At 42.6% G+C, this 72,089-nt stretch overlaps 1 protein-coding gene across 1 annotated transcript; it reads left to right on the top strand.

Moving 5' to 3' along the window:
- Window positions 1-28,000: 28,000 nt before the first annotated feature.
- Window positions 28,001-42,909, top strand: LOC141113347 (uncharacterized). The gene is made up of 6 exons (XM_073606409.1): window positions 28,001-28,085; window positions 36,691-36,729; window positions 37,791-38,171; window positions 39,470-39,523; window positions 41,660-41,799; window positions 41,897-42,909. The coding sequence occupies exons 1-6, from the start codon at window positions 28,001-28,003 to the stop codon at window positions 42,164-42,166; spliced, it is 969 nt and encodes a 322-aa protein (XP_073462510.1). The 3' UTR covers window positions 42,167-42,909.
- The last annotated feature ends 29,180 nt before the right edge of the window (window positions 42,910-72,089 follow it).

The raw sequence follows: 72,089 nt of genomic DNA, 5'->3' as shown, positions 1-72,089 counted from the left end.
GTCTCTTAAAAATAAAACAAACAGAGAGCATCAATGTAATTTTCAATAAAACTTTATTATATAAAAGTAATTTCCTCACAAAAGAACTTGATAAGCTTGCATATCATAAAACCAATGAATCACAGACCATCAAGCATGGCTGTCCAACCATCCAAACCTGAATAGCCTGCATGGGCACAACCTCAAAGGTGTATCATGGCTTGCACATTTCTAGGGCACAGAGCATGTAGAAAGTTTATGCATGTTATATGGTATTCTGAATTTTCTTTGTATCAATAACAAACTTAAGAAGATATTACAATTTACAAACCAACTCCCTTGATTCAGGGATAAGCATGTGTGCAGTGTGCACATGAATGAATTGCGGTTTTTATCTTTTTAATCCTTGTTTTATTTTAAAATCAGGAAGCAGACTTCAGTGCAATGCAGGCCTTCTTTTATTTGTCTGTTTGTTAACATTCTTTTGTGTCTTTTATTCTGTTTTCCAACTATTAGCTTGTTGCTTCTAGTTTTTTTTTGCAATGACCAAGCAGTAAAAAGTAACTGGGAAAAAAATTGCAAACTGAATGAAGTTTGAATAAATAAGGATTAAAACTGCAGTGATATCGCTTGTGATTTTTTATTTTATTCCTTCTTGTTATGGTCTTATGTAGGCCACACACACTGTTCAGTCTTCTTTAAGTATCTCAACCACTGGGCCTACCTGAGTGTACAGTACTAAAAGATTGTAAAGAGAATGTACAGTGTGTACCATGGCCATTAGAACTGCGTATTCAGCGCACATCACCAATATACTCCCTGTCTGTTGTGTCAAGCATTCTACTGGCCACAATGCTGTTCAAATAACAATGATGGTAAAACTTGATGGCTTGACTTTGGTTGCTCAAACACACAAAAACAGGGCTTCCAAATCGAGAGGTCCACAAGAAAGCAAATAACTCTGTAGTAGACATTTGAGGAAACATTGATTTGATACAGGTTCTTTAGTGATTTGGTATATTTTATATGATATATATATATATATATATATATATATATATTGGTCTTATCAGTTAAGTAGCAGAGGTGGTTGTTAATTAGTTTCAGCTGCTTTGGTGTTATTGAAATTAACAATAGGTGCACTAGATGGGCAACAATGAGACGACCTCCAAAACAGAAATGGTTTTACAGGTGGAGGCCACTGACATTTTTTTCCCTACTCATCTTCTCTGGCTAGGGTCAGTGTCACTACTGGTAGCATGAGGCAATACCTAGACCCTATAGAGGTTGCCCAGGCAGTCCAAATCCTCCAGGATGGCACATCAATACCTGTCATTGCCAGAAAGTCTCAAGAGCATGGAGGAGATTCCAGGAGACAGGTAGTTACTCTAGGAGAGCTGGACAGGGACATAGAAGGTCCTTAACCCATCAGCGGGACTGGTATCTGCTCCTTTGTGCAAGGAGGATTAGGATGAGCACTGCAAGAGCCCAACAAAATGACCTTCAGCAAGCCACTGGATTGAATGTCTCTGACCAAATACAATCAGAAACAGAGTTAATGATAGTTAATGAGGGTGGCCTGAGGGCCCAAAGTCCTCTAGTGGGCGCTGTGGAGTTCGATTGGCATTTGCCATTGAACACCATAATTGTCAGGTCCACCACTGACACCCTGTGCTTTTCACAGATGGGAGCAGGTTCACCCTGAGCACATGTGACAGATGTGAAAGGGTCTGGAGAAGCCGTGGAGAATGTTATGCTGCCGTAACATCGTTCAGCATGACCGGTTTGGTGGTGGGTCATTGATGGTCTGGGGAGGCATATCTATGGAGGGATGCACAGACCTCTACAGGCTAGACAAGGTTATCCTGACTGCCATTAGGTATTGGGATAAAATCCTTGGACCCATTGCCAGACTCTATGCTGGTGCAGTGGGTCCTGGATTCCTCCTGGTGCATGACAATGCCCGGCCTCATCTGGCGAGAGTATGAGGCCAGTTCCCGGAAGATGAAGGAATTGATACAATTGACTGGCCCCCACGCTTGCCTGACCTAAATCCAATAGAACACCTCTGGGACATTATGTTTCGGTCCATCCGACGCCGCCTGGTTGCACCTCAGTCTGTTCAGGAGCTCAGTGATGCCCTGGCCCAGATCTGGGAGGAAATATCCCAGGACACCATCCGTCATCTCATTAGGAGCATGACCGATGTTGTCAGGCATGCATACAAGCACGTGGGGGCCGTACAAACTACTGAGTACCATTTTAAGTTGCTGCAATGAAATTTCAGCAAAATTGACTAGCCTGCTGCATCATTTTTTCACTTTGATTTTCAGGGTGTCTTTGAATTCAGCCCTCCGTGGGTTGATAATTTTGATTTCCATCAAACGATGTGGCATCCTTTCATTCCTAACACATTACCCAGTCCATATCAGTATAGATAGTTTTCAAAGCGTTCTATATATATATATATATATATATATTTCTTTTTTAACTTATGTGTATGTTTATTTTACCTACATTCATTCCATGGCCATAACCATCACTATAGTTTATGAACTGTTATTACCTGCGAATTACCTCAATATTTCCAGACAATATTAAGCTAAGCAGGGCAATAACTTCTACGCAGGAAACCTTGCAAGAAGATCTAAACAAATTCATGGGGTGGGCAACTACATGGCAAATGAGATGAAATGTTGAAAAATGTAAAATAATGCATTTGGGTGCCAAAAATATGAATGCGATTTACTCGCTGGGGGAGAACCTCAGGGAATCTAGGATGGAGAAGGACCTTGGGGTCCTAGTAGATGGTAGGCTCAGCAATAGCATGCAATGCCAAGCTGCTACAAGCAAAGCAAACAGAATATTGGCATGCATTAAAAAGGGGATAAACTCCAGAGATAAAACGATAATTCTCCTGCTCTACAAGACTCTGGTCTGGCAGCACCTGGAGTATGCCGTCCTGTTCTGGGCACCAGTCCTCAGGAAGGATGTACTGGAACTGGAGAGAGTATAGAGAAGGGCAACAACACTAATTAAGGGACTACTAGAGGATGTCAGCTGTGAGGAAAGATTTTGAGCACTGAACTTATTCTCTCTGGAGAGGAGACGCTTGAGAGGGGATTTGATTTCAATTTACAAATACCGTACTGGTGACCCCATAATAGGGATAAAACTCTTCCGCAAAAGGGAATTTAATAAGACATGTGGCCATTCACTAAAATTAGAAGAGAAGTGGTTTAACCTTAAACTGTGTAGAGGGTTCTTTACTGTAAGAGCGGTAAGAATGTGGAATTCTCTTCCACAAGCAGTGTTTTCAACGGGGAGCATTGGTCGTTTCAAAAAACTGTTAGATGGGCATCTAAATGACCACAACATACAGGGATATACAATGTAATACTGACATATAATCACACACATCGGTTGGACTTGATGGACTTGTGTCTTTTTTCAACCTCACCTACTATGTAACTATGTATTTCCCTACATTTTATTTTCATTAATATAAATTATAAATTATTATAACTTATGGATACTATTAGAGCCCTGATGGAGAGGAGGGATCCCAAAACTTGTTGGATACCGTATTTTTCCTGATGTTGCATTTCTATCAACAATTTAAGATTGTGGACTCCTGAGATGATTATCTGGCGCTTTATTTTTTGATTTTACAATCCTGTTCCTAGCAGCTTCTGATCCCACTAAAGGGATATTCCACCTACAAGGGTTACTAACAAAGAGAGGGTATTGGGGCTAATTGAGATTTGGGATGGATTGGCAAAAGCTGCATGTTAAAATATAAGAATTATATCTTACTTGCTCAATGCTGCCAGTGAGTCAGCAATTCTCTGCGCTAAAAAAAAGTACTGGATGCTGCACTTTTTTTTTTTAGCGCAGTGGATTGCAATGATAGAAAAATGCATTTTTTCTTATGTTGATAGTTTATACCACAATATTTTTGTGGTGTGTAATAAAAAAGTACTGTATGCAGTACTTTTTTCCAATACAGTAGTCTTTTGTTTTCAATTTCAATAAAGTTCTGAGAAAAGAAAAAGGTAACCAGCGTTATGGGCTAGGATCGACACTGTGAGGTTGATTTACTAAAGGCAAATAGACTGTGCAGTTGCTCCAGAGCTTAGTAAATGAGCAGAAGCTCTGCTGACTTTCATCATCCAATCATGTGCAAGCAAAAATGCTGTTTTATTGTTTTCTTTTCCTTGCACGTGATTGGGTATTCTTTCCTAAGTGAAGCTTTACCTCATTTACTAAGCCCTGCAGCAACTGCACTTTGGCAAGTGCACAGTCTATTTGCGTTTAGTAAATCAAGCCCTGTGTCTTCCAGCGCACATTCAGCACAGGGAGTTGGTGGGAACAAGCCCATAAAATGTATGGAACCTTTCTTTGGTTTTGGATAGAATGTGGAAGCGTTAGTACCAGTGTCTGTGTTTTATTGCTGTCTATGTCCCCGTTGGGTAGACTTACAGAAGCAGGGACCATATAATAATTTTGAGGAAGTAAGTTGAACCTGTTCAGGCTCACTGCAGGAGTATTTACTACCACTGATTTAACGCGGAGTTCCAGCCTGTGTTAAAAAAAAAACACTTACCTGTCCAGGTATCCCACGATGTTGACATCCCTAGCCGATCCGTCCCTCGGCTTCGGGTGCAGATGCCGGCATCCTTACTAAGGGAAACAGGAAGTCCAGCTCTGCGGCTTCACAGCCTGTTTCTTACTGCGCATGCGCAAGTCGTGCTGCAATTTATGAATGGTCCCGCTATCTTCTGGGAACTGTGTGTCTCCCAGAAGGCAGTAGGTGGGAAGGAAGAGGGGCCGGAAATTTCGTAGATCACCATGATCGTTGTGCGGCGATCTTACACGGAAGTGGGAGGGTACCTGGTTTTGACAGCTATCCACTCCGCTCCCACTTTTAGGTGGAATTCTGCTTTAAGATGTGGCTCAGGATCTCAACTTGCATGCTTAACAGGCATTATGTTTGCTTAAAATGATTGTAAAGCTTTGTTTTTTGTTTTTTTAAATAACAAACATGTTATACTTACCTTCTCTCTACAGAGCGGCCCCGATCCTCCTTTTCTGGGCTCCCCCAGCGGCGCTCTTTGCTCCTCCTCTTCTCGAGTGCCCCCACGGAGAGCCGCATTCTATAGGGGCACCCGTGCGGGCGTGCTCTTGATTCCTGTAGCTGCATCCATTGACACAGACAGCAGGACGCGGCCCTGCCCCCGGCGTCACTGGATTTGATTGACAGCAGCGGGAGCCAATAGCTCATGCTGCTATCAATCTATCCAATGAGGACCCGAAACAGTGTCTGGAGCTGCTGCTGTAAAGGGGGGGTCTGGGGGGCTGCTGCACTACAGAAGGTTTTCCACCTTAATGCATAGAATGCAATAACCACTTGCCACTTGCTGATCATTATACTGCAGCAGGTCGGCACAATCCCGCGAACCATCGTAGCTGTACGTCGGTCCTTTAAATGCCTATAGCAGGCTGCACAGTGGGGGACCTGATGCGCGTGGCCGGCGGTCGCGACGACTGCCGACCACGCGTGATCGCGGGCACGAGAGCCAGAACAGGGACGTGTGTGTAAACACACAAATCCCGGTTCTGTGAGGAGAGGAGAAACAGATCGTGTGTTCCTACTAGCTAGGAACAATGATATGTCTCCTCCTCTAGTCAGTTCCATCCCCCCACAGTTAGAAACACAAACGAGGGAACGCATTTAACCCCTTGATCGCCCCCTAGTGTTAACCCCTTGCCTGACATTTATACAGTAATCAGTGCATTTTTATAGCACTGATCGCTGTATAAATGTACGTGGTCCCAAAAATGTGTCAAAAGTGTCCGATCTGTCCGCCGCAATGTCGCAGTACTGCTTAATATCGCTGATCATCACCATTACTAGTAAAAAAATAGTAATACAAATGTCATAAATCTATCCCATAGTTTGTAGACGCTATAACTTTTGCGCAAACCAATCAATATAAGCTTATTGCGATTTTTTTTTTTACCAAAAATATGTAGAAAAATATATATTGGCCTAAACTGATGAAGAAATTAGATTTTTAAAAACATTTTTGGGGATATTTATTACAGCAAAAAGTTTTAAAAAAGTGTTTTTTTCAAAATTGTCGTTCTTTTTTTGTTTATAGCGCAAAAAATAAAAACCGCAGAGGTGATCAAACACCACCAAAAGAAAGCTCTATTTGTGGGAAAAAAGGACATAAATTTTGTTTGGGTACAGGGTCGCACGACCGCGCAATTGTCAGTTAAAGTGACACAGTGCCGTATTGCAAAAAATGGCCTGGTCATTAAGCAAATCTTCCGGTCTGTAAGCGGTTAAGGTGAAAAACCGTGAGGGTTTACAACCCCTTTAACAACTTCAGCCCCGGAAGGATTTACCTCCTTCCTGACCAGAGCACTTTTTGTGATTCGGCACTGCGTCTCTTTAACTGACAATTGCGCGGTCGTGCAACGTGGCTCCGAAACAAAATTGACGTCCTTTTTTCCCCACAAATAGAGCTTTCTTTTGGTGGTATTTGATCACCTCTGCGATTTTTATTTTTTGCGCTATAAACAAAATAAGAGTGGCAATTTTGAAAAAAACGCATTATTTTTTACTTTTTGCTATAATAAATATCCCCAAAAAATATATAAAAAAACATATTTTTTTTCAGTTTAGGCCGATATGTATTCTTCTACATATTTTTGGTAAAAAAAAATCGCAATAAGCATTTATTGATTGGTTTGCGCAAAAGTTATAGCGTTTACAAAATAGGGGATAGATTTATGGCATTTTTATTAATAATTTTTTTTTTACTAGTAATGGCGGCGATCAGCGATTTTTATTGTGACTGCGACATTATGGCGGACACATTGGACATTTTTGACACATTTTGGGACCATTATCATTTATACAGCCGTGCCATTCTGCCGACGTATATCTACAGGAGCCAGTCGGGAACCGGTTAACAAGCTAAGAAACTTAAACCATCCAATAAATAGAGATTATTAGTCTATTTAAACAGTGGTGAGACATCCAGTCTTCAACCCTTACTGAAGAAGTCACGGTGGTGTAGTAGCCCATTTGACGTAACGCGTATAGGGGAAAGAAGTCGCAGTGGCAACGTCATCCCGCGAGCATCTTGTCATTTCTATGCATCCTGAGCCCGCACTGCTCAAGTGCTGCGTTTGTGAGTAACGTTTGAATGGTTTTATGAGGAAATAAACCGTTTTGATATACAGAGAGCACTAGATTTTGCCTTTTCTATTCCTATGTGCACTGGACCCCATTGAGGGAATTTGTACTGGCTGGTATCCATCTGATCAGCTGGAGGCAGCATGGACAGAATAGGAGCTCCATAACCAGCTGATTCGTTTATATCCCTGAGAGGGAACCTGCTTTTTCTGACCTTCTGGTGAAACAGGGGTCAGAACGTGAGGTGAGAGCCTAGGATATTGCGGTGGAGGAGAGCACTTGCATTTTCAAAGTTTTTGCACTAGTGGTGTGTTGTGCGTTTCTGTGCAGAAGACTCTGAGGATTATTTTTGTGCAATTGGACTCTTATTTTTATTCAATTCTTTTTCTTTTTATTGAGTGTGTGGACTTTATCTTTATTGTTTATTGTTCATTCCCTTATAGGGAACACGTATATTTCATTATTGTGTACTGTTCACTATTCCCAGTCAGGGAACACAAATATTTGATTGTGCACTCTCTTGCCTTATTGAAAGTTAATCATCTATTCCCTTTAGGATTTATTGGTAGTTATTTAGGAAGCGCAACACTGTTTTGTTATGTACATCCAATAAAGTATCCATTTAAATATTATTTAAATTTGCATTTAAATTGTAATAAGTAAATATTATTGAAATAAAAACATAAAATAATACATCAAGTACAAATATAAATGTCAATTTAAATTGCATTTATTTATTTAATTATTATTCAAATATATGAATAAATACATGAATGAAATTAAATTGTAAAATGCAATATGAAATATTAAATGCATGAATTAAATATAAATTAAATATAAACATTTAAATAGCAACCAATTAGACTTCAGCTTTCACCTTCTAGTAAGGTTTGTAAAACAAAATAAAGCATTCTGCTGCTTGTTTTTATTTATAAAATAATGTCATTATTTAATTTAGTTTTTAGATAAAATGTGATATCTGTAATGTCATTAAAACTTACACAAAATAGGGATTACATATATTTGTTATGACATTGTTGCAATAAGGAATTATTCCAACTTAATGCACATTTGATTTGACATTGATACGTCCAGTTTATTAACAATAATATGTGCTGTTTATCGACCTTCACCCTTGTGTGCTTTTAACATAAAGTACTTTATTACCTATAATTCATGCACTTATTCAGCTTTGCTGAAGTGTAAATATTTACGGCCCTTACCATGAAGTTTTACAGCAAATGTGATGTTATCCATTCATTTGGTGTGATAAGCAAGCAGAGGGTGCAATAAAGGCAATAAAGCTAGGCAATTCCCAGTGTTATAATTTGGATCAACATACAAACCCCACACAGTATGGTACATAATTTATTTTAATAGCTTTTATTGTGATTTTAATAGACAGGAATAATAAATGGGGTTTAAAGTCCTGTTTGCCTGGAACTAAAATCTGGTCTTTGGAAGCATTGATCCTAATGAGTGAAGCACAGAGGCACATTCAGTGTACTACCCTACAATGCCTATATTGACAGGGCAGTCGTTTCTATAGTGGCGGGTATGGAATTCCCTTCTAATTTTTATTCACAATCTAGACTTGCCTTTTGCTAGGGTACCATAGAATTTCAATGGCCGGTAGTTGCGCATGGCTGCAAAGCGATCTAATGAAAAATGACTCCATAGTCCACACAAATGCAGGTTCTCTGCAGGAAATCATTTCTGCTTGTACCTATCAAAGGGGGGAGCACTCTAGAGTGAAACCCATGGTGCCAGGAAAAAAAGGTAATCACCTAAAGAAAGCCTCTGCAGGGATCACCCATAGTGCTATAGTATTACGCTGAGCTGGACCTACATTGCCTTGAAAAAGTATTCATACCCCTTGAAATTTTTCACATTTTGTCAGGTTACAACCAAAAATCTATTGGAACCAATTGCCTTCAGAAGTCACCTAATTAGTAAATAGAGTCCACCTGTGTGTATTTTAATCTCAGTATAAATACAGCTGTTCTGTGAAGCCCTCAGAGGTTTGTTAGAGAACCTTAGGGAACAAACAGCATCCTGAAGGCCAAGGAACACACCAGACAGGTCAGGGATAAAGTTGTGGAGAAGTTTAAAGCAGGATTAGGTTTAAAGATCTCAACATCTCAAAAACATCTCACAGAGCACTGTTCAATCCATCATCCAAAAATGGAAAGAGTATGGCACAACTGCAAACCTACCAAGACATGGCCGTCCACCTAAACTGACAGGCTGGGCAAGGAGAGCATTCATCAGAGAAGCAGCCAAGAGACCCATGGTAACTCTGGAGGAGCTGCAGAGATTCACAGCTCAGGTGGGAGAATCTGTACATAGGACAACTATTATGCCACGTACACTTGATCGGAATTTCCGTCCGAAAAAACTTGGATGGTTTTTCTGACGGAATTCCGCTCAAGCTTGCCTTGCATATGTTATGGAAATGATTAAGAGCTCCAATCGAGCCCAAGGTTATCTGCTGCTGTCTCTAATTTGAAAAGTGTTGATATGCATGCATATAAAAGTAAACACTCTGAGACACGCTCAGCAGCATTACTGTTACACTTCTAATTTATTCAAGGCGGTGTTAATGTTTTATACACACAAATACGTCATTGCTATGTTAGTCTAATAGGTACATCTCATTGGTTAAGAAGATAAAGAAGATGGAGAATTTTCATAACGAGGTTTGGCTGTCTTTGGTCTTATCTTCAGTTCCGCGTTCTTCTGATGTGTGGGATGTAGGGGGTACCCGCCATCTTGAGAAAATATAGGAACAGAGCAAACCTGTATACTTATATAATGAGTAAGGAGAAAAATATGTATGCACATAAGAAAATAGACATTTTCAGATTACTATTATTATTATCTACATCACATTCCTTCACAATCCCCCCTAAAATGACTATTTTCTCTTTTCTGTCCCTAATACTAAGGGTCCCACTTTGGCCTGGCCCTTCTCCTCAGCAACTCTTTTAGGCTGTATATAGAATTGGGCAGCAACTGTTCACTTCCCTCCTCGATACAGCTGGAGAGGTGCAGTCAGGCGCTATCTATCCCTATAACCCTATAGGATTGTGAGATTATGGACAGGGAGTGACTGTAGGGGAGTGAAGGGTTTGTCATCTTCCATCATAAGGAGGTCCTCTTCTTCTTGGTGGAGAAATGTAGGTGTGCTATTGTCTACAGCCTTGCTCATTAACTTTTTACGAAAGGTAGAATACAGCATACAATCAGGGTTAAAAGAACCAGGATTATTAATACCCTTACCTGTATCTGGGCGAGCACCTTCTGCCACCCACTCATCCAGCTAAAATATTGGTCCCATGGGTCTGTGATACCTGAGTTCTTCTTCAACTCTAGTGACAGATCCTCTAATTTCTTTATAGCTAAAGTAACCTTACCATTTGGGCCAATATTATCAGGAATGTATGTACAACAGGTTCCCGTTTTTTCCTATGATTTTACAGACACCCCCCTTCTCGGCTAACACCATGTCTAAGGCCATCCGGTTCTGGAATGTCATGTAGGAAGTGGGGGCTAACTGGTCAGCAATTCCCTGGAGGGCATCTTTAGTGTAATTTACACATCTCTGTTGGTTATAATATGTGTAGTGTCAGGTCACCTAGAGGCTGGGTGACAGATGCACACCGTTGGGATCAGGAATTCACCGCAAGGTAGTGGTCCCTATGGCTGACTGCTGCGGATTGTACCCTGGGAGGTTCAGGAATCAGGTCTACTGGATCACTGACACAGATCCCACTGGGAGCTAGAGCATAGATTCCCCAGGGCTCGGAGTCTAAGAGCCAGCAGGTGTTCACCAGAGCCTCTAGTGGTGAGGATGGACTGCGCTGCAGTCTGGCTCCAGGTCGCGGCCCCCGGGGTCTCACAGCTCACGCTCACACTACAGGAGAAGAGGAAGGAGGCAGAAGACTGGAACAACAAGGAAAGTAAGGTACAAGCCAAGGTCGGTAACCGGAATCAGATGTAGGAAACACAGCAAGTACACACAGAGGCTAACACACAGTGGTTGATCAGCACTGCTGGCTTGCAGTGCACAGGTTAATATAGGGTTCCCTGATAGGGCCTGGGGTGGGGCCATGCTTAGAGGAGAGGTTACAAAAGCAGTCAGGTGAGGGTCAGCTGGTCTCTAGAGATGAACACATGGAGACAGGTATGCTGATCGACAAACTCTATTGCATAACCATGACATGTAGTTAATCCAATCTACATTCTTGCTGACAGTTGTTATGGGGATCAAAGACTCAAAACCAGCTTTTACCAGATCCCTGGCTTTAAACTCATCAGGGACCCCCCTTGTAACCCCTATGACATGTATGTATACATGAGGATCAAAGCTTCCGGAGAGAGCTGTTCGCTTCCTCCTCTGACTGTGTGCTGGGTCAGTGTATGTATCAGGGGTATCTTTGGTTAGGATATGGGGGCTTTCTATTTTCATCTTTTTTGTCTAATGCACTCTGTGGTCGCCCAGTCTGGCCCTGTGTTCCAACCCACTGGCCCCCACAGAAACCACAACTCTGTCCCCAGTAACTGTCTGTGTGGCATACATATATGTCCTTACCGTCAGGAATATCACTGTACCAATGGCATCACCATGAAGGGTCAAACGGACAAGGTACTATGTCACAGTAATCTAAGGTAAAGGTGGTCACATGTGTACCTGAAGAGTTACACCAAAATGTAATTATGTTATCATTTTTGTGATGGCCACCTCCTGGGCCCCTCCCCCCTAGATCAAACAGAAAAAGGATATGCAGCACCCGAAAACACGCTCTCCTGCAGTGATAAGCGTGCATTCAGGTGTTCTTCCTGGCCAACTTGACTGAGGTGGCTGTGGTCACCAAAACTTGGAATGGACCATCATAACTTGGCTCAAGGATCTCCAGACAGTAGTTGGTGTGTTCCTGTATCTAATTCAGGATCTGGAATGGAAGAAAACACCTGGACATGCATTCAGGTTAATTCTCGTGATAATGTGGTTACATAATTAGTCAACACATCAGACTGTAACTGTAACTGTTGTGGAAAAGTAACAACCAAGTCTGGGAGCTGAACCAAACAAAATTTCATAAGGGGATAGGGCATGTTTCCCCTGGGGGTGTGTCTGACACTGAACAGGGCAATGGGCTAACTGTCTGGCCAACTCATGTTAGTCTCTTGGGCCATCTTAACATCCTGTTTTTAGTGTCCCATTCATCCTTTCTGCCTTCCCGCTACTTTAAGGGTGGTATGGGATGTGTAGTGCCAACTGAACCCCCAGTGCTGCCCAAATCTCTTTTGTAAGGGTTGTTGTTAGGGCTGGTCCCTGATCTCTCAATATCACCTCTGGGACCCCAAATCTACATACTATCTCACTCAGTAGTTTCTTAGCTGTGGTCCTGGCAGTCGTGACCACTTCCACTAGGGCGTTTTCAAATCTGTCACTGCTTGGCACTTGAGAATGATCAATTTGCATCCTCTGGAATGGGGTATAGGGCTTTTGCCAGGTGCTTCTTCTGTGCTTCTTCTGTGCTTCTTCTGTGCATCCTGGGTTACATTTGGTGCAGATAATGCATGATCTGCAGAAGCTGTCGGTCAGTGGAGTAACTCTTGGTGCAACACTTGTTGTTAAGAGAGTTCATAAAAGTCTTTGTCAAGTGGGCAGCTCCATGTGCCCATTGCACCACGGCTGGGTACATACTCCTGGGTAGACAAGGCTTCTTGTTGCACTCGAATAGTCCATTTCTGAGAGTTGTTCCTCTCCGTTTCCAGCTTTCCTTCTTATCCGCACTTGTTGTTTCCTGTAGTTCTTTTAGATAAACTCTGTCCACTGGGAAAGTCTGTAAGGTAAGCACGGGGTGGTCTTCTTCTACCACCCTGCTGTCCACTTCCCGTGGACCACCAGCTGTCTGTTTGGCAGCTGTATTGGCTCGATGATTGCCTTAAGCTTCCTTTGAGTTCATTTTGTCGTGTGCTTTACTCAGAATAGTCACTTGGGTTGTGAGAAGCAAGGCATCAATCAAGTTTTCACAGGTGTTCCTGCAGCCATCAGGAATCCTCTGTTCTAGATAACACCATAATCATGGGCAATGTTGAAAGCATATCTTGAGTCCATATGAATGTTGGCTCTTTTTCCCTCTGCCCATTTACATGCTGTAGTAAGTGCTTACAGCTCTGCCTCCTGTGTAGACATCACCAGTGGTAAGGCTTCAGCTTGTAGAACAGTGTTTTCAGTGGTGACCGCGTGTCCTGTGTGGTCATGGGGTAACAAGTCAAGACTCTACTCCTCCTCCTTTCCCCCCTCGAGAAGTGGAAGAAGGGTGGTAGGGTTCAGTGTTTGACAACTTAATAGAGTAATGCTGTCCAGTAGGAGGGAACACAGGAGTCTCAAGTGTCTGGTAGTGGACAAGTGTTTCGGCTGGATCTTGGTTGAATATGGCAACAACGTCATGGGGAGCAAGCAGAACGAGGCAGTGTCCGAGGACCAAGTTCAAAGTTTTGTCAAGCAAGGCTTGTGTAGCAAATCCAGCTCGCAGACACAATAGGCCTCCTCTTGCTACCGCATCCAGCCGACAGGAATAATATCCTTTGGGGCGTAGGCTGATGCCGTGTGATTGGGTGAGTACACCTGCAGCATGTCCCAGACGTTCGGATACAAAGAGCTTGAGCGTTTTGTCGTAGTCTGGGAGCCCTAGCGCCTGAGATGGCACACTTGAGGGCCTCAAACTTAGATATTTCTTCAGGAGACATCTGGAAGGGGTCTGATTGCAGAGCATCAGTAGGAAGGCTTCTGGAATCCATGCTCTGCACTAGGAAATTAGTCCAAGGAAAATGACAGGTGTTGAACACCACTGCATTTTGGGCTTTGTGGTTCTGCAGCCCTGGTTGGCAAGATAGCACAACAGGCTTTCTGAGGTGACTTCAACAGGGGGTAAGTCAGCTGCACAAAAGAGAAGGTCATCAACATGTTGGAAGAGAATCACTTCCGGGTGTTCCTCTTGTCATGTGTCAAGGATGATAGCCATAGCTTTTGCAAACTGGCTTGGAAAGTTCTGTGCCCCTTGTGGCACAACTGTTTAGGTATGTTGCCGTTTCTTTCCGTGGATGAATGCAAAAAGGTACCAGCAGGAGGGGTGAGGGTGGACACTGAAGAAAACGTTTGTAAGGTCCACCTCTGTGAGGTATTTTGCAGTCAAAGGCATCCACAGTAGGTACCTGGTTCTCTTTTTAGGATTCTCTTCTTGGGGTTATTGTGTGGTTTCCGGGGCAATGATGCGCCCTCTTTTAGCTTGACTGAAACTGGTGGCACCTTTAAGTGACCGTTGTCTTCCGGTCCTGTGAACCATAGGCACGCAGGGATTCTGTCAAGTACTTCCTGCAGTATTGAACTTGAAGTTTTTTTTTTTTTCATTAAGTGTCATCAGGAGAGGCAGAGAACACAAAGCAGATTAGTCTTCTAAAGATAGGGGAGTATGTAACTTCATCCCCCCTTCAGGCGTGTCCTGATTGAGGCCTGTAGTCTGGACAACACATCAGCTCCTAGTAGATTCAAGGGACATGTAGAGGACACCACAAATCTGGCAAGCAAATCAGGAAGTGGAAAGGAAAGAATTATTAGGCAGGTTCACCGCCCTCAACACACTTTTGGCTGCACCCCTGTCAATGAGGAAAGTGGTAGGTTTTTCGTCTGGGACATCTTGGGGCTCTGCATTCTTTTCTGAAGTGACCCCGTTTCCCACAGTTGTAACAGGTGATCCTTTCCCTGGTATTGGGCAGTGGTGGTGGACTAGTGTAGGCGGGATCTTCGTCATGGGTTACCATGAGGGGCGTTGGTTTTTTACCTTTTTGATTTTCTATACCTCTGGCCACCAACAATAAATCAGACATTTTCATTGAATGGTATTCAGGGCGGGCCACCATCAGGCCTTTTCTGATATCCTCTCTGAGCCCTGAAACAAAAGCAGTTGATAACATGTGTGTGTGTGCCTTTAAGAGTCTAGCATGATACTTCTTCACAGACTCCCCTTTATCTTGGGTAATATCTTGGATTGTGGTCTTCTGATCCGTCAACTTCTCCTTTGCCCAGTCGTGGAGTTGTGCACAGAACTCCACGCCTGAGGTGTAGGAAGTGGCACTTGTCAGGCAGGCATCATTGAAGGCCATCTGCATGACTGGCCAAAAGACATATCCTGCTTTGATTTGGCATAGGCTGATCAAGTCTCTCCAGGCAGCTGAGTAAGTTTCTTGTATCTGCACTATCCTGTGGTAGAAGGGAATTGGCTGCTTCTCTGGGTCAGGCAGACTTGTCACTAAGGCCGCTGTTTGTGATAGAGTAAAAGCGACATACATCACTGGTGCCCCTTCTGGTAACCGAAACTGTTGTTGGGGCGGGGGCTGACAAGAGGCACTGTTCTTTACGGTTGCCAGCATGTGTTTGAGATCCTCTCGGAACTGAGAGTCTGGAGCTGGATTGGGCGTTAAATCAGTGGGTGGCCCTGCTGCCTGCTGTCGGGCTTCCCACTCAGATGCTTCTTCATCATTAACATATCCGGCCTGGGAATGTGATGCTCCCGTATTGGGGAAGACAGGTGTGTGGTATGAACCATCTTGGTTTAAAACAGGGAGGGCTGGGTACAGGCTGTTTAAGCTTACTGGGTGTACCAAGATGGCCGCCGGCAGGAAGTGCACTGGACTGGGTAGAAAGTGAAGGCATGGGTGCACTAAGATGGCCGCCGGGCTGAGTTGTCACAGTGGGTTGTGCTTGGGTGGTGAGAAAGGAGTGGTTGTTAGACGGAGGGCAGTGCTGTCCCTCCCCTCCTTTGTTTAAAGTTCCAACATATCATCAGCTCTGTGATACACATACATAATACAATCGCCATCTTTCTTAACTTCCTTTATCCAATTTTCTTTATCACACAGGATTTTTCTCCCTGTCTCTTCAGCAACATAACTTTCGCCACTTCTTTCAACTTTGTTAACTATTTCAACATCTTCTTTGCAATATCACTTTCTTTTCTCTCGTACAACCAAGGGGTTAATATTTTTCTCAGCGTTCTTATCAGCAAATTCCTTCGGTGGGGGCTCATAAGACTAATGTACGGTTAATCTCAGAACAAGAACAAACACATCAGGGGTAGTGAGGAGCTACAGCCCGCGACCCAACAGATCCCCCGGGCAGCCCCCCCTCCGACCTTAACCAGTCCCCACCCCCTCTCATGTATAGCGAACAGTAAACCACAAATACACTCACGACAGGACATTACACCTGCCACTCTTCGAACTGCAAAATTTCAGCAGGCTAAGATAACCACAAGGGCAGACCACCCTGCAAAAATAAACCCGTTTATAGACGTTTTTTTTTTTTTTTTTTCCCCGCTCTACACCAAGAGGCCGACAACTCGTCTTGGGGTGAGACTTCTGTAACACTTTCAGACTGCAAAGCCAGCAGCTGAGATAACCCTCAAAGGTTCATCGAACCCAGAGTACACCCGTCTATAAACGTTTGCCACAAGGGAAACAATGTCATTCCAGAGGCCGACAGCTCATCTGGAGATGAGACCACACATTCACGCATGTAGCACCCTTAGACTGCTGAGTTTCGCAGCCCAAAGAATGGCAGACAGTGAACAAATACAGTCAGCAGAAACCCATTGGCAGGTTCGTTAAAACAACCTCAGGCGAGGAAATACCTGCCTCTAAGACAGTCTCAGCATACCGACAGAATCCAGCCGTCAACCGAAAGATAAGAGAGTCGTACAGTGGTAAGAATATAAATCAAACTCACCGGTACTGTTAGGGCTGCGCAAACCCCACTCTCATCAATCAGTTAACGCCCAAATGCTTATCGCGGTATAACTTCAACTGTAGCCTGAGGTCCCGGGTTTCGGCACCATCTGTTATGGAAATGATTAAGAGCTCCAATCGAGCCCAAGGTTATCTGCTGCTGTCTCTAATTTGAAAAGTGTTGATATGCATGCATATAAAAGTAAACACTCTGAGACACGCTCAGCAGCATTACTGTTACACTTCTAATTTATTCAAGGCGGTGTTAATGTTTTATACACACAAATACGTCATTGCTATGTTAGTCTAATAGGTACATCTTATTGGTTAAGAAGATAAAGAAGATGGAGAATTTTCATAACGAGGTTTGGCTGTCTTTGGTCTTATCTTCAGTTCCGCGTTCTTCTGATGTGTGGGATGTAGGGGGTACCCGCCATCTTGAGAAAATATAGGAACAGAGCAAACCTGTATACTTATATAATGAGTAAGGAGAAAAATATGTATGCACATAAGAAAATAGACATTTTCAGATTACTATTATTATTATCTACATCACATTCCTTCACACATATACACGGTCACACAAAAGTTCTCTGAACTTTTGACCGTCAAGAACGCGCTGACGTACAAAACTACGACGAGCCGAGAAAATGAAGTTCAATGCTTCCGAGCATGCGTCCAATTGTTTCCGAACAGGCGTGATTTTTTGCGCGTCCGAATTGCATACAGACAAACGCATTTTTGGATAGGAACTTTTTCCGACGGAAAAATTGAGAACCTGATTTTAATCTTTTGCTGGCGGGAATACTTAGTACCATATGAAAACGAACAGGCCCCAAACCAGGTATAAAAGTCAAACTTAATATATTGTCACCTTATATGGTTGGTAACAAGATAAGCATAGAAATGGATTGACCAAGGTAATAACACAATTTAGCATACGGGATGATTAGCAATAAGGACTAGACGTAAGATGACACTTGGCGTCCAGATCAGCAAAAACAGTAGCAGGGTCACCTAAAGTGTATTAGTTAGTAGTAATAAAGCTTGATTTACTGTACACAGGAACTATACTGCCCAAGTGCATTAATGGTGACTATGCTAGGCCGAGGCTTAATGGATGTGCACCGTCCATAAAAATGAAAAAATGGGAGTAGGGAACAAAGGGGACTTGCAGGATGGTTTTACAGGAGGGGCAGTGCTTTATGTTGTTCTTCTGCTGGCTATCATTGGGGCCTTTTAAGAAGCCATGGTACACAGTTTTAGTAAACCAGCATGCAGTATAGGTGTTGTAAATATGCAGTAAAGTGTGGAATAAGAGTGGTACAGGTACAGTATAGGTGCAGTATACTTATGTCCTGCCTCCAGTAACTCAGTCTCTGCTAGCAGCACAAACAATGGGCAGTGCCCTCTCACCAGGCCCTGTGGTGTGGCTGTGAACTTTCACTGTATGAAGGTGGGCCCCCTCAGTCTCTCCACAGAATGCCTCCAGAGATGGGAAGTGGAGGGTGAGAGGATGCTCTGGTCTCCCTGTGGTCTGTGTGCTGCACTGCCCTGGGTGTCTCCACTGGTCTGGCCTCTCAGCGGTCAAGTCGGTATACAGCTGATGTGCTCTCATCGGTTCCCTCTGTGCCAAGAGGAAGAACCTACCTGGGCAGTCTCAGAAAAGCAGGTTCACTGCTCCTCTTTACCGCAGCGTCTCTTGGGAAATTATAGCGCAAAGGATCCATAAGCTCCACAATATGGCTTGCTTTCTGGACTTCAAATCCCATGATCCTCAGTGTTCTGCATAGGATTCCATAGGCTTTCCTGACTGGAGGGGATAGTACAAAACAACATTCAGCATAACAGCAAATATTAAAAGTAAACAGATTATAAAAGAGGGAAAAAATTTCTCTGTCCCCATGTTTCTGTAGTCCAGCACCTGGCTACACTTAAACAGAAACCTGTAAGAAGTATTAAAGCAACAGTGACTTTTTAAAGAAAAGACATATATCATTTGCTTAATAATGACATTCCAGCTTCTGTTGGTAAAGAAAGAGGTTAGGGGACCCAGGATGACATCAATGATCACACATAGTCATGGCCATATATGGTCAATATGAGCCAGTAAAACCAAAAAATGCCATGGGGTTCTCCTAAAAATCCATATCAGATCTTTATTCTTATCGGGGTCTTGTTTGTATTTTAAAGGGGGACCATATGCAAAAAAAAAGAAGAAAAAAACAACAATAAAAACAGCATTGGGGCCTCCTTAAATCTATACCAGTTCCTTATACTTGATGGAGGTCTGGTATCGATTTTAAAGGGGGACCATATGCAAAAAAAAAAAAGAGTGCAGTCCCCCCTTCCTAAACTATATCACATGTAGTGATCATGTAGTGTAGTCCCCTGGCCCAATGGGTCATGAGGCTTTTTTTGGGAGGGGGCGGGGGAATGTATCAAAATCAGAAAGCCCCCTTTAAAAATAACGTGCAAGGAAAATAAAACAAAAAACAGAATTTTAATTTGCACGTGATTGGATGATGGAAGTTAGCAGAGCTTCACCTCAATCACTAAGCCCTGGGGAAAATCCCTTGCAAAGTGCAACATTCCTTGCAAAGTGAAAAATCTATTTGCCTTTAGTAAGTCAACCTCAGTAAGTGATTAAATCAGCTACTAAACGTGCTTAAAAAAAACGAAAGGATTTAATATCACGTTAACTCCTGGCATCAATGGCATTAAATCAGATACAAGCAACCTAACAATTTTTCATGTTATCACAAGGGTATATATTTATTACTTTAGACGGATTTTATTTTGCACATTTCTGGAAATATTAGCTTTACTGTATCTGCCTATGCAATACTGGTCTTTAAACATATGTCAGAAACAAGTTTTATCGCTGACTGATTTTATTTGTCGCTGGGGGGTTGCTCTATAAAGCTCTTGGTGGATTCTTGTTTTCCATATTTTATTAAAGAATACATTTTCCCTTTAACACACGCTATAAACCATAAATAATGGGATATTACATGCGTGCTTTGTAGGCAGCCAATTAGAAGATATCCATAAAATTTAATTAGTTATGCCCACACCATATTAGTCACATAGACAAAGTAGTTTTATTGCAAATAAGGAAAGTTTTAGAAGTGGAAAAGGGTTTAATAAGGACGGTTTTCAATTACACACAGGTTGATTAATTTAACAGGTCAGCGACTACAGCATAATGAGCCGGATTTTTCGATATGCTACATATTTTATATGACCCTATATTTAGGGACCTGGAGTTTTTACTTGCTCTCTTATACTAACCACAATATCAAAGGACGCTTGGACATGCAGACACGACTAGGGAAGCACCGATACCACTTTTTTAAGACCGAGTACCAAAAAAAATGTTTTCAAGTACTCGCGGATACCGATTACCGATACTATTTTTTAATGTTGTGTGACAGTGGCACTGATAGGTGGCACTAATGAGGCGTGGACTGTCAGTAGTTTTTATTTTTTTATTATTTTTTTACAATTTATATATTTTTTGTTATTTTTTTTTTTTACAATGCTTTCTTTTTTTGGGGGGGGGGGGGGAGTGGACGGTGTCAGTGTTTTTTTTAAATTATTTTTACAATTTAACCTTTAATTATTTATTTTATTTTTTTATTTATCAGCCCTGTTGGGGTGCTTTGGTGAGATATCAGGGGTCTAATCAGACCCCTGACATCTCCCCTTTGAGCCTTTGAGGCAGGAGAAGGGAGTAAGGACACAGCTTCCCCAGTCACTTTCTCAGCAGCCTTAGTTGCACTGAAGATGAATAAATAATAGACAGTGGCTCCTGTCTATTCATAAACTGGAGCATTGTAAACACAGTTTACGATGCTCAGTCATGAATGGACAGAGTCAGTGATCACTGACTCTGTGCATTCGGAAAAGTCAGAAAATGTCAGTTTTTTATTTTTATTTTATTTTTTTTTTTTTTTTTTACAATTACCAATACTAGTATCGGTACAAATACTGATACTAGTATCAGTGCAACCCTAGACATGACCCAACTACAAAAGCATCTTTTTTTATAAGAAGTTGAACTGTAAGGGTAATGATCACGTCATGTCTATGGATTCTTATCCAGTCTAGTTTGGTAATCATGATGAATTTGGGAAAATAACACAAATAAGTAATTTATTGGGCAAAAAGTGAGGTTGATTTACTAAAACTGGAGAGTGAAAAATGTAGGTGCAGAGGGTGCGGAAAAAACACCCCTTGAGTAAGTAATTGGCACTTTCCTTGGCTTTTAAGTAAAACATGCATTCCTTTTTTTCTCATTCAGCCTTAAAAGTCCCAGAGGGGTGTTTTTTCTGCACTTTGTGCATAAGGTTTTCAAGTTTAGGGATGCCGGCAGAAACCTGGATTTTCCACTAAGCTCATGCAATTTATTATAGCTCTGCATGGTAGCCAATCAGCTTCCATCTTCAGCTTGTTCAATTAAGCTTTGACATTAAACATGGAAGCTGATTTGTTTCTATGCAGAGCTGCACCAGATTTTACACTTTCCAGTTTTAGTAAATCAACTCCAGTGTGCTGTCTTTTATTAATAAGTAATAATAATAATAAATTATAATAATCATAATAAATCATTATTATTATTATTAAAGAGGTTCTGCGCTCTTAAATAAAATGAAGACAGCAGCTACAAATCCTGTAGCTTCTGACATTTAATAAAAGGACACTTACCTGTCCAGGGATCCAGTGCCGTCCTTCACCTTGGCTGGTTCTTTACCAGTCTTTGGGTCCCCATCACTGGCATGTTAACTGTGGGAGCCCGGCTGTGACTCCTTGCACATTCACAGCCAGCGTCCCACTGCACATGCATGAGCCGCGCTGTGCTTTGTGAATGGTCCCGCAGCCTTCTGGTACCTGTGCCATGTCCCAGAAGGTTGTAGGTCAGAAGGGGGTGGGGGCTTCCAGTGGAATGGTCTAGGCTAGGGGTGTCCAAACTTTTTTCAAAGAGGGCCAGATTTGATGAAGTGAACATGCGCGAGGGCCAACCATTTTGCCTGACAGTGTGTTCGTTCGAGCACTAATACACTGCCCAACAAGAATTCTCTTGCCTTTGTGGCTGTGTGTGAGTAAAGAGATGAGCCCGGGCATGTTATTTGGATATACTGTATTTATTGGCGTATAATGCGCACCTTCACTTTAAGAGGGAAGTTTCAGGAAAAAGAAAGTACATTTTAAATAAAGAACTGTGAAGCAAAATAAGGGTCAGTGCCCATCTGCAGTCTCACAAGTGCCATGAATGCAGTACCCCCATTGCCATGAATGCAGCACCCCCATTGCCATCAGTGCAGCACCCCCATTTCCTTGAGTGCAGCACCCCCATTGCCATAAATACAGCACCCCCATTGCCAGGAATGCAGCACTCACCATTGCCATGAATGCAGTACCCACCATTGCCATAAATGCAGTACCCACCATTGCCATGAATGCAGCACCCACCATTGCCAGGAATGCAGCACACACCATTGCCAGGAATGCAGACTCACCATTGCGATCATTGCAGCCTGATTGATGCCCATCCATCTGCAGCCTTGGAGGGGACAGGGAGGGGGCGGGACGAGCGCCAAAAGATTACATACAGGAAAAACTCCTGTTTTCTCAGCGGCCTCTTTAATACAAAGTCCCGTCTCCTTTGATGGACAAAACAGTCGTCCAATGGCAGCGCAGGAGACGGACTTCCTATTACAGAGGCTGCCGTGTAAACAGGAAATACTCCTCCTGTGTGTACGGCACTCATCCCGTCTCCTCTCCGTCCCCTCCAAGGCAGCCAGCATATATATCTTTTGTGCCCCCCGTCACTGGGAGATGGTTTGGGGCCACAAAAGATGTATAGGTCCAGATAACCAGCCGCTCAAAACCGGAACGCGGGTCGCGATTGGCTCGCTGGTCGGACTTTGGACATGCCTGGTGTAGGCGATCCATCCAGACGTGGTAGTGAATACCTGTCAAAACCAGGTAGCCGCTTCCCCCCAAAAAAAGTACCAAAAGAAGAAGGGTGGGAGAGCATTTAGGGTGAAAATCCACTTTAATAATAATAATGCATATTATTATTAATAATAAAGATTAAATAATACATTATTATTAATAATAATAAATATGTATTAATACAAAATGATAAGGTTACTTACTGCTTGCTCCAGTTATGGCAGGCCATAGGTCTTGAAGTACTGGTTTTATTATTATAATGAATTGGGGAAAAGAGCATTAATTAGTCATTCAGTGGACAAACAGTAAGCTGTCTTTGACTAATAGGTAATAATAAAGAAGGAATAATAATAATTATTATTATTTATGATCATTATTAATTGTTATAATAATAGTAATAATAAAATTCATCTTCATTATAATGATAATCAATATTTTATTAATAAATTATAATTAGCTTACTTACTGTTTGCTCCAGTTATGGCAGGTTATAGGTCCTGTAGTTATTTCTCATAGTTTTGTGTCATTCATTGGAATTTTTTGAGATAGAGAAGGAGTACAACCTTAAGTTCTAGAACTAAGAAGGTGGCTATACACTAAGTATATGGCCTGAAAGTGAGTTAAATTAGGAGGGCCAGCATGACTGGGTTCTACAGAAGAGGCAGAGTATTAGTGGGTGATTTGGAATGATGCAGTTCTGCTTAGCAGATTGAAGAGTTCAAGGCAGAGGGTGTGTCCTGTAGTTGGTAGAGAGGAGTGGGGATTGTGTCACAGCTCAGTCAGAGCTCATCACAGCATCAGACAGTTTTGTTCTTTGTTCCTGGACTTCACCTGTCAGTTCTTTCCTGGGCCCTCTTCTAGTCACTCACGTGCTAGGAGGTCTAGGCCTTCTTAATGCTTAATTCCTGAGGTGACATCTCAGGTTCAGTGTCATTCTGGGAGCTCCTCAAGGGACCCTCTGACCCCACCTGCTTCCCCTGGTGTGCGAGTCGGGAGGAGCTGCGTGGTCCACAGCACAAGTTGCCACCGCCAGCGTCAACTTGTGCTGTGGTCAGGGGGTCAGGGTTCCATCTGAGGCCTCAGCTCGCCCTCTTGGTGCAAAGGAGTCATCGGGGTTGATGTATATAATTTTTATTTTTTTTTAGTTATAAGTATTTTTTTTAAGAGCTGCAATATATTTATATGAAGGTATGCTGTGGTATCTGGTACCAAGCCATCAGTAGCAGATCCTGATACCAAATACCAAAAATATGTCATGGACTGTATATAATTTGATACACTTAAAATCTACTGCAATAAGTGCAGAATCCCTGGACTATATATATATATATATATATATATATATATTTATATCATCAGTAGCAGATCCTGATATCAAAAATATGTCACAGAATGTATACAATTTGATGCAATTAAAATCTGTCCAATACAAATGAAAAATACATTACAGCTTTAAAAAAAAAAAAAAAAAAAAAAAAATTATATATATATATATATATATATATATATATATATATATGCATACACACACCTACCCTGGCCATAATATTCTTCAAACTACAGCTTGGTTCACACCTATGTAATTTGCTTTTGATCTGTTTCTGCTGTGCTTTTTGCGGTGTGATTTTTAAGCGTATGTCACATGGTTTTTGGTGCGTTTCGATGCTTTTTATTGTCGTTGAGCAGACTGAAAAATGCAAATGCAAAAAATAAAAAACGTGTCAAAAACACACTACATGCTTTTCTGCAGTGTCTCCATTGAAGTCTATTGAACCAGAAATGCACCGTTTTGCGTTTAAAAAAGTCCCTAACTCTTTTCAAAAAGGCAGCGGCTGAAAAAAGCATAGATGTAAACGTGTCCCCAAAGGAAACCATGTTAAATGGACTGCAGGGCATTTCTGAAAAAAGCAACAAAAAAGCATAGGTGTGAACCAGGCCTACATATATATGTAAATAAATGAATTTAGTTATAAAATATATATACAGCATTTGTCAAAAAAATAAATATATATATATATATTTAAATATATATACTGTATATATATATATATATATATATATATATATATATATATATACACCGATCAGCCATAACATTATGACCACCCACCATAACCCATCAAGCCATGAACTCCACTCTGAAGGTATGCATACCTCCCAACTTTGGAACTTGAGAATGAGGGACACCTAGGGATGGAAAAGACATGCGGATCGCATCGCGACAATAATGGGCGTGGCTTAAATGCTTTGAATTTTGAGGTGGCTTAAAGGAACATGGTTAAATAGAGTCTAATATATGGTAATATGGTAATATGGTATTAAACCCACAAGCAAACATTTATTATATTTCAGCTTACAAATTCTTAGATGTGATGGCTGCATTCGTTTTCTTTTTCTTTCTTTTTTAGGTTTTCTTCTATTTTCACCTGGTGATCCAGCCAGTATGTTTTTTGGTTTTTCAAAAGAACAAGCTGTCCTGCAGATGTAGTCATTAGAGAGTTGAGACAAACCATTTACCATTGACAGGGGTGCTTACAATGATCAGCTTTTTTTAAATTTATGTAAGACCTTTATCCTGAAAGAAAAAATATGTTTGCTGCAATTGCTTATAAAGTATTAGTGTATTTAAATCTTCTAGTCCATCTAACACTCCCTTCCTTCCAGACTGACAATGTTGCTGTTCAAAGGTGCCCCCATTGCTCTTTCATCCAGAGTTGTGTCTCACTAATACAGGAGGTGTGTTACTGAGCAGATTACCAGGTGAAAATTAAAAAAACAAAAACAAAAAAAAACAAATGCAGCCACCACATCTAATGATTACTAAGCTAAAATATATTACATTTTTGATTTTGGGTTTATTACGGCTTTACAGTGTTATATACTGTACACAGTCCGCAGTCCTCATACCCACAAAATACTCCTTAATTTCTGTGCTATGAATGAGAGGCCCGCTGACATAAACCTACACCATGTATACACTCAGATACAGTTACGGGCTGAGGTATACTTAGTCACCCTTTATATCAGAATCTCCCCTTCACATCAGGTGCCCCCTTCACATTAAAGTCCCCTCCTTCACACCAGTAGTTCCCCTTTACATCAGAAGATCCCTTACATTAAGAGCCACCCTTTCACATCTGAGTCCCCTTTTACAGCAAGAGTCCCCCTTTACATCTGCAATGGCCCTTAAAGTGGAGTTCGACCCAAAAGTGGAACTTCCACTCATTAGATTCCTCCCCCCCTCCGGTGACACAGTTGGCACCTTTCAGGGGGGAGGGGGGTACAGATACCTGTATATTACAGGTATCTGTACCCACTTCCGGCGTAGATAGCCGCAGAATCTGCGGGTATTTACGCCACATCCTGTTCCCCCCCCCCGCTGCCTGCTGGGAAACACACGGGTCCCAGAGGCAGCAGGGACCATTCGTATTGCGCTGCGCGACTTGCGCATGCGCAGTAGGGAACCGGGAAGTGAAGCCGCACGGCTTCACTTCCTGATTCCCTTACCGAAGATGGAGGCGGCAGCACCCGAGGACGGAGAGACGCTTCGGCCTCGGGTGCCGACATCGCGGGCGCCCTGGACAGGTAAGTGTCCATGTTTTAAAAGTCAGCAGCTGCAGTATTTGTAGCTGCTGACTTTTAAAAATTTTTTTTTTCGGTGCCGCTCCGCTTTAAATTTGGGGCCCCTTTCTCATCAGAGTCCCCCTTTAACATTGGTAGTCCCCCCTTTAACATTGGTGGTCCCCCTTTAACATTGGTAGTTTACAATTACATCAGCAGTCTTCCTGTGACATCAAGAGTCCCCCTTTACATCAGGCACTGGGGGGTGTTAGAAGGGGTGATCCAGGGATATGAAATCCATAGACAGGGATCCTAAGCCTAGGATGAAGACAGCTATGAGGGAGATAGTGCAGGCTGGATTACAGTGTGAAGTGGAGGGAGTTGGGCTGTGGACAGAAGTATCCGGGGAATGGAGGAGCCCAGGAGTCTATCAGGAACTTGTGGCAGGGAAAGGGTGCAGTGCAGATATTTAGTGAAGAGGGAAAGGAGGTCTGCTGTGTGGGGACAGGAGTGACTGATAACAGGGAAGAGGAGATGAGTATTAGGATCAGAGATGAGTGACTGATAACAGGGAAGAGGAGATGAGTATTAGGATCAGAGATGCCGTGGGGGGAGGAGAACAGTAATCAGAGCTGGGGGGCTCAATCACTGATTGCAGGGAGAGGAGTAGCGGAGCTGTCAGTGGTGGGGAATGAGAGGAGAAAAGCAGGACTGAGAGGAGAGCTTGCAGGGGGGGGGGAGATCACCTACCAGATCATCTGCAGGGATTGAGAATGGGGGCACTGTTTGCTGACCTTTCTATTGCTGGGAGGAGATGAGGGTGGGTAAGCAAACTGTAAAGTTCCAATGTGACAGTGGCAATGCAGGGGTGCTACAGTGACATCATGAAGCTGGAGAGGAATGAGAGCACTTTCCTCCTCCGGGCTCTCTCCTGTTCTCCTGATTTGATTTTTCTCATCCAGAGCTAAGCTGACAGGAGTAATGATGCCGCTGTCACTACTCCTGTCAGCCTTGTAGTGGCAGAAACGCTCCTCCCGGCACCCCCAGCTCACATGTTGCCGTCATATTTCTGCTTCCTCCTTGTCCCTGCTCTGTGGCCCTGCCGCAGCTACTGCTGCCTGGATGATGACCTCTGAACAGTCCGTACACCCTCCACGTACCTTTCCTTCACAGTCACCACTGGCTGCAGTCCTGCCTTCTGCTCTCAACACTTCCTGAGAGAGTGAGGCACACAGGCATCCCCTCCATATCACTCCGCCAGGGAGAGATAGGCTGGGGGCCGGAACTTTAAACTAACTATCGGCAAATGCGGCTCTAGCTGCCTCCGCCCCTACATTAAAAAAAAAGAATTCCCGCTCTGCTACTGCCTCCTGGGGCCCCACTGATAGAAGAATGGGGCTCCGCAAATGTTTTTTAATGATTGGTCAATCTAGGAGCTGGTCACAAGCCTTGAAAACTGCCTGCACTTTACAAGAGTGAGTGGCAGTGGAGGCAATGCGGGAAACAGCTCAGCTGAGCGGGACTGCGGGACATAAGTCCGAATCCGGGGCTGTCCCGCAGAATCCGGGACTGTTGGGAGGTATGGGTATGCTTTGGTATCTGGCACCAAGCCATCAGTAGCAGATTGCAAGGTGGGGCCTCCATGGATTGGACTTTTCTGGGGAATCTGGAGGTCAAGTCAACACCTTGAACTCTTTATTGTTCTCTTCAGCCCTAGTTCATACTGACAGCTGGAATGAATTTGTGCGAGTTCAGCTGAACTCGCACGATTTAATTCCCGCATGTCAGTCCCGATTTCAGGGGGGGGGCTTTCAGAGACATCTGTGCAGGTTGCTGCACAGATGTCAATGGAAATCGCACCCCGAAATCGCCAAAAGTAGTACTGAAACTACTTTTGGGAATCGGTGCAATGCCGAATTTGCGGACGGTGCCATTGCCGGTAATTGTCGCAGATTTGGCATGTCAAATCGCATCAATGTGAACTAGGGCTTAAACCATTCCTAAATTCATCAGAAAAGACTATATATATGAATAAAATATGTGCAGGTTACCTCTTACACTCACACATGCATACTTGAGTGTACACCAGTGTGAGGGCCATTTTCTGTCTGCATGGGATGTGATGCATCTACATGTAGGCAATCCTAACAATGCCATTTGGGACACAGAGGCTGCATTAACACAGTAGAACTCTATGAGAAAGTGCAGCTAACCTGCTCCAAACATACGGATACACTTCACTGCACATATGGTGCAAGGCAAAAGGTCCCTGATGTCTCAATAAAGTGAAACTTAAAAATATTATATCACATGGGGAACTTTTTTTGCAACATCATGACATCGCTTCCGGTTTACTGGCGTTTTGAATGCAAAGGAGTGTACATTCCTTGTGACAGCAATAAAAGTCATAAAAAAAATAAATAATTTAAAGCGACAGTGCAAAAAAAAAAAACTAATAATAGAAAAAATAATTAAAGTGCCCTCGCCCCCCCCCCCCACATGTTAGCGCGCAAAGGCAAATGCGTGCGTCGGTCCTGAGCGCACGCAAACCGTGATCGTCCCACATATGTGAGGGATCACTGCAAACGTCAGATCGTGAGCACTAGACTTCCTCTGTACATCTAAAGTGGTAACCAGTAAAGGCTTTTAAAGCGGAGTTCCGCTTAAAAAAAAAAAAAAAAAAGTTAGCAGCTACAAATACCGCAGCTGCTGACTTTTAATAATCGGACACTTACCTGTTCCAGGGTCCAGTGATGCGGGGGAACGAAGCCCCGCTTGTCTCCTCCTCCTTTCTGCGGCGCCGGCATTTTCATTTTCATTGTGTGGCTTCACAGCCGGGCACGCACTACACATGCGCGAGCCACGCTGTGCGCTGTGACTGGCTGGGCAATCATCTGGGACCTGTGACATGTCCCACATAATTGCTGAGAGGGAGGGGGGGGTGATTTGACTTCCGGAACCGTGGAGCCCCGGGAGGAAGTGGGAGCTGGAACCCTCTAAAAAGAGTGTTTCCGCTCCCCCCCCCCCCCAAAAAAAATTACATGCCAAATGTGGCATGTTAGGGGGTCACCTTCCCTTAAAGCGGAAGTTCCATTTTTGGGTGGAATTCCGCTTTAAAGCTTTGCCTATGGATAGTAACATTTTATGTTGTTTGTCGTCGTTGTGTGGGCATGCGCAATTTTAAAGCGTGACATGTTTGGTATCTATTTATTTGGCGTGACATCATTTTTTATATTTTACCAAAAAATTGGGGTATGTATTGTGTTTTTTTGCATTAAAATGTAAAAATGTGTAGTTTTAAAAATTTTTTCCAGAAAAAACTGCATTTGAAAAACCGCTGCGCAAATACCATGTGACATAAATAATTGCAAAACCCACCAATTTATTCTCTAGGGCCTCTGCTTTAAAATATATAATTATGTTTGGGGGTTCAAACTAATTTTGTAGCAAAAAAAAAAGATTTTCACATGTAAACTAAAAGAGGCAGAAAATGCCTGGTCTTCAACTGGTTAAAGCGACACCTATGAAAAACATTTTCATTTTGTGGTTGCAGGCAGATGTAGAGCTTGATATGATAGGCATCTATTCGCCTAGAACTACCTCGTCTTTTATATTTTACCCTAAAAAAAATGGGTAATACATTGCATTTATGAGCCCTAAAATTAACTTTAATGTATAATTTACAGACATTTGGCGCTTGATAAACCGATGTGCAAATTTAGTGCTATTTTTAAAATGACAGTTACCACCATTTTACTCTTCAGAGTCAGTGCTTTCAGAAAATATATCATATCTGGGGGTTTATAACTAACCTTCGTGCTTACAATGATTCTTTTTCAATCATATGTGCATAAAATTTAAAAACGGATCTGGCGTTGAAAGGGTTAAAGTGACAGTTACAAGGCTGAAGACAGGATCTGCTCGGTTGCTAGGCAACTGCTTCAGAGGAGGTCACATGACCTTGTGATGTCATAGTGTGCTGTGTCTATGTATAGAGATCTGCAGCCGTTGTTGACAGCATAACAGTTCTACTGGTTGATGTGTGAACATCTGTTAGTGAGAGCTCTTACATGCAACATGGCTTTCTGCAAAAATTTAGCAGTTATTATTCTACTTCTAGCGATATCAGTTGTACAAACTTCCTACGGGCGGCCAGGTAGTATTATTTTTTGATACATAGTGTATAATTATACTTAAAAACCTTCATAATACTTATTAGTTTCCTATAGATTGTATAGAAATGGTGACTGCACATTCAAGTAAACAAGTTCAATTCACAAAACTAACATCCATTAGGCCCCTTTCACACTGGGGCGGTTTGCAGGCGTTATTGCGCTAAAAATACCGCCTGCAAACCGCCCCAAAACAGCCTCCGAGGGCTTCCACACTGAAGCGGTGCGCTGGCAGGAGAAGAAAAAATCTCCTGTCAGCCGCATCTTTGGAGCAGTGAAGGAGCGGTGTATTCACCGCTCCTAAACCACTCCTGCCCATTGAAATCAATGGGACAGCGCGGCTATACCACGGCAATACCGCAGCTATAGCCGCGATATATGAGTGGATTTAACCCTTTTTCGGCCGCCAGCGGGGGGTTAAAACCGCACCACTAGCGGCCGAATACCGCGGTAAAACAGCGCTAAAAATAGCGCTGTTTTACCGCCGACGCCCCCTACCGCCCCAGTGTGAAAGGGGCCTAAGGATCTTAACATAGAATGATGGGCAAAAAAAAATAAAAAAATATCTATACAGTGCAATCTGCCCAAAGCGTTTCTCCAGCAGTGTGTGTTTTTCTGAACCATCCCTGTAACAGTCTTATTATTGGCAGTTGATCCTGCCAGTGAATCTGTTAATCTCCTCCCTCAAGCTAACAAGCAATAATGACAGTTACAGTCAGTCCCAATTTCAGCTGCTATAATGTGAGTTACAAGCATCACAATGTGTATTCCATGCCATCCTCAGCTTCTACAGATTTTAGAAAAAAAAATAATTTCGAGATAAAAAATATTTACAATTTAATACAATTAAAATCTATCCAATAAAAAAAAATACAATTTTAAAAAATAACTATATATTTATATATATATATATATATATATATATATATATATATATATATATATTATTTTTTTTTTCATGTGAAATTCCTTATATAATGTGATGTGTATGGAGTTCTGGAATCCTTTCACATCAGCAAATGTATCAGGTCTGTGCAAGACAACCAGTCAGCTTTTTGCATTTTCATGAACAGGCTGCTCCAGAGGAGGTCACATGGCGTTGTGATGTGTCTATATATAGATCTGTAGCCTTGTGCGATTTTTACGCGCATGTCACACATTTTTTGGTGCGTTTCGATGTTTTTTATTGTTGGGCAGACTGACAAATGCAAAATGCGCCAAAAATGCATAAAAAAACGTGTCAAATATGCACTACATGCTTTTCTGCAGTGTCTCCATTGAAGTCTATTGAACCAGAAATGCACCGTTTTGCGTTTAAAAAAGTCCCTCTTTTCAAAAACGAAGCAGCTGAAAAAAGCATAGATGTAAACGTGTCCCCATAGGAAACCATGTTAAATGGACTGCAGGGCATTTCTGAAAAACACAACAAAAAAGTATAGGTGTGAACCAGGCCTACATATATATGTAAATAAATTAATTTAGTTAAAATATATATACAGCATATGGTAAAAAAATAAATAAATATATATATATATATATATATATATATATATATATATATATATATATATACCAATCAGCCATAACATTATGACCACCCACCATAACCCATCAAGCCATGAACCCTACTAGACCTCTGAAGGTATGCTTTAGTATCTGGCACCAAGCCATCAGTAGCAGATCCATGTTGCAAGGTGGGGCCTCCATGGATTGGACTTTTTCCAGCACATTCTTCAGATCCTCAATTGAATTGAGATCTGGGGAATCTGGAGGCCAAGTCAATACCTTGAACTCCTTATTGTTCTCTTCAGCCCTGGTTCATACTGACAGCGGGAATGAAATCGTGCGAGTTTAGCTTAACTCGCACGATTTCATTCCCGCATGTCAGCCCCGAATTCCGGGATGATTTCAGAGACGTCTGTGCGGGTTGCTGCATTGATGTCAATGGAAATCGCACCCCCGAAATCACCAAAAGTAGTACTGAAACTACTTTTGGGAATCGGTGTGATGCCAATTTTGCGGACGGTGCCATTGCCGGTAATTGTCCCCGATTTGGCATGTCAAATCGCATCAATGTGAACCAGGGCTTAAACCATTCTTCAATTCATTAGAAAAGACTATATATATGAATGAAATATGTGCAGGTTACCTCTTACACTCACACATGCATACTTGATTGTACACCCATGTGAGGGCCATTTTCTGTCTGCATGGGATGTGATGCACCTACATGTAGGCAATCCTAACAATGCCAATTGGGACACAGAGGCTGCATTAACACAGTAGAACTCTATGAGAAAGTGCAGCTAACCCGCTCCAAACATACGGATACACTTCACTGCACATATGGTGCAAGGCAAAAGGTCCCTGATGTCTCAATAAAGTGAAACTTAAAAATATATCACATAAGGAACTTTTTTTGTAACATCATGACATTGCTTCCGGTTTACTGGAGTTCTAAAGGCGCCAGTTTTAAAAAAATGATAATATTCAAAACCACTGATCTTGGGGTTTTGAATGCTTTTAAGTGCAAAGGAGGGATTTGGGGTCTTATAAATCCCTCCATAATAATACCTGACAAGTGTACATTCCTTGTGACAGCAATAAAAGTCATAGAAAAATAAATAATAATATAAACTAATAATAAAAAAAAATAATTAAAAGTGCCCTCGGCCCCCCCCCCCCAGCTAGCGTGCAAAGGCGAATGTGTGCGTCGGTCCTGAACGCACGCAAACCGTGATCCTCCCACACATGTGAGGGATCATTGCAAATGTCAGATCGTGAACACTAGACTTCCTCTGTACATCTAAAGTGCTAACCTGTAAAGACTTTTAAAGTGTTGCCTATGGATAGTAAAATTTACGTAGCTTGTCGTCGTTGTGCGCGAATGCGCAATTTTAAAGTGTGACATGTTTGTATCTATTTACTGTACTTGGCGTGAAATCATCTTTTTATATTTTTCCAAAAAATTGGGGTATGTATTGTTTTTTTGCATTGAAATTTAAAAACGTGTTGTTTTTACATTTTTTTCCCAAAAAACTGCATGTGAAAAACCGCTGCGCAAATACCATGTGACACATAAATAATTGCAAAATCCACCAATTTTTTTCTCTAGGGCCTCTGCTTTAATATATACCGTATTTATCAGCGTATAACACGCACAGTCATTTTAAGAGGGAAGTTTCAGGAAAAAAACTTAAATTTTAAATAAGGTACTTTGAAGCAAAATAAGGGTCAGTGCCCATATGCAGCCTCACAATTGCCATCAATGCAGCCTGATCAATGCCCATCTGCAGCCTCACAAGTGCCATCAATGCAGCAACCTCACCATTGCCATCAATGCAGCAGCCTCACCATTCCCATCAATGCAGCAGCATCACCATTACCTTCAATGATGCAGCAGCCTCGCCAATGCCATCAGTGCAGACTGATCGATGCCCATCTGCAGCCTAGAGGGGACAGGGAGGGGGGCGGGACAAGCGCCAACAGATTACATACAGTGAGAATCTCCTATGATAGACAGAACAGTAGTCCAATGGTGGCCCAGGAGATGGGACTTCTTATTACAGTGGCCACCAAGTAAACAGAGGATTCTCACTGTATGTAACCTGACGGCGCTCATCCCACCCCCTCCCTGTCCCCTTTGAGGTAGCTAAAATTGAAGTATTGGCGTATAACACGCACACGCTATTTGCACCTGATTTTCATGGTGAAAAAGTGAGTGTTATACGCCAATAAATACAGTATATATATATATATATATATATATATATATATATATATATATATAAAACAATTATTTTCACATGTAAACAAAAAGAGGCAGAAAATGCCTGGTCTTCAACTGGTTAAGGCCACACCTATGAAAAACATTTTCATTTTGTGGTTGCAGGCAGATGTAGAGCTTGATATGATAGGCATCTATTTGCCCAGAACAACCTCGTCTTTTATATTTTACCCCAAAAAAAAATGGGTAATACATTGCATTTATGAGCCCTAAAATGAACTTTAATGTATAGTTTACAGTTATTTGGCGCTTGATAAACCGATGTGCAAATTCAGTGCTATTTTTAAAATGACAGTTACCACCATTTTACTCTATAGAGTCTGTGCTTTCAGAGAATATATCATGTCTGGGGGTTTATAACTAATCTTCATGCTTACAATGATTATTTTTCAAACATATGTGCAGAAAATTCAAAAACGGCTCAGGTGGTGAAAGGGTTAAAGTGACAGTTACAAGGCTAAAAAGAGATTATTGTCCTTGTGTTAAAGCTTTGAGAACCGAAGCTGTAATTTACAGGCTGTTTAATAAAGTGTTGTTTAAATAATCATCAATCACAGATCAATATCCACAGATCAGGATATTTAAAATCTGGAAATTAGGAAATTAAAGAAAATTGAAATAAATGCAGAACTCTTCATTTCATATTATAATGAGAAGTCATGTGACATTCTTTATATAATGTGATGTGTATGGAGTTCTGTTATCCTTTCACAGTAGCACATTGACCCACACACTTAACTGAACAGGCTGAAGACTGCTCGGTTGCTAGGCAACTCCAGAGGAGGTCACATGTCTTGTGATGTCATAGTGTGCTGTGTCTATGTATAGAGATCTGCAGCCGTTGTTGACAGCATAACAGTTCTACTGGTTGATGTGTGAACATCTGTTAGTGAGAGCTCTTACATGCAACATGGCTTTCTGCAAAAATTTAGCAGTTATTATTCTACTTCTAGCGATATCATTTGTACAAACTTCCTACGGGCGGCCAGGTAGAATTATTTTTTGATACATAGTGTATAATTATACTTAAAAACCTTCATAATACTTATTAGTTTCCTATAGATTGTATAGAAATGGTGACTGAAATTCAAGTAAACAAGTTCAATTCACAAAACTAACATCCAAAAGGATCTTAACATAGAATGATGGGCAAAAAAAAAAAAATCTATATAGTGCAGTCTGCCCATCGCGTTTCCCCAGCAGTGTGTGTTTTTCTGAACCATCTCTGTAACAGTCTTATTGGCAGTTGATCCTGCCAGTGAATCTGTTAATTTCCTCTCTCGCGCTAACAAGCAATTGTGACAGTTACAGTCAGTCCCAATTTCAGCTGCTATAATGTGAGTTACAAGCATCACAATGTGTATTCCATGCCATCCTCAGCTTCTATAGATTTTAGAAAAAAAAAATATTTCGAGATAAAAAATATTTACAATTTAATACAATTAAAATCTATCCAATAAAATTATAAATAAATTGCAGCCCTTGAAAAAATAATAAATTTACATTAAAAAAAATATATATTTTATATATATATGAAATATATATATATATATATATATATATATATATATATATATATATATATATATATATATATACACACACACCTACCCTGCCCAATTAAAATGTCTCATCTCAGATAATGATTGGACAAATAAGTACATATAAAAAAAAAAAAATTATAATATACATATATGTTCTTAAAAAATAAAATAAAAGATGATATATATATATATATATATATATATATATAATGTATGAAAAAAAAATTGTGCTGAAAAAACAAGTTCAATCTCTGGAGGCCCCATCTCCTAACTTACAGGATCTACTACTGATGGCTTGATGCCAGATACCACAGCATGCCTTCAGAGGTCTAGTTGGAGTCCACGGCTTGATGGGTTATGGCGGATAGTCACATTGTTATTGCTGATCAGTGTACCCACCCTGCCCTGTGTTCTTCAAAGCAAATATATATAAAAAAAACTCTGAATAAATGAACTTCCATAAACTTATGCAAACTTTAAACTATTAACTGGGCAAAGCTTCGCCGATAGGAAAATGAATACCAATAGTTAATATATGTGAATAAAACTATGTATGACATTGCATGTCTCTTTTGCAATAATAGCCTGCCCACATGCAGTCTGTTATACAAAAGACTTTAGTTCCAACCTAAATTCACTGTACTTTATTCTGTTACTGACCTTCTTTTTTTTCCTTTACAGTTTTTTCAGATCTGGCATCTAAATCCCGCATCTATATAGGTATGTTGAACGTTTTATCTTTTTATTCCTTTAATTTATGAAACATTCTGCACACAGTAAAGGGTAGTCATAAGGCTCAGCCTTAGTAAATCCCTAAGGCGGAGATTTTACTGATAGCTTTATAATGTTTCACTAGTTTAAGTGTCAGTCTTATGCTGTTATTAAAGAGGGCATTATTTTATAAGCTGTCATAGTACACTTGAGAGCACAGCCTACTAAACCTCTGGAGCAATCAGTGCATTCCTTAAAGGCTGTGCAGCTCAGACTAGAAACACAATGTACAGAGTCAATCAGAGTGTCTCTGTACCTTGTAATCACTGTGAACCAGTCACAGACATGATATGTGTAAACATTACTAGTGCATAAAAACATTCAGCCCATTCACAATAGAGGAAGCTCCCCTTGATCTAATAACCTAATCTGGCTCCATGGCGATTACTAGATCATTGTGACCTGATGATATCGTATAGCACATTCTATCATCAGGAATTTCTGTCCTCGCAATCAGTGAATCTACCCTGTTTCCCCAAAAATAAGACCTAGCGTGATTGTCGGTAATGGCTGCAATATAAGCCCTACCCCCCCAAATAAGCCCTAGTTAAAGTCCTTGTAGGTCTTATTTTCAGGGTAGGGCTTATTTTCGCGGAAACGGGGTAGGGCTTATTTGGGGGGGTAGGGCTTATATTGCAGCCATCACGACAATCACGCTAGGTCTTATTTTTGGGGAAACAAGGTAGTTCAATTTACTCTCATTGCCTGAGTGGGACAACTCACTGTAGATGTTAAGAGACACCCTGAAATACTTGCCTGGCCTGCAAAAAATGATGCAGATCAAGGCTTTTACTGATGGCAGTCATGTGACCAAGTGCCTAGACTTTAGTTATAGGATATCAGGAACAGGTGAGGATCAAAATACATCAACATTATTTTATTTTCGTCACATGCTACTCTCCTAGTAGAAAAGTATTACTACATTTTATAAAAATTCATGTTAGCTTTTAAACTAAATCAAAGCTACAAAAATGTGTATTTTAACTTTATTTTTTTATCTTTTATTCTAGAAGAACCCGGGGCTGACTACTTACCCCCTGAGGCTGAATACGTACCTCACTGGGGTGAAGACAAACCTCCTGAGGCAGAACACAAACCTCCTAAGGCAGAACACAAACCTCCCAAGGATGAATACAATCCTCCCAAGGCTGAAGAAACACCACCCAATGCCGAATACGAACCTCCTCCTGAGGTCAATGTTACACCACCTGAGGGTGACTATCCTGAGGGCAGTTGGGTGGAGGTTCAGCATGGTAACAATCCTCCTGAGCTCATGTTCATGCCTCATGGAGCCGATTTTGTTGGTCCTGAGGCTGGATACCAACCTCCCAAGCCTGAACCCAAACCTACCAAGCCCCAACGCAAACCTCCCAAACGACCTCGGCCGAAAAGTAAGTTATATGCCTTTTCTGATAATAACAATTTAGCCGTTCTGGTATATCTGGTCCTCGTGTGCTTCTAGTAACAATCACAATTGTATAGAGCACTTAGCTGATTTAGCATTTGTCATCACATTAATTAAGACCTTCTTAGATTAAAAATCTGTAGTGGCCTTTTCTGCTTTAGAAAAGGCCACCAGTATTTAAAGGGGTTGTAAACCCTTGTGTTTTTTCACCTTAATGTATCCTGGCAGTGACCAGCCCCCCGTTTTACGTACCTGAGCCCTGGAATTTCCCTTGGCGGAGAAGCACTGTCCCTCTGCCCAGGGTTCTCGGCTACTGATTGGATAGATTGATAGCAGCGCAGCCATTGGCTCCCGCTGCTATCAATCAAATCCAATGACGTGGGCACAGGGGGGGCGAGGCAGAGCCCTACATTCGGTGTCTATGGACGCCGAATGATGGTCTCAAGAGCGCGTCCGCAAGGTAACCCCCCCAGGGGAGCACTTCTCCTAGGGGGTTATACAATGCGGGGAGGAGCCGCGAGAGCCACCGAGGGACCCTAGAAGTTCGGGGTCACTCTGTGCAAAAGAACTGCACAGTGGAGGTAAGTATGACATGTTTGTTATTTATTTTTTTATCAAAGCCTAATGCCGCGTACACGATCTGATTTCTCGTTGGAAAAAGATATGACGGCTTTTCCGACGGGATTGCGCTCAAGTTTGCCTTGCATACACACGGTCACACAAAAGTTTGCTGAAATTACGACCGTCAAGAACGCGGTGACGTACAACACTACGATGAGCCAAGAAAATGAAGTTCAATGCTTCCGAGCATGCGTCAAATTGTTTCCGAGCATGCGTAGGAATTTTGCGCGTCGGAATTGCCACAGACGATCGCATTTTCGGATAGGAACTTTTCCCAACCGAAAAATTGAGAACGTTCTCTCTATCTTTTGCTGGCTGGAGTTCGGCCAGCAAAAGTCCGATGGAGCATACACACGGTTGCATTTTCCAACGAAAAAAACTCTCATCGGTCATTTGCGGGCCGAAATTCTGATCGTGTGTACGGGGCATTACAATCACTTTAAATATTCTTAGGAAGGTTGAGGAGAAATGCAATCATTTTGTTAAAATAGTATACTGATGCAGTGGAAAACAGGATGACAAATGCCCACCATGCTTATCAATAGGCAATCCAGAAATGCCAGGCGGCTTTGACAAACATTACTGAATATTGTCTTTTTTCTAAATGAGGTTAACACTGATTTGTTTAATATTGTTATTTTTTTTTCCTCCATTCTTCTTCAGAGAAACCAAAAGTGGAGCCTCCACGACCTACTAGGCCAGCTGAGATTGAAGCAGGTAAGATAAATGATAAAGATAAGATAAATTCATAACTATTTGCCTTCTCTCTAAAAGGATATGTAAAGACAAAAGTTTTTTGTTGAGGTTTAAATACAGCGAGCAAGAGTTGGACCCTTTGTCGGGTTTTTACTGTTGTCAGTAAACTTTTGTTACGCTTTACATAGTTTGTTTGGGCCAACTTGTGAGGCTGCTTTGATGTGCTGTATACACTGTATGTAGCTGAGGCTACATACAGCATACCGCACTGTGTTCCGGGTTTGAGCTGAGACTTCCTGTCTCGTACCCGGAACACATTAGTGTCTATCTGATTGGTGCTCAGCAATTGAGCAAAAGCGTTGTATTCTAGCAATGAGAGTCAAAGAAGCGGGCTGATGATGTCACAACCTCTGACTCAACCAATCAGAGGAAGCTTTTTTCATTGCTAGAATACATCACTTTTTCGGAATAGCTGTGCCCCGATCAGATAGACTCTAATGCGTTCCGAGTATGAGACAGGAAGTCTCGGCTCAAGCCCAGAACACAGTGTGGTATGCTGTGTGTAGCCTCACCTACATATTAGTGAGAGCCATAGTTCCTTTGGGCCAACTATGTAAAGTGTATCAAAAGCTGGAGTTCGGCTTTAAAACAAGCCCACAATAACCTAGGTAGCTATAGACATTGTGGAGAAATACACTTTTAAAGTTTATAACAGAGGCACAGAAATCCTAGCTTTTTTCCTTTAGGGTCCACCCATGCACACTATTATATGTGCTTTCTTTTTTTTGTGTTGTTGCACTATATGCATGGTGCAGGCCATTCATTTGAATGGGCTGCCCTACGTACGACAAGTGCAGCAGACTTGCTCATGCACCTTTTTTTTCACATGTTTGGCTTGCAAAAAAAATGTGCACCTGCAACTGTGACACTTTTTTGTGCGTTTCATAATTTCAAGCACAATATGCAATTTTACATGCTGCAATGTGCTACCATAGTATAAATGCAACCTTTGCGTATTGCAGAAAAAGCCCTTTCTTGCGCTATAAACAAAAAAGACCAACAATTTAAAAAAAAAAACATGTTTTTTACTTTCGCCTATAAAACATATCCAATAAAAAAAATGTAAAAAATTAAATTTCTTCATCAATTTAGACCAATATGGATTTTGCTACAGATTTTAATTTAAAAAAATCCCTGTAAGCCTATATTAATTGGTTTGCGCAAAAGTTATAGCGTCTACAAAAAAGGGGATATATTTTTGGAATTTTTATTTATTTTATTTTTTTAATAGTAATGGCAGCAATCAGCCACTTATAGCGAGACTGCAACATTGTGGCAAACAAATCAGACACCTAACTGACACTTTTGACACTTTTTGGGGACCAGTGACACTAATACAGTGATCAGTGCTAAAAAATATGCACTGTCACTGTACTAATGACACTGGCAGGGAAAGGGTTAACATCAGGGGCGATCAAAGGGGTAAATGTGTTCCTAGGGAGTGGAGTACTTTCTAACTGTGTGGGGGGTGTTTTCGCTGTGGGAAGGCGGAGATCCAAGAAGACAGCGTCGCAGCCTTGCCTTGTCTCAGAACAGTGATCTGCCTTGTTTACATAGGCAGATCGCCGTTCTCCCCATCTCCCGAACGATCAGCGGGTCCCGGCGGACAGCGCATCTGCCAGGCCCGCTGATTGGCTCTCGTTGTGTCCAATCGCACCATAGACCCGGAAGTGCAGAATCATGTACAGGTGATTCTGCCCACAGCGACCGTCCTGCCGCAGTAAATGTGCGTGGGTCGGTAGCACAGTCTATTTGCCTTTAGTAAATCATCCCCAATATCTTTCATTAACAATAAGGATTTTATGGTAACGCTGATCCATGTAACCTGAGCAATAGGATTATTCATGTTTGGGTAACCCATGATTTGATAATAAAAAATAGTTTTCACAATTGGACGTTTAAGAATTTTTTGTGTACAAGTCGTCTCCATTAGTCGATGGTTAGTTAGCCATTGGCTGCCTTACAACTAATAGAGGATGAACTAAAGCAATAGAAAGTGCCTGTCCAGGACAGATATACAGAATATATTTCTTATAAAGATCAAACATTTTATGTAAAAGAAAACTGAAAATGATGTTCTCTATTTTTTTATTTTAGCCGAGTTCAGAGCTGCACTGGATAAAGTAGAAAAAGACTTCTTCGCAGCAATTGGGAACAAAACTCCAATAGTGTTCTCATGTTTGGGTGTGTTCGTATTTCTCACCATTTTTATCTTTGGATTGATCGCCTTCATTCAAGTAAGAACATTTACATAATTTTTTGTACTTTCCAAATTTGAAATTTTCTTTACGAATACTGATTACAACTATTGTTTCTGTTTTTTAATTTTATCAGAACCGAAATGACAAAAAAACCACACGAGCTTTGGAAGAGCGATTGGCATACCTCCAGGCAAAGCACGCAAGATACGCAAAATGGAAAGAGGCGCGCTTGAAACAGGCAGGATCAGAACAGATGGGCTTGGAACAGGTTATCGTGGAACCCACGGGCTTGGAACAGGCAGGATCAGAAAAGGCAGACTTGGAAAAAGTGATTGTGAAACCCACGGGCTTGGAACAGGCAGGATCAGAACAGACGGACTTGAAAAAAGTGATCGTGGAATAGACGGGATTGGCACAGGTGATCGTAGAACCAGGCCCGGACCGGCCATAGGACAAAGACTACTGCAACATTGGCAATGATGATGTGTGTACACTGCATCCATACCGCTCTCCTCTGAGTGGGGTATATGGAGCAGGGTATGTACAAGGTAGTATATAGAGCTAGGTATATACAGCTGGTTATATACAGTGGGGTATATAGAGCTGGGTATATACAGGGGTTATATAGAGCTAGGTATATACAGCTAGTTATATACAATGGGGTATATAGAGCTGGTTATATACAAGGGGGTATATAGAGATCGGTATATACAGCTGGTTATATACAGTGGGGTATATAGAGCTGGGTATATACAGGGGGTATATAGAGCTAGGTATGTACAGCTAGTTATATACAGTGGGGTATATAGAGCTAGGTATATACAGGGGGTATATAGAGCTAGGTATATACAGCTAGTTATATACAGTGGGGTATATAGAGCTGGGTATATACAGGGGGTATATAGAGCTAGGTATATACAGCTAGTTATATACAGTGGGGTATATAGAGATGGTTATATACAAGGGGGTATATAGAGCTAGGGACTGGAGAAGGGCACAGGGGGACCAGAGAAGAGCACAGGGACCAGAGAAGAGTACAGGGGGAACAGAGAACAGCACTGGGACTGGAGAAGAGCACAAGGGGGGGGGGCTGGAGAAGAGCACAGGGGGGACCAGAGAACAGCACAGGGAACGGAGAAGAGCATAGGGACCAGAGAAGAGCACGGGGAGACCGGAGAAGAGCACACGGGGGGGGGGGGGGGGACCAGAGAACAGCGCAGGGACTGCAGAAGAGCACAGGGGGTGGGGGACCAGAGAAAAGCACAGGGACTGGAGAAGAGCACGAGGTGGGGTGGGGTGGGGGTGGGGGGGACCAGAGAACAGCACAGGGACAGGAGAAGAACATGGGGGGGGGGGGGACTAGAGAACAGCACAGGGACAGGAGAAGAACATGGGGGGGGGACCAGAGAACAGCACAGGGACCAGAGAAGAGTACATGTTGGAACCAGAGAACAGAACAGGGACTGGAAAAGAGCACAGGGGGGACCGGAGAAGAGCACAGGGACTGGAGAAGGGCACTGGGGAGAGCAGAGATGAGCACAGGGACCAGAGAAGGGAACAGGAGGGAACCAGAGAACAACACAACAGCACAGGGACTGGAGAAGGGCACAGGGGGACCGGAGAAGAGCACAGGGACCAGAGAAGAGTACAGGGGGACCAGAGAACAGCACAGGAGCTGCAGAAGACCACGGGGGGGGGGGGGGGACTGGAGAAGAGCACAAGGGGGGGGCAGAGAACAGCACAGGGACTGGAGAAGGGCACAGGGGGACCGGAGAAGAGCACGGGTTTATTTATCTTGACATCAACAGCGTTTGCTCCCACGATACATAAAGCCGTGACTCCAGCGCTGTCGGAGGTGATTTCACCACCACAGTAAAAAGAAGAGCATATATGCCGAAGCATGGGGGCAGGGGTGGGGGAGCGATTTGCTCCTAACATTAGGGGCGGATGCCCCCATGCTTCGGCATATATTTTTTTAGGCACAGATTGCAATGTTTTATTTTTACTATGTTTTATTGTATTTGCTTTGCAGGTATGGTAAGTGTTATGCCCTGTACACGCGGTCGGATTTTCCGACGGAAAATGTGTGATAGGACCTTGTTGTCGGAAATTCCGATCGTGTGTACACAAATCCGACACACAAAGTGCCACGCATGCTCAGAATAAATAAAGAGATGAAAGCTATTGGCTACTGCCCCGTTTATAGTCCAGACGTACGTGTTTTACGTCACCGCGTTCAGAATGATCGGATATTCCGACAACTTTGTGTGACCGTGTGTATGCAAGACAAGTTTGAGCCAACATCCGTCGGAAAAAATCCATGGATTTTGTTGTTGGAATGTCCGATCAATGTCCGATCGTGTGTACGGGGCATTACTGTTATACTGTAATGTTACTTTGTTTTATTGTTAACCATCATTTGCTTAGCAGGTACACCATTCAGCTACAGCACGGGTTTATTTATCTTGACAGCAACAGCGTTTGCTCCCACGATACATAAAGCCGTGACTCCAGCGCTGTCGGTGGTGATTTCACCACCACAGTTAAAAAAAAGAGCATATATGCCAAAGCATTGGGGCAGGGGTGGAGGAGCGATTTGCTCCTAACATTTGGGGCGGATGCCCCCATGCTTCCGCATATATTTTTTTAGGCACAGATTGCAATGTTTTATTTTTACTAGGTTTTATTGTATTTGCTTTGCAGGTATGGTAAGTCTTATGCCCCGTACACACGGTCGGATTTTCTGACGGAAAATGTGTGCTAGGACCTTGTTGTCGGAAATTCCGACCGTGTGTAGGCTCCATCACACATTTTATGTGCTATAAAACCATGGGTTAATTGGCTCTACCTGGAAACCTGTTTGCTAAGCATATACAGGAAAAACCCAAAAAGTGTTTTTTTATTTCCTTCTCACACACCAAACGTAATTATCCCCTCAATGGTGTATAGGGGGGAGGGGGGATTTTATTATAGACACTACTAATTAGTGTATGTAGATGGGTAAGAGGCATTCTAAATTCCTTACACTGTAGATGTTTATATTTGTGCATATGGCGATAAGTTTTTTGTAACCTGTAACCAATGGTATATAGGTAAGTGGCTGAGTGGGTATAATAAGATTGAGATGATACTGCTGTATATATACTGCTATGTATTATATTAGCTCTGTATAGCCCTGGTAGATAAACAACCAGTACTCAGACTTAGAACTATGCCCACCAGTAAAATTTCAACTGAAAATGGTTCAGACCAGCAAAAAAACATGCCCTATATTGCAATAAGCATATCACAGTGATATATGCTAGTTCACAGGTATACAACTATATCAACCATATATGTGCATGCATCAAATTTTGTGGTGCTTCACAGTTCATATATTGAGATCTGGACCCAGCATGTATTGCAACAGTTGAATCACAGTAAAATGCAATAGTCCCATGCGTTTTTCACTGCAACAGGTCAGGAAGTTCCCAGGGGTGACTTTCGTGCATACAGTGTTGTCAGGTGACTTATGTGCTCCCCCTTCAGATTTCCTACTCACCGACTCCTGGAACCCCTGCAGGGGTATTGGGCCTGTAATCCTAAATGGACTTCACTGCTCCCTGTTGCTTGTCATGGGTGCTTCAGATGTATCCAGGTGAGTGAAGATGCAGTAATATCCTCATGCATCAAAAAATATATAAAAAGGCTTCCATAGTGTAATAAAGCAAAAGCCGCTTTTATTTAAAAATCATCTATTAAAACAAACCAAAAATAAAAAAAAGGAAAAAAGTCCCAAAGAAGTGTGTCCTCCCACCCAGTGGTACACTGGGATAGGGAAACAACAGATCCCGGCAGAGATACAAGTACAAAGTCACTAAGCCCAGTGCATCTACCGAGATGGGGGATGTGACGGCTGTGCGCTGCACCTGCGTTCCACCTACTCGTCTGCAGGGAAGTGACGTAGTATGCGTAGTTCCATCGTGCGCGCTTCGTCACTTGACGTCCTCAGCGACGGTACTACGCTACTGCGCACTGTGAGTTTTATGAGGAGAGCGCACAAGTCTATCCCGCCCCTCGGGATATAGGCACCAATAGCAGCCAGATAACCTTAGGCGGCGGATGGAATGTAATCAAAGGTATCAGAAAAAAGGGGAGTTACTCCACCCGGACCGAATTGAGATTACTGTATAAATAAGCATTGTTTTGAATATCCTAGTAGCGCTCTCCCCTGTGTTCACATAAGGTACACATATGCACTATATATGATGGGGGGTTTCCCCTGTTGGTCACTAAATAGTATAACTTACATCAATACCAATCGAATCTCTCTATTCTCAAAATACCATAGGACTAGGTATAGTTAACATTAATACCAAGATAGAAAAAATTCCGAAATATATAGTGGGAATACAGATATGTATAAATGGACATAAATAGTATAAGTTACATCAATACCAATCAAATCTCTCTGATGTCAACATACCATAAGACTAGGTATAGTTAACAATAATACCAAGATAGAAGAACATTTTTTTCAAAATATATAGTGGGAATACAGATAGAATATAAATGGACACATTGATAACAACAACATATAAGTATCCAGATTCACCTTTCATTATATACGAATTAATAAGAATATTACGGGTGCAACATTACCCATACATGCAAAAGAGTGCTAAATATGACCCCAGTGGTTGACATTTATGTGAAACCCCTAAAAGGAAGGGGAGTATCAATACTATGCACTTCATTTGCCCATGTGTCATATCCAACCCGGAAAGTCCCCCATCAAGTAGTAAGGGGGTATATATATATATATATACACTACATGCTTATATCATGACCAGCCAGACCCTCCACTAATCTCGAATGTCACCAATGGTTGGTAACATCAGGGGGATAGAGAGTGAAAGTCTGATCACGATAAGTACCTATAGGAACTACCATGCATGGATATCTAACTTTTAGATCCCACACATAGATGCATGTGAGATATATGTCCGGGTGTATCATCCAACTAAAACGTGCAGTCCTTTTAATAACTGGGGTGGTCAATCTTGGGACTACCATATTAAAGTGATGGGAACCTACAGTGATCCCTAATGTTCTAATGTTATATGAACCAGGTGTCTGTGTAACCTCTGCCGGGTTAGCCCCCCCTATATCAACATTTTTGAAAAAATCTTATGCAGTTTGTTAGATCTTTGTTAGATCAGGTTAGATCAACCATTGTTTGCGTTAGATCTCACACAGAAGAACCGATATTAACAGTTATTTGCTGGGGGGGGCTAACCCGTCATCAGCCCCCCCTTATCAAAAAATTGACCAAACAGTTAGCTATTTTGGAAGCAATTTGTTAGATCCGGTAAGATCAAGTGTTTTTAACGTTAGATCTGACATAATTAGAGACTTATTAAGTGATTAATGAGGGGGGCTGGCCCCCCCTTATCAAATTTTCGGGCCAAAAATCATTCAGGCTAATAGATATTCGTTAGATCCGGTAAGATCAAGTGTTTTTAACGTTAGCTCTCACATCATTTCAGAGATATTCCACATCAAAATAGAGATATTAGGTGGTACATATGGACGGGCTGGCCCCCCCTTATCAAATTTTCGGGCCAAAAATCATTCAGGCTAATAGATATTCGTTAGATCCGGTAAGATCAAGTGGTTTTAACATTAGATCTCACATAATTAGAGACTTATTAAGTGATTAATGAGGGGGGCTGGCCCCCCCTTATCAAATTTTCGGGACAAAAATCATTCAGGCTAATAGATATTCGTTAGATCCGGTAAGATCAAGTGGTTTTAATGTTAGATCTCATATCATTTCAGAGATATTCTACATCAAAATAGAGATATTAGGTGGTACATATGGACTGGCTGGCCCCCCTTATCAAATTTTCGGGCCAAAAATCATTCAGGCTAATAGATATTCGTTAGATCTGGTAAGATCAAGTGTTTTTAACGTTAGATCTCACATAATTAGAGACTTATTAAGTGATTAATGAGGGGGGGGGGCTGGCCCCCCCCTTATCAAATTTTCGGGCCAAAAATCATTCAGGCTAATAGATATTCGTTAGATCCGGTAAGATCAAGTGTTTTTAACGTTAGCTCTCACATCATTTCAGAGATATTCCACATCAAAATAGAGATATTAGGTGGTACATATGGACGGGCTGGCCCCCCCTTATCAAATTTTCGGCACAAAAATCATTCAGGCTAATAGATATTTGTTAGATCCGGTAAGATCAAGTGTTTTTAACGTTAGATCTCACATAATTAGAGACTTATTAAGTGATTAATGAGGGGGGCTGGCCCCCCTTATCAAATTTTCGGGCCAAAAATCATTCAGGCTAATAGATATTCGTTAGATCCGGTAAGATCAAGTGGTTTTAATGTTAGATCTCATATCATTTCAGAGATATTCCACATCAAAATAGAGATATTAGGTGGTACATATGGACTGGCTGGCCCCCCTTATCAAATTTTCGGGCCAAAAATCATTCAGGCTAATAGATATTCGTTAGATCTGGTAAGATCAAGTGTTTTTAACGTTAGATCTCACATAATTAGAGACTTATTAAGTGATTAATGAGGGGGGGGGGCTGGCCCCCCCTTATCAAATTTTCGGGCCAAAAATCATTCAGGCTAATAGATATTCGTTAGATCCGGTAAGATCAAGCGGTTTTAACGTTAGATCTCACATAATTTCAGAGATATTCCACATCAAAATAGAGATATTAGGTGGTACATATAGACGGGTTAGCCCCCCCTTATCAAATTTTCTGGCCAAAAATCATTCAGGCTCATAGATATTCATTAGATCCAGTAAGATCAAGTGGTTTTAATGTTAGATCTCACATAATTTCAGAGATATTCCACATAATAATAGAGATATTAGGTGATATTAGGTGGTACATAAGGATGGGTTGCCCCCCCCACATGCCATTTTCTGACCAAAAATCATTCAGGCTAATAGATATTCGTTAGATCCAGTAAGATCAAGTGGTTTTAACTTTAGATCTCACATAATTTCAGAGATATTCCATAAAAATAGAGATATTAGGTAGTACAGAAGGTACATCCATCTTCAACCGTCTCTGGATGGTCTCTGGAACCTTCTTTGCATGGTTCTTTAGCGGGTGCCTGTAGTCTCTCCTCACACCTCCGTTCACCTTGCCTCATGGTGATCTCTTCTCAGACCAACAAGCTTAAGTCTTTAGCTAGCCCCCCCTTCTTGCAAAGCAGACTGGGCTTGGTAGTTCCACCCCCTGTAGAATCAATGGGGCTATATTGTGGGCCGTGGTCCTCTGCTGCTGCTTGATTGGCTCCCTCTCCCTGCCAATAGGGACACAGGAAGAGGAGAGGGAGGGGGAGAAATCCCCCACAGGGACTGACAGGTGTGCTCTCCCTCAGTGATTGCCTGTGTCAGTGTCTATTCAGTCCAGCGGTCGCTGGCAGGAATGTCGGGAGGTGCGGGACCATGGGTGATAGAGTAGCCCCGCTACACACTCCTCCCACCAAAGAACCTTTGGTCCGCCAAAGGAGGTAAAGAGTCTATGACCTATTACATGCTTTTGATATACACACGGAAAAAAAAACAGGTTAGTGTGCACTTAGCAATGCCAAGCTGCGGTTTCCAAAGCGAGCAAAGTCCTTTCTTGTATTAAGAGAGGTATGGACTCCAGAGAGAGAGATATAATTTTGCCCCTGTTCAAATCATTAGTAAGACCTCATCTGGAATATGCAGTTCAGTTTTGGGCACCAGTTCTCAAAAAGGATATCGGGGAACTGGAGAAAGTGCAGAGAAGGGCAACCAAACTGATAAGAGGCATGGGGGAGCTCAGCTATGAGGAAAGATTAGAGGAACTGAATTTGTTCACTCTTGAGAAGAGGAGAATAAGGGGGGATATGATCAACATGTTCAAATATATAAGGGGTTGATATAGTGAACTTGGTGTTGAGTTATTCACTTTACGGTCAACACAGAGGACAAGGGGGCACTCTTTACGACTGGAGGAAAAGAGATTTCATCTCCAAATACGGAAAGGTTTCTTCACAGTAAGAGCTGTGAAAATGTGGAATAGACTCCCTTCAGAGGTGGTTCTGGCCAGCTCAGTAGATTGCTTTAAGAAAGGCCTGGATACTTTCCTAAATGTACATAATATAACTGGGTACTGACATTTATAGGTAAAGTTGATCCAGGGAAAATCCGGTTGCCTCTTGGGGGATCAGGAAGGAATTTTTTCAACTGCTGTAGCAAATTGGAGCATGCTTTGCTGGGGTTTTTTGCCTTCCTCTGGATCAACTGTGGGTATAGTATTGGGTATATTGGATTGTACGATATTTTTTTTTTTGTTTTGTTTTTTTGTTTTTTTATGGTTGAACTGGATGGTCTTTTTTTCAACCTGACTAACTATGTAACTATGTATGCACAGAAAACCATACAATTTACATCTGCATAAAACCCTGGCAGAGGAACATCCCACCAATTAGCATAGGAGGGGAGGTTAACTGGAATGGCCCAGCTAGATGTGCCAGGGGCTGAGTGTCAGAAACCAAGAAATCAGGTCGAGACAGAAGTACAGTTAAATCACACTTGTTTAATAATAAAAGTAAAAAGAACAAACGTAGTCAAAACATAGCCAAAGTTCAATAACCGGAATGGATAGAAGCCAAGCCAAAAGTCAGGGATCAATGTAGTGGAACAGCAAGCAGGATCTGGAGCCAGAAGGGATGTCAGCAAAGCAAGTCTTGAACAGGATTGCAGGAGATTGTTTCTGTGATGTTGACCAAGGCGAAGGCAGAGATCCTCTGGACTGGACGGCTTAAGTAGGCAGGACTGACGAGTAGGATATCATCAACAGCTGAGTAACTGTGGAGATATAGGAGCTGGCAATTATCCGACAGCTAAGTGGCCAGCTCAGAGAAGGAAGGACTGAGCCCAGCCCTGACAGTGAGTTGGGATTGTCCACCACCAAATCTGCGGTGGAAGGGTCAGTTTCTTCAAGAGTCCTTTTTGCAATGAGAACGACCTCCTCAGACCTTTCACCCAAAGTATCATATGTTAGTCTTTTGGGCGGGTGAATAACCCTTCGCTCTCGCTGTTCTTTAGGTTCTGGGGTTACAGGCACACTGGTCTCTTCTTCTTCCTGCATATCAGCTTCAGCTTCCTCAATGAAGGATGGAAAGTCTTAGGGGTCTCTTGTCAGCAGGGAAGATTGAGGGTCTTCCAACTCTTCAAAAGGTGGACTTTGAGGTACAAACTCAGGAGCCTCTGGCCTGAGAGTCACCTCAGTCACCTTGGGAGGAGAAGAAAGGGGATGGGGGTGGGTGGCAGGCCCTGGCATTTGAGATGGCCACAGACAATCTTTCTCTTCATCCTTGCTGTTTTCATCTTCAGCAAGGGGTACAGCGTGAGATCTAGTCACTGGCTGGGATCTTTCAGAGGCCGTGGGTGTGGACTGTAAATCTGGCTGTGGTGGCACATGAACTGCTTCTGACAGAGGCAACAGATGATTGTGATGCTAAGTCTTCAGCAGGCCTGTGCATCCCTCTGGCCGGATTTGATATACTGGGTGTCTGGGCAGATGCTTGCAAATGACATAGGTTAGCCAACTTGTGCTTTCCAGGGACACCCAGGTTTCTCAGCAGTACCTTGTCATCCGGCTGTAGGTCCTGCACTCGTACCCTAAGGTCAAAGTTTATTTTGTTTCTCTGTCCTCAGGCATATGAGGCAGCTTGAGCCTTATCAAGGTGGTTTTCAGACGTCTCTGCAGGCGATCCACATACCTTCTGTGGAAAGTTGCTAAGGTATGGTCGAGGGATGTGCCGAAGGCCAAGTCTACTGGCAGACAGGCCTATGGTCCGAACATCAAACTATAGGGAGAGTAACCTGTGGCATCATTGGCGGTGCTGTTATAAGTATGCACAATAGCCACTATATGCTTGCTCCAGTGCTGCTTTTTGTTCTGAACTTAGAGTTCCAAGTATATCCAGGAGGGTTCAGTTGAATCTCTCTGGTTGAGGATTCCCTTGAGGATGATAAGGGGTGGTTTTAGACTTCCTGATGCCCAACAGGTCTGAAAGTCTCTTGATGAGACTACTCTTAAAATCTCTCCCTTGATCAGAGTGGATGCGTTGGGACAGACCATAGTGCACAAAGAATTTCTCAGCGAAGATCTTGGCCACCATCGATGCTTGTTGGTCCCTCGTGGAAAACGCCTGGGCATACCGAGTGAAATGGTCAGTCACTACCAGGATATTTCCCTGCCCGCTCAGATCAGGCTCCAAGCACAGAATGTCAATGCACACCAGCTCCATGGGTCCTTGACTCTGAAGATGGTCCATTGGGGCAGCTTGTGAGGCAAAGTCTTCCTTTGGATACATCTGTGGATACATCTGATGCAGGAGTGGCAATAGTTCTTAACTTCAGCCTGCATGCAGGGCCAGTAAAACCGGTCCCTCACCAGGAGAAAAGTCCTTTTGGTCCTTAAGTGGCCATGGTTGTCATGTAGGTGTCAGGGCTGGGCTCAGCCCTTCCTTCTCTGAGCTGGCCGCTCAGCTGTCAGCTAATTGCCAGTTCCCATTTCTCTTCACAATTACCCAGCAAGTCGTCCAGCTCACTTGATCTCTGCCTTCACCTTTGTCAACATCACAGAGTCTTTCTCCTGCGTTCCTGTTGAAGACTTGCTAGGCTGACGTTCCTTCTGGCTCCTGATCCTGCTTGCTGTACTACTACGTTTATCTCTGGCTCTCTGACATTTGCTTGGCTGACTACCCGATCTGGTTACTGAACTCTGGCTTGTTTTGACTACGCTTACTCTGTTTACCTTATTATTATTAATAAACAAGTGTGATTTAACTATACTTCTGTCTCAGTCTGATTCATGGCTCCTGACAGTAGGGCAGTTAATACCGTCTCCGTATGTTTTTAAGGTAGGAATAGCTGCCATTTTTCTTTAGAATCGTCAGAGGGGCCCCTTCGGTAGACCAACCCTCTGTGCACCTGAAACCGATCCCACTCTCGGTGCAGCAGATGGGTTTCCTTCAGGGAGTCAGTGAGGAGCAAGTCAGGGCATTGGCTCTCCAAGGCCTTCAATGCCAAGCTACAGGGAGGGTCCTCCAACTGGCCCCTGTACAGGTCTTTGACAGCTTGGGCAGACCTTCATCCCCGACTTGGGCGACATTGCAATAACATCTGGGGACACCAACGGCTGACACTACAACCTCTTTGGTCCTGGATCCTACTCCAGGTTGATGTTCTGCTCCTTGACATAAGGCTCGTACCCTTCAGGTGTCAGTTGGGCCTATTCTTCTAGAGGGTCTCTGGAACAATGGGGCATCAGCGTCTTGTTTCCTGACCCCAGTCGATTGAGGCTGAAAATAAACCCTGATAGAGCAGCCAACCATCTGTGACCCGTGGCGTCCAACTTGGTGGAAGTGAGGATGTAGGTGAGAGCATTGTTGTCGGTCTTGATCACGAACTCCGCTCCATACAGTTAATTCCTCAGCTTATCCACCCACTTCAAGGCCAGGAACTCAAGTTTGTGCATGGGATAGTTCTTCTCGGCGGGGGCCAAGTTCCGACTCACGTAGGCAACAGGCCGTAGATGGCAGTCATGCTCTTGATATAGCACCCCACCTAACCCATCTCGACTGGCGTCAAAGTGTAGCTCGTATGGCTTGGTTGGATCTTCATAGGCCACAACTGGAGCGGTTGTTAGGCTTCACTTCAGCTGCCTAAAACCTCTTCACACTTCAGAGTCAATTGTTCCTGAATTAACTCTCTGGGTTTTCTGGGCCCTCCATCTGGTCTGACAGGCTTCGCCAGATCAGCGTCTTAGCGAATCCCATGACAAATCTTCTGTAATAAGAGCAGAATCCCAGAAATGACCTAAGCTCAGTCATGTTGGTAGGCCTCGGCCAGGAGGTCAGTGGCTACTTCATCAGCAGACACAATGTGACCAAGGTAGTTGACCGAGGGTTGATAAAACTGGCACTTTTCCAGAGACAGCTTCAACCCCCTCACCATGGAGTCTCTTAAGGACCTTCTGCAGAAACTCTACGTGCTCTTCCAGGGTCTTGCTGAAAACGATTATGTCGTCTAAGTATACCAACACCTCGATCAGTTTCATGTCACCCACGGTCTTCTCCATGAGCCTTTGGAAGGTGGCTGGGGCACCAGACAGGCCTTGATGCATACAGTCAAATCCAAACATCCCCTGCGGGGTAATGAAAATGGTCTTCTCCCGATCCTCAGGGTGCATGGGGATTTGGTAATACCCACTCTTCAAATCCAGCATGCTGAACCACTTCGCTCCTGACAGGCTCTGCAAGTCATCTTATATCCTTGGGGTGGTATATTGGTCGGGAATTGTCCTTCAGTTCAGCGTGCGGTCAATACCCAGCCTAAGTGACCCATTCTTCTTCCGTACCACCACTATTGGGGAAGCGTATAGACTCTGGGACTCTCGGATGATACCTGCCCTCTTCAACTCTGCCAGTTGTTCATGCAGATCCTCCAAGTCCCCTAAAGTAATCCATCAAACGCTTTCCCTGATTAGCTTATGCACTCGAAGAGATGGATCTGGTATTGGGCACTTTTTGTACACCCCACATCAAATTCCCTCTTGGAGAATGCAGCCTGCCATCTCAGGAGCTGAGTCTTGGCCCTTTCCTTCCATTCAGACAAAAGGGGAGTATTTTTCGGATAGAGCTCCTCCACAGAGATCCCATCCTTTGCTCCCAGCACCAAATCAGACAGTCGGGACTGGGGTGGCCAGATTCACTTGTCCCAGCAACATCTGAGCCGGCATCTTCACTGGCGAGGCTGTTATGTTGCGGACACTAACCAAGATCTTCCCGTGACTTCTTTGCAACCCTTTTTTTGAAACCACCTCGGGAATTATCTCCACTCCCATGTCTTCTCTCTGTCCATCTGATTGAAGGACAATGAAAGGGCCTGCTTGCTTCCAATTTAGCTTGACAGATGCTCGTAAATAGGCCACTTTATCAGGCTGTAACACCTTCTCACACTTGTCCAAGCGCCAGATCTTTCCCTTCTGTTTTTGTACCAGGTGCTGGTAGGCTTGTCTCAGCATGGGGTGCAAACTTGTAGTTGAAGTGCCCGACTCCAGAACAAGAGGTGTCAACAGCGTTCTGACAAGATCAGTATTGGTCCCTATGATGAGAGAACTCCTACTGGCCCCTGGTGGGCAAGGACAGACCACTGCCTGAGTTTTAAAAGTCTCGGCTTTCCCAGCCATGGAGGGATCGAAGGTCAGCTTGACCATTAGATAGCCTTCATAGGGGAAGTTCTGAGTCACAATGCCCCATATCTGCAAGTCTTCAAACTTCTGCAAAGGCAGGTGCTTGAGGTGCCTGTCATAGAAGTCTCTGTAGAGAAGGGTCACTTAAGCTCCAGTATCCAGAAGGGCCTTGGTCTAGACTCCCTTTACTTGGATGGGAACAACAGGAGAAGGTCCCACCAGCTTGTCAGGGAGCACGGAGGAAGTGGTGTTTGTATCCGCGCTCCTCTCTGCGAGGTTCTGATTGGGCTTAAGTCTGCGCTAAGTTCTGGGAGTCTGGTGTGCATTGACTCTCCAACACCAGGCAGCATTTGTCAAAAGAAACAGGACACTGGGTTGCTTGGAGGCAACAACGGGGGGCCCTCTGCAAGGGTTTGGACTTTCGCTGCTGTCTCTTCCTGTCATTGGTTTTGAGCCAGCTACCGTAGATGGGCACCCGGTTGGCTCCTTCACCAGAGCCCTCCGAAGTTTCCCTCTGGCTTCTGGCACTGTGCTTCAGGCTTCACTGGGCTTGGACACACCTGTTGATTAATGTCCCACATAATTTCAACATACCTCGGTATGCTCAATGGCACTCCTCACTGGTACATGAAAATGCTCATCACCGCCTCCAATATAGACACTAGTATGGATATGCGTGCATCGCTACCAAATATCCATAATATCCCTGTAATTATGGATAATCAAACATTAAAATCACTTGATCTTACCGGATCTAATGAATATCAATTAGCTGGGGTGATTTTTTGGCCAGAGAATTTGATAAGAGGGGGACAGCCCCCCTCATTAATCACTTAATATGTCTCTTATTATGTGAGATCTAACGTTAAAACCACTTGATCTTACCGGATCTAACGAATATCTATTAGCCTGAATGATTTTTGGCCCGAAAATTTAATAAGGGGGGGCCAGCCCCCCTGATTAATCACTTAATAAGTCTCTAATTATGTGAGATCTAACGTTAAAAACACTTGATCTTACCGGATCTAACGAATATCTATTAGCCTGAATGATTTTTGGCCAGAAAATCTGATAAGGGGGGGCCAGCCCGTCCATATGTACCACCTAATATCTCTATTTTGATGTGGAATATCTCTAAAATGATGTGAGATCTAACGTTAAAACAACTTGATCTTACCAGATCTAAGGAATATCTATTAGCCTGAATGATTTTTGGCCGAAAATTTGATAAGGGGGGGCTAACCCGTCCATATGTACCACCTAATATCTCTATTTTGATGTGGAATATCTCTGAAATGATGTGAGATCTAACGTTAAAACCACTTGATCTTACCGGATCTAACGAATATCTATTAGCCTGAATGATTTTTGGCCCGAAAATTTGAAAAGGGGGGCTAGCCCCCCCTCATTAATCACTTAATAAGTCTCTAATTATGTGAGATCTAACATTAAAAACACTTGATCTTACCAGATCTAACGAATATCTATTAGCCTGAATGATTTTTGGCCAGAAAATTTGATATGGGGGGGCCAGACCGTCCATATGTACCACCTAATATCTCTATTTTGATGTGGAATATCTCTGAAATTATGTGAGATCTAACGTTAAAACCACTTGATCTTACCAGATCTAACGATTATCTATTAGCCTGAATGATTTTTAAGGTTCAATAAGTTTTTATTATTTTGTTAAGGCAACATAGATATATAGAAAACAAAAGCTGGTCCAGACACCATACAGAGGTGTGCCTGTCCAGTTGGATAAAATCTGTTAACATATACATAATGCATTCCAATATTCCAATATATAAACATAATGATTAGAAAAGGCATGAGTTTAGTGGGGATGACCTATAATGTGCCACCACATGGAAAATCGCCTGCCCTAACGGCCCGGGCGCCCCTTTGGGAACCTGCTGCGTCCATGGGCCTCGAGAGCAGGCATCCTCGGGTTACTAGTTAACAAATCAGGATATAGGTCTAATATGCCTGTAGATGTCTCAACCCTCCGCGACAATCACAGAGGCATCAGAACATATGAAATCAAATGGAACGTCAAACTTCTTTTGAGTTAAGAGATAATGTAAGGTAGAAGTAATAGAGGGAAAAGAAAGGAAGGGAAGAAGAGATAGAATTGGGGAGTAGGGGAGAGAGGAAAGATAGAAAAAGAGAGATAGGAGGATGGGGAATCAGACAGCGGGTCCCGCCCACTAAGCATTGAAACCATCTCATGAGGGTCTATGTAGAATTGAGAGACATCTATGGCCCCGGTGTATTTGTTGATGTGAGTCTATTTTTCAATTTGTCTGAAGTAGAGTAATGCCTCCAGATACTCCAGATGAAAGAGAACTTAGCTTCTTTTTCTGTGGATTTCGCCTGCATCTCCTCCAGCAACATGAGGTCGTTGATCTCTGCTACCCATTCCGTAAGGGATGGGGGTGAGGTATTTTTCCAGTGTCTAGGAATTAAGAGTCTCCCTGCACTAAGGAAAAATTTAAGAAGGCTATGTTTCTGGGATTTGATGGAGCCAGGTAGAATAGATAGAAGTGCTAGGGTGGGGGAAGGCGTGAGTGGTTTGTCATATATTTCAGAATATATTTCAAAAATTTGTGTCCAGAATGGGCGAATCCCCACACATTCCCACCAGATGTGTTTATATGTACCCTTCTCTGTGCTGCATCTCCAACACATGTCAGAAGCTGCTGGGTACATGATCTTGAGGTTAGTTGGAGCCCGATACCACCTTGACACCAGTTTGTAATTTTTTTCTTGGATATAGCTTGAAATGGATGATTTATGTGTAAAGACAAAAGCCTTACTCCACTCCGCCTCCGTTATTTCTCTTCCGAGCTCCTCTGACCATATAACAGTGTACTTAGGGAGAGCATCAGTAGTATAATCTGTGATCATCTTGTCTATCAAGGAGAGGGTATGACGGGGGGTTTCGGTGTTAGTGCATAATTGTTCATATCCAGTCAGTGGTCTGTGTATTTGATTAGTTTCGTGGAGTTTCTTACAGTATGAATTTAAGTGTAAACGAGTAAGCCAGGTGACTCTAGTAGTGTCTATGTTAGGGTGTGTTACATATGTGCCGTTATCATGATGGACAAATAGTTGAGCCGTAGGCCATGAATCTCTATTGTAAATGTCTAGAGTGGCTGTAGATTTACTTTCTGGGAGGGCTGGGTTATCGAATAAGGGTGTCAGGGGACTCGGTTCTGTGGATAAAGCGTATTTCTCTATCTTACGGTACCATACCGCCAGTGCGTCTTTGGTAAGGGGGGATAAAGAATTAAGAGATTTATAAGTCTTGTTGAAGCCCCAAAGAAGGGCTCTGAGATCAACTGGGGAGAGGTCTTGTTCCACCAGTGTTGAGGCCTTGGATAAAGGATGGGGGAACCACTCCAAAATGCGAGAAAATATTGCCGAGTTATGATACAATTCAAAATCTGGTAAGCTCAGGCCTCCCTTAGCGATGGGAGAGCATAACAGTTTATGTTTCAATCTGGGGTGGCTCCCCCTCCAAACAAAGTTGATTGCCATGGATTGGAGGGCACGAAAAAATGCGGATGGAAGAGCTATCGGGAGTGTTTGGAACAAATATAATAATTTGGGGAGTATATCCATTTTTAACGCGCTCATGCGTCCGAACCACGACATCTGCAAGTCCTTCCTCTGTTCGGAAAGACGTTTCAGTTTAGTTAGAAGTGGGCTATAATTGAGGGTGTAGATTTCTGATGTATATTTTGGTATGGCAGTTCCTAGATAGGAGATGGATTTTGTCTGCCATTGAAAAGAGAAGTTAGCTTTGAGGGAGGCCAAGGTGCGCTGTGTTAGTGAGAGATCTAGTGCTTCAGTTTTAGATATATTTAATTTGTAGTTACTAAAATGGCCGAACCTGTCGATCTCAGCAAGAATTGACGGGATACTAATGTGGGGTTGGGTCACGTATAGGAGAAGATCGTCGGCATATAGAGAGAGGTTATATTGGGAGGAGGTGGTCCGAATACCATGTATATTTGGGTTTGCTCTTATGGCTTGGGCAAGGTGTTCAATTACTAGAGCGAACAAGAGAGGGGATAGTGGGCAGCCCTGTCTGGTACCATTGGAAATCGTTAGTTTTTCGGATTGTGTACCGTTGACCAGAATAGTGGCTGAAGGGCAGGAGTAAAGGGACATGATGCGTGCTAGCATTCTGGGGCCTAGACCAATTTGTGTAAGGGTGGATTGTAAAAAGGACCAACTAACCCTATCAAAGGCCTTCTCTGTGTCACAGGAGAGGAGGCAAGTTGGGGTGTTGCTACGATGGGCATGTGTTATTAAGTGTATGGTTTTGGTAGTATTGTCCCTAGCTTCACGGCCAGGGACAAACCCCACTTGGTCTCTATGTATAATATTGGGAAGAAAGGGCGAGAGGCGATTTGCAAGAATTTTGGTGAACAGTTTGAGGTCTACGTTTAAAAGAGAGATCGGTCTGTAATTCTGGCATAAAGAGGGGTCTTTACCTGTTTTGGGGATCACTACAATTTGGGCTTGAAGGAGAGATGAGGAGGGGGATATCTTCTCGTCTAGACTTGAAAAGGCTTTCGCCAGAAGGGGTGAGAGCAGCGAGGGGAACGTTTTATAAAAGCGGGGGGAAAATCCGTCTGGACCTGGGCTCTTGCCATTTTTAAGAAGCTTTATAGCCTGTATGAAATCATTTTCTGACAGGGCGGACTCCAGTTCCTCTGAATCGGAGGATGGGATGGTGGGGAGGGCGGTCTCTTCAATGTATGAAGAAAGGTCCTGCGAGAGGGTACTGGCAGGGGATTTAAATAGTGGTGACTGTGGAGATAAATTGTATAGTTTCGAGTAGTATTGACGGAATTCTTCAGCTATGGCTGTATTATTCATTATTTTCCCTTTAGTGGAAGAGTTAATAAATGGGATGGAACTCCGTATCTGACGAGGATGCAGCGAATTAGCTAGATGTCTCCCGCATTTGTTGGCTTGAGAGTAATGAACGAATTTCCCTTTGCTTCTAGCCACCAGTGACCTTTCCGCAAAAATTTGCAAGAGGTCTTTCCTGGCATTAATCAGTTCTAACTGTGTGGATGAGTCGAGATTGTGTTTATGTGTATCTTCCAAAGCAGCTATGGTGGCTAGAAGGCGTGTTATGTCCGCTGTACGTTCCCGTTTCAGTCTAGAACCATGTTGAATAAATTTGCCTCTAAGGACGCATTTGAGCGCTTCCCATTTCGTAAGGGGATTTGTGTCATCCTGTGCGTGGTCAGTTACGAAATGTTTAATGGTCTGTATGATGTCTTGGGTACAGACTGAGTCAAATAACAAATTATCGTTCAGTCTCCAAGAGGTTCTTGTTTTGTACGTCGGGATCTTTCCTAGGCTTAGGTGGATCGGCGCGTGGTCTGACCACAACGTAAGGCCTATGGAGGTGTCTGGTTTGTAGTCAAGTAAGGATTGGGAGACGAAGATATAGTCTAGTCTGCTATAAGATGCATGTGCAGGGGAATAGTAAGTATAGTCTTTAGTGGTAGGATGAAGAGCTCTCCATACATCCACCAAAGAGAGGTCAGAGAGAAGTTTCCGCATCCTGGTCAGAGTAGCTGGGGAGAGTGAGGACTTACCGGTGGAGGTATCGAGACGAGGTATCAGGGCTGCATTGAGGTCCCCACCCAGGATCATGTTGGTTGTGCAGAAATGTTTCAGGCGTGACATCACCGTGGATAGAAATTGTTGTTGGTCCTGGTTTGGAGAATAAATATTAATAATAGTATAGATCATGTTCATATATGACAGTTTAAGAAAGATATATCTCCCATGGGGATCAACACAGGAGTCTAACACATCTGGTGTAAATGTAATGCGGAATGCGATGGAAACCCCTTTGGACTTGGCAGATGGGTTGGTACTGTGAAACCAGGTAGGGTACTGCCTATGAAGTAATTGTGGGACGGCGTCAGTCCTAAAATGGGTTTCCTGGAGGAGGAGGATTTGCGTACGGATTTTATGAAAATGATACAGTATTTGTCTCCTTTTCTCGGGGGTATTAAAGCCCCTACAGTTTAAAGAGGCGACCTTGAGGGTTGGTTGCATTGTCATAAGAGGGGCGGAAAGGGAGAGACATTATACTGAGGGTGGGTGAGGTCCACTGTCCCGGAAGAGGAGAGAGAAGAAGAGGGGATTATTGGGAGATATGGACGCCCTCTGGTGGAGAGCATTCGAAAGTAGAGTAAAAAAGGGGTAGAGAAATGAAAGTAAAGAGAAAGAAGAAAAGAGCAGAGGCCTTAAGGGCCAAACTAAGGTGTTGTAATCAACCAGTCAGCTAATACCAGAATATAAGCTGAAAATCCTACGGGGGGGTATGAGGTTCACGCACGGAGTGGACCGCACCCACCGGGCAATAACATCAGTGTCATTATAATAACAGTTCGGCTCAAGGCCCGTCTCAATATATCAAGCGTTATCTAACTCTGTTGAGTGGGCACCGTAGGGTAAACGCCACAGGTGCCCCCGCCTATTAATAAGAGGGAACCTTTATCCGGCTTCAACCTGAGATCAGATTCAATCTTATTTTGTGTGAGGTGCGATGGGGGGGGAGGAGGGGTGGGGGGATATGATAAGGGGTAGTACAATCGAGCACCAACATATATAGTTTCCTTATTTGACAGTAACACACATCCAATAAGATTATCAAAACCTGCAAATAAAACTGAAAAGTGTTATAACGATATAAATGCTCTGAGTCCCAGCATATCTGGGCGTCGAGGCAACTCCAAGGATCCAAGTCCTATGGAAGAGGGAAGAAAACAAGGGGCAATGGTAGGCAGTCCAAAAAGAGGACTTGACAAAGTCATCCAGCCGGTGATTTGGTGGGATCGGATTTGGGACGTTTGTTCTTCCAGGACTGTTTGCGCCATCCGGCGGGAGGTTGAAATCCAGGGGTTGCTGCGTGGAGTGGCCAATCTGGCAGTGCGATTTGAGGAAGTTCAAAAGTTCCAAGGAACTTTGGTAGGTCACCCAAAGTGCGGAAAATTGCCGATTTCCCTTCATGAGATGCGGATAGACTGAACGGGAAACCCCAACGGTACTTGATATGTTTGGCTTGCAATGCACCGGTAAGGGGTTTCAGAGCCCGACGCATGTCGAGAGTCAGTTTGGAGATGTCGGGAAGTAAGAATATTTGGGTGCCGTTGAAGTAGATGGCGTCTTGCGTGCGTGCGGCTTGCATTATAGCATCTTTGATCGCGAAAAAATGAACTCTGCAAATAACGTCTCTGGGATGTTCTATGTTGGGGTTCTTGGGCCCCAAGGCTCTGTGTACCCGATCCAACTCCAGAGGGGCGTCTTTGTCTTTCTGTATTAAGTCGTTGAAAATGGCGATGACTGCAGGCGCCAGATCTTTGGTATCGATCGATTCCGGAAGGCCTCGTATGCGTATATTGTTACGTCTGGCCCTGTTCTCTTGGTCGTCTTGATGGTAAATTAATTGCTGTATTTGTAGGGTATGTTCATGAAGGATGTTTCCATGAGCCTGCAAGGTGGTGACAGTTTCTTCTACAGAGTGCTCCACATCTTCCAGTCTGTTAGTGACATCCCTGCGCAGCTCTGCAATCTCCTGTTTATAAGAGCGCTCCATCCTCTGCACGCAGGCCTCAAAGTCATGCTTGTTTGGGAGGGCTTTAATATAGGCCTCCATGTCCCAGCTATTAAATGATCTGTGTGACTCTGGGGAATGGCAGACTGATCTGCTTGATTCATTCTCCGAATCCGCTGGGGATCTGTTGCGCTACCTGGTTCTCACACTTGGTGTGGATCTTTGTGAGGCAGCCCCCTGCGAGGCTGCCTGTGAGCCTGAAGCGCGGGTCGGCGCCATCTTGGGTGAGGGGGGGCCCCGGTGATTCGGCTCTAAACGGGGGAAGTAGCGATCTATTTCCCCCTCTGTGTGCGGTTCCTGGGGATGTTGAGAGTCTCCTCTACCCCTCCTCCCCATCACAGACCTCCGATCCGGCTTACCGAAGCTCTATGAGCCGTGAAATGTCCGGCGGGTACGGGAGCTCCAGGAAGATGCGGCCGCTCACTCCATGCGCCAAGCCACGCCCCCCAGCCTGAATGATTTTTGGCCCGAAAATTTGATTTGAAAATTTGATTTGATTATTAATCACTTAATAAGTCTCTAATTATGTGAGATCTAACGTTAAAAACACTTGATCTTATAGGATCTAACGAATATCTATTAGCCTGAATGATTTTTGGCCCGAAAATTTGATAAGGGGGGGCCAGCCCCCCTCATTAATCACTTAATAAGTCTCTAATTATGTGAGATCTAACGTTAAAAACACTTGATCTTACCGGATCTAATGAATATCTATTAGCCTGAATGATTTTTGGCCAGAAAATTTGATAAGGGGGGGCCAGCCCGTCCATATGTACCACCTAATATCTCTATTTTGATGTGGAATATCTCTGAAATGATGTGAGATTTAACGTTAAAACCACTTGATCTTACCGGATCCAACGAATATCTATTAGCCTGAATGATTTTTGGCCAGAAAATTTAATAAGGGGGACCAGCCCGTCCATATGTACCACCTAATATCTCTATTTTGATGTGGAATATCTCTGAAATGATGTGAGATCTAACGTTAAAACCACTTGATCTTACCGGATCTAACGAATATCTAATAGCCTGAATGATTTTTGGCCAGAAAATTTGATAAGGGGGGGCCAGACCGTCCATATGTGCCACCTAATATCTCTGTTTTGATGTGGAATATCTCTGAAATGATGTGAGATCTAACGTTAAAACCACTTGATCTTACCGGATCTAACGAAAATCTATTAGCCTGAATGATTTTTGGGCAGAAAATTTGATAAGGGGGGACCAGCCCGTCCATATGTACCACCTAATATCTCTATTTTGATGTGGAATATCTCTGAAATGATGTGAGATCTAACGTTAAAACCACTTGATCTTACCAGATCTAACGAATATCTATTAGCCTGAATGATTTTTTGGCCAGAAAAATTGATGAGGGGGCCAGCCCCCCTCATTAATCACTTAATAAGTCTCTAATTATGTGAGATCTAACGTTAAAAACACTTGATCTTACCGGATCTAATGAATATCTATTAGCCTGAATGATTTTTGGCCAGAAAATTTGATAAGGGGGGGCCAGCCCGTCCATATGTACCATCTAATATCTCTATTTTGATGTGGAATATCTCTGAAATGATGTGAGATCTAACGTTAAAAACACTTGATCTTACCGGATCTAATGAATATCTAATAGCCTGCATGATTTTTGACCAGAAAATTTGATAAGGGGGGGCTAACCCGTCCATATGTACCACCTAATATCTCTATTTTGATGTGGAATATCTCTGAAATGATGTGAGATCTAACGTTAAAACCACTTGATTTTACCGGATCTAACGAATATCTATTAGCCTGAATGATTTTTGGCCAGAAAATTTGATAAGGGGGGACCAGCCCGTCCATATGTACCACCTAATATCTCTATTTTGATGTGGAATATCTCTGAAATGATGTGAGATCTAACGTTAAAACCACTTGATCTTACCGGATCTAACGAATATCTATTAGCCTGAATGATTTTTAGCCAGAAAATTTGATAAGGGGGGGCCAGCCCCCCTTCATTAATCACTTAATAAGTCTCTAATTATGTGAGATCTAACGTTAAAACCACTTGATCTTACCGGATCTAACAAATTGCTTCCAAAATAGCTAACTGTCTGGTCAATTTTTTGATAAGGGGGGGCTGATGACGGGTTAGCCCCCCCAGCAAATAACTGTTAATATTGCTTCTTCTGTGTGAGATCTAACGCAAACAACGGTTGATCTAACCTGATCTAACAAAGATCTAACAAACTGCATAAGATTTTTCAAAAATTTTGATATGGGGGGCTAACCCGGCAGAGGTGTCTGTGTATGCTACCAGAGTGACTATTACTGTATATACCTCTTGTGAGGTATATGTGAATGGTGTGAATAGAATAATTAAACTAAAATTATCCTCTGTACTAATTAGGATATAGTGCTAAAAGTGATAAATGTGTAAAGTAGATATATTTAGGAAAGCTTACTTAGGCCTTACAGTAGTCCATGCTGTGTGCTCTGAGTGCTATAAGTGAAAAGGGTATTGGTATAAAACCAGTGGACAGGGGGTTACAATAGTTGTAGGGGACTGGGTCACAGATGGTGCCAAATATCCAAAAAACATTATGTCTCCAATAGAGCTTCAACATAGGGCCATCCCATTTTAGGGAAAATGAGATGTGCAAATTCCCTTCATGGGTTGGCTATAAAGCAGTTGAGATCTATATCTAGGTTGAGGCTACTAGGATATCCATAACAATGCTTATTTATACAGTAATCTCAATTCGGTCCGGGTGGAGTAACTCCCCTTTTTTCTGATACCTTTGATTACATTCCAACCGCCCCCTAAGGTTATCTGGCTGCTATTGGTGCCTATATCCCGAGGGGCGGGATAGACTTGTGCGCTCTCCTCATAAAACTCACAGTGCGCAGTAGCGTAGTACCGTCGCTGAGGACGTCAAGTGACGAAGCGCACACGATGGAACTACGCATACTACGTCACTTCCCTGCAGACTAGTGGGTGGAACGCAGGTGCAGCGCACAGCCGTCACATCCCCATCTCGGTACATGCACTGGGCTTAGTGACTTTGTACTTGTATCTCTGCCGGGGTCTGTTGTTTCCCTATCCCAGTGTACCACTGGGTGGGAGGACACACTTCTTTGGGACTTTTTTCCTTTTTTTTAATTTTTGGTTTGTTTTAATAGATGATTTTTAAATAAAAGCGGTTTTTACTTTATTACACTATGGAAGCCTTTTTATATATTTTTTGATGCATGAGGATATTACTGCATCTTCACCCACCTGGATACATCTGAAGCACCCATGACAAGCAACAGGAAGCAGTGAAGTCCATTTAGGATTACAGGCCCAATACCCCTGCAGGGGTTCCAGGAGTCGGTGAGTAGGAAATCTGAAGGGGGAGCACATAAGTCACCTGACAACACTGTATGCACGAAAGTCCCCCCTGGGAACTTCCTGACCTGTTGCAGTGAAAAACGCATGCGACTATTGCATTTTACTGTGATTCAACTGTTGCAATACATGCTGGGTCCGGATCTCAATATATGAACTGTGAAGCACCACAAAATTTGATGCATGCACATATATGGTTGATATAGTTGTATACCTGTGAACTAGCATATATCACCGTGATATGCTTATTGCAATATAGGGCATGTTTTTTTGCTGGTCTGAACCATTTTCAGTTGAAATTTTACTGGTGGGCATAGTTCTAAGTCTGAGTACTGGTTGTTTATCTACCAGGGCTATACAGAGCTAATATAATACATAGCAGTATATATACAGCAGTAGTAATAAGGAGAGCCGGCAAAACTGTAATCCTTGAAGTGACGTTTATTGGTACATCAGAGTGACAATAAAACAATAAAGCTGACGCGTTTCGGCAATAGTCTTAGTCGTAGTGTGAGTGGACCTGGTGTATGGATTACGTTGTCCCTGCAGAGAGCGCTGTTACCTTTCTTCATATATACAGCAGTATCATCTCAATCTTATTATACCCACTCAACCACTTACCTATATACCATTGGTTACAGGTTACACAAAACTTATCGCCATATGCACAAATATAAACATCTACAGTGTAAGGAATTTAGAATGCCTCTTACCCATCTACACTAATTAGTAGTGTCTATAATAAAATCCCCCCCCCCCTGTCCCTCATCTATCCATTTATTGCATGTGCTTTCATTGTGGAGACGCTTATAAATTCAGTAGCGTTAGGACTGCAAGCATAAACAGGGTGCCGTGAAGAAGCCTTGCAGCTTATGCATGCGTTTGCAAATGTGTGCTAACTAAACTCCGGTTTTTAACGCAGACTGTTGGACAGGTTAATTTGGTCAGTTGGCAGACTGGTTGGTGGGTTGAGCTATGGAATGTTCTGTTTTTGTCTTTCATGTGATTGCCCTTCCATGTGCTCTTTGCTGTGAAAGCCAATTATAGGGGGGGGGGCAGGGGCTATTTGTTTGTAACTGGTGTAAAATATGGTCCGGGGACACACTGTACACCTTTGCTGCCACTGTGCTCTTGCTGGGTATCCAGTGTGCTCCTGTTCCTTTAAGGGGGATTGGGCTGCCTCCAGGCCCACCTGCCCCTCATCTATCCATTTAATGCATGTGCTTCCATTGTGGAGACACTTATGCCCTGTACACACGATAGGATTTTCCGATGGAAAATGTGTGATAGGACCTTGTTGTCGGAAATTCTGACTGTGTGTGGGCTCCATCACACATTTTCCATGGGAATTTCCGACACACAAAGTTTGAGAGCAGGCTATAAAATTTTCCGACAACAAAATCCGTAGTCGGAAATTCTGATCGTGTGTACACAAATCCGACGCACAAAGTGCCACGCATGCTCAGAATAAATTAAGAGACAAAAGCTATTGGCTACTGCCCCGTTTATAGTCCCGACGTACCGACAACTTTGTGTGACCGTGTGTATGCAAGACAAGTTTGAGCCAACATCCGTCGGAAAAAACCCATGGATTTTGTTATCGGAATGTCTGATCAATGTCCGATCCTGTGTACAGGGCATTATACATTCAATAGCGTTAGGACTGCAAGCATACACAGGGTGCCGTGAAGAGGCCTTGCAGCTTATGCATGCGTTTGTAAATGCGTGCTAACTAAACCCCTGTTTTTAACGCAGACTGTTGGACAGGTTAATTTGGTCAGTTGGCAGACTGGTTGGTGAGTTGAGCTATGGAATGTTCTGTTTTTGTCTTTCATGTGATTGCCCTTCCATGTGCTCCTTGCTGTGAAGACCAGTTATAGGTGGGGGCAGGGGCCATTTGTTTTTTACTCGTATGTAAACAGCAATTGCACCATGCATGTGAGGTATCACCGAGAAGGTCAGATCGAGGGCAGTAATTTTAGCAGTAGACCTCCTCTGACAATCTAAAATGGTAACCTGTAAAGGCTTTTAAAAACGTATGTAGTTTGTCGCCGCTGCACGTTTGTGCGCAATTTTAAAGCATGTCATGTTTGCTATCCATGTACTCGGCATAAGATCATCTTTTTTAATTCATCAAACATTTGAGCAATATAGTGTGTTTTAGTGCATTAAAACTTAAAAAAAGTGTGTTTTTTCCAAAAAAATTGCGATTGAAAAATCGCTACGCAAACACTGTGTGAAAAAAAGATTGCAACACCCACCATTTCAATCTGTAGGGCATTTGCTTAAAAAAATTCCAAAATAGGGGGGTTTAAAGTAATTTTCTTGCAAAAAAAAAAAAAATTTTTTGATGTAAACAAAAAGTGTCAGAAAGGGCTTTGTCTTCAAGTGGTTAGAAGAGTGGGTGATGTGTGATATAAGCTTCTAAATGTTGTGCATAAAATGCCAGGACATTTCAAACCCCCCCCCCAAATGACCCTTTTTTGGAAAGTAGACACCCCAAGCTATTTGCTGAGAGGCATGTCGAGTCCATGGAATATTTTATATTTTGTCACAAGTTTCGGGAAAATTACACTTTTTTTTTTTCTGCACAAAGTTGTCACTAAATGATATATTGCTCACACATGCCATGGTTATATGTGGAATTACACCCCAAAATGCATTCTGCTGCTTTTCCTGAGTACAGGGATACCTCATATGTGAGACCTTTTGGGAGCCTAGCTGCGTACAGGACCCCGAAAACCAATCACCGCCTTCAGGATTTCTAAAGCTGTAAATTTTTTAATTTCACTACCCATCACAGTTTTGAAGGCCATAAAATTCCAAGATAGCACAAAACCCCCCCCAAATGACCCCATTTTGGAAAGTAGACACCCCAAGCTATTTGATGAGAGGCATGTTGAGTCCATGAAATATTTTATATTTTGCTACAAGTTGCCAGAAAATTACAATTTTTTTTTTTTTACATAAAGTTTTCACTAAATTATATATTGTTCAAACATGACATGGTTATATGTGGAATTACACCCCAAAATACATTCTGCTGCTTCTCCTGTGTGTGGGGATACCACATGTGTGGGACTTTTTGGGAGCCTTGCCACGTACAGGACCCCGAAAACCAAGCACCGCCTTCAGGATTTCTAAAGGCATAAAATGGTGATTTTACTCCTCACTACCTATCACAGTTTCGGAGGCCCTGAAATGCTGATCTCATTTATTTTTGAAAATGAAGAAAGAAAAGAAATTTTTTTTTTTTTTCAATTTTCAAAACTTTGTGACAAAAAGCGAGATCTGCAAATTACTCAACATGCCTCTCAGCAGATAGCTTGGGGTGTCTACTTTCCAAAATGGGGTAATTTGGGGGTGGGGGGGGGGGGGGTTGTGCTATCTGGGCAATTCTTGGCCACCGAAACTGTGATAGGCAGTGAGGAGTGAAATCAAAAATGTACGCCCTTAGAAAGCCTGAAGGCGGTAATTGGTTTTCGGGGTCCTGTACGCGGTTAGACTGCCAAAAAGTTCCACACATGGTTTTCGGGGTCCTGTACGCGGTTAGACTGCCAAAAAGTTCCATACACGTGGTATCCCCGTACTTAGGAAAAGCAGCAGAATGTATTTTGGGGTTTAATTCCACATATAACATGCCTTGTTTGAACAATATATCATTTATTGACAATGTTGTGTATAAAAAGAAAAAAAAATAATTTTAATTTTCCCGAAACTTGTGTCAAAATATAAAATATTCCATGGACTCAGCATGCCTCTCAGCAAATAGCTTGGGGTGTCTACTTTCCAAAATTGGGTCATTTGGGGGGGTTACCTTTTTTTTTTTTTCATCTATATTGCTGGGAGCCGGCAATACACTACAGCTGCGAGCAAGTTGAAATTACATTTTTTCCCTTATTATTGCTGTGGTATGTTCTATACATTGTACAGATGCACCACTTTACAGGTAGACTAAGGGGATCCCCCAGGCACGATATTTAAAGGAATATTTCATTTTTATTGTTTCACTTTAAGTATCATTAACCACTTCAGCCCCAGAAGGTTTTACCCCCTTCCTGACCAGAGCACTTTTTACAATTTGGCACTGCGCTGCTTTAACTGGTAATTGCGTGGTCATGCAATGCTGTACCCAAACAAAATTTGCGTCCTTTTTTCCCACAAATAGAGCTTTCTTTTGGTGGTATTTGATCACATCTGCAGTTTTTATTTTTTGTGATATAAACGAAAAAAGACCGAAAATTTGGAAAAAAAATGATATTTTCTACTTTTTTTTTTTTTATAAAAAAATACAATAAACTCAATTTTAGTCATACATTAATGGCAAAAAGCATTCAGCCACATGTCTCAGTTAAACATTTTCTGGAATTTACGCAGCTTTTAGTTTATGACTGCCTATCTAATTTCTTGAGGTGCCCCATTTTGGAAAGTAGACACCTTAAGGAATTTGCTGAGAAGCTTGTTGAACACATCGAATATTTTATTTTTTTGTCATAAGTGATTGAAAAATGACAAAATAATAAAAATGTACACAAAGTTGTCACTAAATGATATATTGCTCAAACATGCCATGGGCATATGTGAAATTACACCCCAAAATACATTCTGCTGCTTCTCGTGAGTACGGGGATACCACATGTGTGAGACTTTTTGGCAGTCTAGCCGCGTACGGGACCCCGAAACCCAAGCACTGCCTTCAGGCTTTCTAAGGACGTAAATTTTTTATTTCACTCCTCACTACCTATCACAGTTTCAGAGGCCATAAAATGCCCAGATAGCACCCCCCCCCCCCCCATGACCCTATTTTGGAAAGTAGACACCCCTAGCTATTTGCTGAGAGGCATGTTGAGTATTTTGCAGATCTCGCTTTTTGTCACAACGTTTTGAAAATTAAAAAAAAAACATTTTTTTCCTTTTCTTTCTTTTTTAAAGATATTTTTATTGAATTTTGTACATCAACATACAAAGGAAAAACTTTGGTTATTCATAGCATTGCATTTTGCAGAAATACACTTGGTTGGTCAATAAACATATTTCAATTTACAGGTCTCTTGTGGTTATTAAGTACAAAGTTACAGGGAATGATCAACATGTACTTCTGCAGTCAAGAAGCAACCGGGGGGTTGACATGGTAAGGTGCAATGCACCTTTAGGAACAGTATACCCTGTAGTAAGGGTTAGAGGGCCATCTGCCCCATATTTTGTGAAAGGTTTTGGTTCTTTTGCGAACCTCAAATGTGAGTTTGTATAGAGGCAAAGAGTCATTGATCAATTTCAACCAGAGGGATTTTAGAGGTACCTGTGATCCTTTCCAGGACAGTAGAATGGCTTTCTTCATGTAGAAATGGAGGATGCGAAGAAGTCTCTTTGCATGGTTGAAATGTGGCGATCCCCAAAAATACCTAGGAGGCAATTCTTGGGGTGGAGAATGTTTGGGAGGCCTATTGCCGATGACATGAAAGACCCTATCTCCATCCAAAAGTCTTGGGCTATTGGACAAGTCCAGAAACAGTGTAAAAAGTCAGCCGCTTGGCCACATCCTCTAAAACAGTCTGCTGTGGGAGCCAATCCCAATTTATGTAACCTAGCAGGGGTTAGGTAGGATAGGTGAAATTTTTTATATTTATGATACGATCTTTGGAGGATATTACTGAGGTCTTGTATGTGTCACTGAATTCCGACCAGTCATCCTCTGTAAGTGTAATGTCCATAGAGGCCCATTTCGTCTGGGTCACTCGAAATCTAGGGTTACAGTCAGTCATAAAGGCAGCATAGTATGTGGAGATAAGTTTAGTAGGGTCAGGGTGTCGTAGTGTTTTCCCTAACTGAGGTATGATGATGACAGGGTTTTCTAAAGAGCCAAACAGCATGAATAGCACGTCGGAGTTGGTAATAGAAGAACATATATGAGCGTGGCAGGTCAAAATCAACCCGCATCTGTTGAAAGGACTTAAATGCCTGCATGTCATACAGATGACACAGGTATTTAACTCCCTTGGAGTACCAACGTTTCGGGTCATGTATAGAGCACAGT

Source organism: Aquarana catesbeiana, linkage group LG12, assembly GCF_042186555.1.
Source record: "Aquarana catesbeiana isolate 2022-GZ linkage group LG12, ASM4218655v1, whole genome shotgun sequence".
NCBI classification, from domain to species: domain Eukaryota; kingdom Metazoa; phylum Chordata; class Amphibia; order Anura; family Ranidae; genus Aquarana; species Aquarana catesbeiana.
The sequence above is the reverse complement of the archived record's forward strand: the minus strand, read 5'-3'. Positions and strand labels throughout refer to the sequence as shown.

Coding starts and splice junctions, on each gene's coding strand:
- LOC141113347 (XM_073606409.1), top strand. CDS start 28,001: ATGCGGGAAACAGCTCAGCTGAGCGGGACTGCGGGACATAAGTCCGAA. Junction 36,730..37,790: donor TAAATCCCGCATCTATATAG/GTATGTTGAACG, acceptor CTTTTATTCTAG/AAGAACCCGGGGCTGACTAC. Junction 38,172..39,469: donor CAAACGACCTCGGCCGAAAA/GTAAGTTATATG, acceptor ATTCTTCTTCAG/AGAAACCAAAAGTGGAGCCT.